Raw genomic sequence first — 72,089 nt, forward strand, 5'->3', positions numbered from 1 at the left:
GAAAAACAAACCAAGTTCAAGAGAAACCCTCACAGATTGTTCTGGAAATCATCTTTGGACTGTCCTTATTTACTCCTCCCACTTTACTGCTGAAGAAACGGAGGCTGAGAGAATGCCAATGCAGTTACCAGGTGAGTTAGTGGCAGATCTTGGATTTGTCTCTGAGTTTCCCAGGCCAGAGCTTGAGAATGCTGCCTGAATTTGCACTTGGGACATTTCTTCTTTCTTTAGCATCATGACTGGTGACAAGAACTGGTGGCAACAGGCCTGGGAGCTAGGAGTGGGTGCTTCTGCACTTCGTTAAGATGGAGGGCAAAAGAGAAGTGAGGACCGTTTCCAGGAACTAACTTTGAGGAGCAGCAGTGTTCATTACAATCATTTTGCTGTATTGTTATGGCATTATCAATTTGACTCCACTGAAAAACTTGAAGTGTAGAAGAAAGCAGCCATTTGATGCTGGTGCCTGATATTTAAACAGAGTCTGTAGTACAAACAGTGGTGCATCTCAGGCAAGTCCCAAGTGACTTGTCTCGGTCCCAGAACCTAAGCACATTTGGACACAGTAATCAACATTTCTCTTCTAATGAGTCTGATTAATCCATAGATTCAGTTGAGCATATTCCTTAACAATCCCCATGCAAACCCTTCAGAGAGCTACTTTGATTTTCCCTGTCAAATGTCATATAAGGTTTCCAGAGAAAGTTTAATACAGCTCTACAAACAGACCCTGGAAAGATCAGCTCGTGAAGGTCTTTCCTGGCCATGTTTGCTTTTCGCTGCACACGTGTTTCCCCCTCCCTGCTCTCGCAGCATCTTGTGAAAAACCTTCCCTACCTTGAAAAAATGTAACAGCAGGTTTGGGGAGATGGGGGAGCATTTTTTGAGGGTTTCTTCATTCTGACTTTTGCATTTACACTTCATTTCTTTTCAGGCTCTGGATGGCTGGGCTGGTGCTAATTGGTACAGCTGGTTTGATATTTAAATAGGTTGAGAAGCAGGTGGAGCAGCTGATGGGGGACAAGACCTCTGGGAATGCTAGGGAGATAGCTGCTAAGGAGGAGGAAGAATCTTGTGGAGATAGTCTTCTAGAAGCTACTAACAATGAGCAGTGAATCTCCCCTCCTCCAGCACCTGCCAGTCCTTCTTGTTCACAAAGCCACCCAGATTCCTTCAGCCACTCTTAAAACCTGGGGTCACCAAATACCATTGGCACAGCTTGTTTCAAGTAACAGGTAGTTCTTACTCAGGGCCCTGGGCTTTCCTGCTTTTTTCTCTATATCTATGCTCTTCTCTCCAGCCCTGCTCTGTTGTGTTAAATCCAGTGGTCAGTTTTCAGACCTCCTTATCTTAATGTCTCTAGAGCATCTGACCCCAATGACTGCTCCCTCTTTCTTGAAATTCTTCTTGGCTTCTGAGACACCTCACTCCCCAGAATTTTCTCCTACCTTTCTGCCCCCCCCTTTTTTTTCTTTATCAGACTCATTTCCTTCTTCTTCCCAGCTTATCAATGTTGGAGTGACCCAGGACTGAGTCCTGGACCCTATTCTCTTTTTGACATTTTCTCCTAGCAAATGATCTCATCTAACCAACAACAACAACTAAACAAAAACAATCTCTCCCAAACAAACAACCAACCAAAGGAAAAAAAAAAACAAAACAACCAACTAACAACAAAAAAAAAACCCAAACACCTACAATCACAGCAACTAAAAGTCCTTACAAAGACATAGAGTATGTGAAGGGAGTGCTGTGTATGGGTCAATACAGTTGAGGATGTTGATTGGGAGCAAGAAAGTAGAAGGAGATGGCTGTCAGGCTGAGGCTTTTTATTTTGTAGACAATGTGGCTCAGGATGAGGACACCTAGAGGCATGTGAGCAGCTGAGTGGCATGATCAGACCTGCAGTTTTGGAAGATGTTTCAGGAGGCAGACCATGAGAGCTTATCTTTTCCTTTGAAGAGGTAAAGGCAGTAACAATTGCTCTTCCATTTGGACATAAAGAGTTGCATTGAAAAACCTGCTCAAATACTTGACAAAACGTGTGGGGTCTTACCTTTCACTGTCCTACAGAGTTCCAATATAGCCATAGTCTTAGGTGAGTGCTTAGCAGCTTTCCTGGCTCTTAATCATTTTCAAGTAGTCATTGAAAGGGTCAGGCAGACAAATGTCTTCCCTTTCTAGGCCTAGATCTCATGGAGAGCACTCAGACACTAAGATCCTGGGTAGAATTACATATCTGAGCTCTGAAGTCCTTATATATTTTTTACTTTATTTTTAATTTTTTTATAATATAAGTTTATTTATTTTAATTGGAGGTTAATTACTTTACAATATGGTATTGGTTTTGCCATACATCAACATGAATCCACCACGGGTATACACGTGTTCCCCATCCTGAACCCCCCTCCCTCCTCCCTCCCCATACCATCCCTCTGGGTCGTCCCAGTGCACCAGCCCCAAGCATCCAGTATATTTTAACTTTCCTTAGGTTTTTCTGTATTACGGTCACATATTTCAGGTCCTTAAATCCGGGATAGTTATTGCAGCCAATTACAAGAGCAATTTTCCCCAACATACTTACTTTGTTCTGCAAATGGCACATTCATAATTACATTATTTTTATGCATCACCATAAAATACCAAGAGTCATCTAATATATCACTGACAAGAGGTAAGTTTTAGAGAGTTTAAAATAAACTGCTGAAAAAGTTAGATGGCTTATTATTATTATTATTCCCTTAGAGCCAAAACACTCATGATAAAAAATTGCATCTGATTGGCTGGTATTTGCATTAGGGTTTGAAGTGAGAAAACTGGAGAAAAAAAAAGAGTCCCAGCTCCTGTTTTGTAATAATTTTTTTCCAACTGCTTTTTTGCATTATCCTTTGATCATGGAATGTGGCTGCGGTCTTCTGTGCTGGAAATGTTCTGGTTTTCTGTTTTGCCCACAGAGGCCTCTCTCTTCTGTTTCTGATTCATGCACTTAATAGCATCCCCAGATAGTATCCCTGAACATTAATCTAATGCTATTTGGGGACCCTACTTAAAACCTAGACTTTGGTTGGAGGAAAGGAATAGGATGCAGAAATTTCCTATTAGTGTTCAGCAATGAGAATTTGCCTGTAATGAAGAAATGACTGAAAGGTCATGAGATAGATTTTGGCTTTTAAGCTTGGGAGGATGTCTAGGCTGCATGTAAGAATGCATGCATTCCTCAAAAGCTGGCTACAAGCAAGCTTTTCTTGGGATCTGTCTTCAGAGGCAGTTTATGAACAAAACAGAAGAACCAGGTCTTATAACATTGGAGTCACAGGTGGTGGTTGTTTTAACTAAAATAGCATCACTTACCTTTTCACCTTTGGCTCCCTCAACCACCCTCTACCCTGAAGGCTCAACATATCTGGTTCCAAATAGCTTATGGCTGTTTGCAAAACTTTAAGCCCCACCCAGAGGGTGAAGATATGTGGCCACTGAGCACAATTGAAATTGGGACTGCAGGTCCTGAAGGCAGTTTCCCAGGAGGTAGTCACATGCTTCAGATCTTCTCTGGAGAGTGGAGGGCCTCTGACGGGGACAGCATAACACAAAGGATAGTCGTGTCTATGGTTAAGGTCTTATATCACCTTTCTTTGGGATTTAAGAATGTAATAACTTTGTTGCTTCCCCCGGCCCCCCCCCCCTCACTGGTTATCCATATTCATTGTGGTAATTTAAAAAAACTACAATAACAAAGAAGGAAATAAAATATGTTAATAATACCTCCCACCCTGAATGGATACATGTGTATGCATGGCTGAGTTCCTTTGCTGTTTACCTGAAACAGTTACAACATTGTTTATTGGCCATACCCCAATACAAAATAAAAAGTTAAAGAAAATACCTCCCATCCTGAGATAGTCCCTACTAACACTAGGTGGTTATGTTCCCAGACATTTTCTAGGCACAACACACACTCACAAATATTCATCCACCTAAAGTCTAGGTTTTAAGTAGGGTCCGCAAATGGCATTAGATTAAAGTTCAGAGATAATATCTGGGGATGCTATTAAGTGCACGAATCAGAAATAGAAGAGAGAGGCCTCTGTAGGCAAAACAGGAAACCTAAACATTTCCAGCAAAGAAGACCACAGCTACATTCCATGATCAAAGGATAATGTAGAAAAGCAGTTGGAAAAAATTATTACAGAACAGGAGCTGGGACTCTCTTTTTCCAGTTTCCTCACTTAAAACCCTAAAGTTGTCAGCTTGACTTGTGAAATTCATCTTGATATCTTACTGCTACTTCTAGTGTCACTACCATGATCCAAAAATCTCCTTCTGTCACTTACACATCTGCAGTAGTGTCCTAACTGGGATCTCTGCCTTCACCCTGGCCCTTGTCCAAATCATCTTCCCCCCCATGGCCACTGTGACCTTTTTGAAACACAAATGCAATCATCCGCCTCCCCTCTTCCTTAAAGCCCCTCTTAAATATGCCTGTTTTTGTTAGGATAAAGGCAAAACTTCAGTGGCTTACAAGGATCTCATGATCTGTTCACTCTCTTTCAGCCTTATCTTCTGACAGTCTCCCTGCCAGGCCCTACAGTAGCCACTCTGCCTTCTCATCATTTCCTCAACAGGTTTTTTTTTTTGCCTCTGAGCCTTTGCTCTGGCTGTTTACTAGAACAGTCCTTCATGCTGCTTCTTCCTTGAACATTCCATCTAGATTAGGCCCTCTTTGTTATCTCATTTTCCTCTGATGCTGACTTTGATTAGTCCCTGCACTACCGTGTTTGTCTGGTAGGAGTTCTTCAAATTAGGAACAAAGAGAACACATTTGGAATGGAGCAACCCCCCAAAGTACTCTTGAAGTCCTGGCTTGTTCCCACACACACCTTGTTCTGTCTCCATGTTCTTCTCTGAGCCCTCACTGGTCTTCCTGCTGTATCTTACTGGTCTCTAGGTTGTGCTGCGCTGTGCTTAGTCACTCAGTTGTGTCTGACTCTTTGTGACCCCATGGACTGTCACCTGCCAGGCTCCTCTGTCCATAGGGATTCTCCAGGATACTGGAGTGGGCTGCCATGCCCTTCTTCAGAGGATCTTGCCAACCCAGGAATCAAACCCAGGTCTCCTGCATTGCAGGAGATTCTGAGCCACCAGGGAAACCTGGTCTCCAGCTTACTCCAGCCCATTTCCTGATATAACCCTAGAATTTTGTCCATTTTTTTTTTGCTTCTATCATCTAAATTTTGTTCTCTACTTTGTCTGTTGGCACTTGGCTCTTCTTTCCTGGGAATTCACAGAAATCTTGGAAAGGCAATGTGTTTTCCAAAATTTATGGAATGGGAGTTGAATAGTCATACAATGGTAAATTGCTCAGCAATAAAAATGAATGAAATGCTGATATATGCAGTAGCATGGTTGAATCTTCAAAGTATGTTGAGGAAAATGAGAAAGACACAAAAGATTATACACTGTGTGATTCCATTTATAAGAAGTTCTATAATAAACAAAACCTATCTATGATGAAAAAATTGTAGCAATCATTGCCAGTGGTGGATAAGTAGCAATTGACTAGGAGAGGCAGCATAAGGAAATTTACTAGGGTGATAAAAATACTCTACACCTTGTTAGAAGTTTGGTTTACACAGGTCCATGCATTTGTCAAAACTCATTCAGTGATTTAGATATGTACATTGTACCTTTTACAAATTTTAACCTAAAGAAAAGAACCATAAACAAATGTTAAACTTTAGTTAAAAATGCATACTATAGTGTTTAGGGGTGAAAATGTTTGCAATTTACTATGTAGTGCATCCAAAATAAGACAGATTGATCAGTGATGTGATAAAATAAATATAATGAGATGTTCACTGTATAATATAAGTGATGTGTATGTGTGTGTTCATTGTACAGTTCTTTCAAAGTTTTCTGTATTTTTGATATTTTTCTAATAAACATATTGGAGAAAATGCTCTAGACTGAAAACCTCTCTACATTATGAAATGTTTTGTGAAGTAAATACACTGAAAATGACAGGGTATTAGAAGTGATTTCCACATAATTTGTCTGTTTTGGAATACGGAGGGTATTTTGAAAGAGTAAAGCCCATCTGTAATGGGTATATAGACTAAGAAACAAGGTCTTAGGAGGATTCTTATACCAGCCCGGGGATTCTGGGAGCCAGGGAGATATTTTGCAAATAAGCAAGGAACAGAAACTAGGATGTGTATGTATGTATAGAAGGGGTTCGGTGATTCCTGACTCAGAGTCCAAAAAATCTAAAATCAAATTTTCCCCTTGACCTAAACACCAGACTCAAAAGGAGAGTAGGGTTCACAGCCTTAGAATGGGATTGTTTTACAAGCTAGGAGACCAGTTACCTTAAACTTTGGGGTAAGTGGCCTGTGTTTCTCTAGCCAGGAAAGATAGGGGGGAACAGAAATGCTCAAGGTCTCTGAAAACTCTCCTTGATCATGAACTTTCTGGAAATTCTGCTAGACAGTATGCTTTATGATGACTCATTTTGTCTTCTTCAACACACTTTCCTTGGCATTCAGGACAGAGCCTGGCACTCAACAAATACCCATTAAATATATGAGTGTGCAAATGAATACAATTTGTTGATTCTTGTGCAGCTAACTTCTTCCAGGTCTCAGGTTAGTTGCCACTTCCTCTAGGAGTCAGTCCTGAGAGTATCCCTGGCCATCCCAGATCATGTTAAGCCCTTCCTTTATATCCTGTTGTTATTCTAACCTTCAGGGCATTTTAAAATTGCAGTTTTAATGTCTATCTTGCCCACTTTCTTATAAGTCCCATGAGGGCAGGAGTGGTGCTTGTCTCAGTTACCACTGTTCCCCTCATGTTCAGTAGAGGAGATGCATAGATTCAACGAAGGAGTTCAGTCCTTCCCTGATTGGAGTCCTGCTCTGTGTTTGCACTCTGCTTTTCCCAGTGGGATTTAGACTTTCTCTTCCTCATTGTGCAGGGCACGGAACAGGCATCAATCAAACACAGTTCATGATGGCTGGATCGTCATGCATAACGATGTTTCTTCTCATTGGGAACAGCTGACACTGAAGTTTTGCCTACAATATACCATGGCCGAACAGCTTTAATAAGGACTAAACCAGCAGATATAAATATCTGTGGCATAGTCTGACTGACAGAATGCTTTTTAATGATTCATATCCAACTGACTCTGGCTCAGTCAACATAAGAGGAGGTTAAGTAGAGATATTGAAGTTGGCCAACGTTGGTTTGTGGCCCTTGGTTCTCACCCCTGCCCCTCAAGCAGTAGCTAGGAGTGGTTGCAGAGTTGTCTTTAAGTTTCCAGGTAGCTGAGGGCACAGGCTGTAGAATGAAGTGAAAAGTGAAAGTGAAAGTCACTCAGTCGTGTCCAACTCTTTGTGACCCCATGGACTGTATAGTCCATGGAATTCTCTAGGCCAGAGCACTGGAGTGGGTAGCCTTTCCCTTCTCCAGGGGATCTTCCCAAACCAGGGATCAAACCCAGGTTTCCCTCATTGCAGGTAGATTCTTTACCAGCTGAGCCACAAGGAAATGAAGTTGCCCCCTTAAAACTGCAGTCTGGGAGAGAGCTGGGGACTGGGGACCATCTGCGCAGGTTATGGCTATAGGCACTGCCCTGCCATGTGGCCAGTGGCCAAAAAGTGGGCAGGTGGTAGAGCTCCAAATAGAATGCCTTCTGAAGTCCAGGAAGGCATCCTGCTCGTGCTGCTACAGGAGCAGACAGATGCAAACACAGAATAGTTCCTCATGTAAATGAACCCAGGGGCTATGAGACAAGGCTGATTGTACCACTCTTAATTTCCCTCATGGTCTGCTTCCATGTGCTGTGTAGAGGCAAAAACAAGCCAAAAGAAAAATCACCGCCCCCCCCGCCCCCCCCCCCGCCCCCCCAAAAAACCTTGTGCCAAATATAAGAAAGATATTTCTCTGGAGAAGAGCTAATAAGACTTTAACTTGGGTTTTTTTCTTCTTACTGTTATGAAAACAAGTAACTTGAGTAGCAAATATTATATATTCTTGATGAGGCTAATCATAATATCATTTTTTGTGCAAATTATAACCCTCTACTTTAGCCACCTGATGTGAAGAGCCAACTCACTGGAAAGAACCCTGATGCTGGGAAAGATTGAGGGCAGGAGAAGGGGGCGACAGAGGATGAGGTGGTTGGATGGCATCATTGACTCAATTGACTTGAGTTTGAGCAAGCTCCGGGAGATAGTGAAGGACGAGGAAGCCTGGTGTTCTGCAGTCCATGGGGTCGCAAAGAGTTGGACACAAACAACAAATAACCCTCTTGAGAGTAAAAGAATACCATAAACATAGCCTGGGACTATCCCACACACTTTGGGATCTGTATGATTCCTCCACCCTTGACCATCAGCTTGGATAAACTTAATGCTGTCTTAAACCCTGGCATTCAGTAGCATGGAATATTTTCTTTTCTTTTTATAAATTGTTAAAGTTGACTTTATTTTATTTTTATTTTCTTTTAACTTTTATTTGTTTATATATTTTTAAAATTTATTTTTTCTTAAATTTTAATTGGAGGCTAATTACAATATTGTGGTTTTTGCCATACATTCACATGCATCAGACATGGGTGTACATGTGTTCCCCATCCTGACCCTCCCTCCCACCTCCTCCCCATTCCATCCCTCAGGGTCATCCCAGTGCATCAGCCCTGACCACCCTGCCTCATACATCGAACCTAGACTGGCAATCTATTTCACATATGATAATGTATGTGTTTCAATGCTATTCTCTCAAATCATCCCACCCTCGCCTTCTCCCACAGAGTCCAACAGTCTCTTCTTTACATCTGTTTCTCTTTTGCTATCTTGCATATAGGGTCATCATTACCATCTTTCTAAATTCCATATATATATGTGTTAGTATACTGTATTGGTGTTTTTCTTTCTGGCTTACTTCACTCTGTATAGTAGGATCCAGTTTCATCCACCTCATTAGAATTGATTCAAATGTATTCTTTTTAATGGCTGAGTAATATTCCATTATGTATATGTACCACAGCTTTCTTATCCATTCATCTCCTGATGGACATCTAGGTTGCTTCCATGTTCTGGCTATTATAAACAGTGCTGCGATGAACATTGGGGTGCATGTGTCTCTTTCAATTCTGGTTTCCTCAGTGTGTATGCCCAGCGGTGGGATTTCTGGGTCATAAGGCAGTTCTATTTCCAGTTTTTTAAGGAATCTCCACACTGTTATCCATAGTGGCTGTACTAGTTTGCATTTCCACCAGCAGTGTAAGAGGGTTCCCTTTTCTCCACACCCTCTCCAGCATTTATTGTTTGTAGACATTTGGATAGCAGCCATTCTGACTGGTGTGAAATGGTACCTCATTGTGGTTTTGATTTGCATTTCTCTGATAATGAGTGATGTTGAGCATCTTTTCATGTGTTTGTTAGCCATCTGTATGTCTTCTTTGGAGAAATGTCTATTTAGTTCTTTGGCCCATTTTTTGATTGGGTCATTTATTTTTCTGGAATTTTATTTTCCTGGTTGTTTATTTTTCTGAGCTGGAGGAGTTGCTTGTATATTTTTTAGATTAATTTTTTGTCAGTTGCTTCATTTGCTATTATTTTCTCCCATTCTGAAGGCTGTCTTTTCACCTTGCTTATAGTTTCCTTTGTTGTGCAAAAGCTTTTGAGTTTAATTAGGTCCCATTTGTTTATTTTTGCTTTTATTTCCAGTACTTTGGGAGGTGGGTCATAGAGGATCCTGCTGTGATTTATGTTGGAGAGTGTTTTGCCTATGTTTTCTTCTAGGAGTTTTATAGTTTCTGGTCTTATATTTAGATCTTTAATCCATTTTGTTTATTTTTGTGTATGGAGTTAGAAAGTGTTCTAATTTCATTCTTTTACAAGTGGTTGACCAGTTTCCCCAGCACCACTTGTTAAAGAGAGTGTCTTTTCTCCATTGTATATTCTTGCCTCCTTTGTTGAAGATAAGGTGTCCATAGGTGCGTGGATTTATCTCTGGGCTTTCTATTTTGTTCCAATGATCTATATTTCTGTCTTTGTGCCAGTACCATACTGTCTTGATGACTGTAGCTTTGTAGTATAGTCTGAAGTCAGGCAGGTTGATTCCTCCAGTTCCATTCTTCTTTCTCAAGATTGCTTTGGCTATTCGAGGCTTTTTGTATTTCCATACAATTTGCGAAATTATTTGTTCCAGTTTGTGAAAAATACCATTGGTAGCTTGATAGGGGTTGCATTGAATCTATAGATTGTTTTGGGTAGTATACTCATTGTCACTATATCGATTCTTCTGATCCATGAACATGCTATATTTCTCCATCTATTTGTGTCATTTTTTATTTCTTTCACCAGTGTTTTATAGTTTTCTATATATAGGTGTTTTGTTTCTTTAGATAGATATATTCCTAAGTATTTTATTCTTTTCATTGCAATGGTGAATGGGCTTGTTTCCTTAATTTCTCTTTCTGTTTTCTCATTGTTAGTGTATAGGAATGCAACGAATTTCTGTGTGCTAATTTTATATCCTGCAACTTTACTATATTCATTGATTAGCTCTAGTAATTTTCTGGTGGAATCTTTAGGTTTTTCTATGTAGAGGATAATGTCATCTGCAAACAGTGAAAGTGTTACTTTTTCTTTTCCAATCTGTATTCCATTTATTTGTTTTTCTGCTCTGATTGCTGTGGTCAAAACTTCCAAAACTATGTTGAATAGTAGTGGTGAAAGTGGACACCCTTGTCTTGTTCCTGACTTTCAGGGAAATGCTTTCAGTCATTCACCACTGAGGATAATGGTTGCTGTGGGTTTGTCATATATAGCTTTTATTATGTTGAGGTATGTTCCTTCTATTCCTGCTTTCTGGAAAGTTTTTATCATAAATGGATGTTGAATTTTGTCAAAGGCTTTCTCTGCATCTATTGAGATAATCATATGGTTTTTATCTTTCAATTTGTTAATGTGGTGTATTACATTGATTGATTTGCAGATATTGAAGAATCCTTGCATCCCTGGGATAAAGCCCACTTGGTCATGATGTATGATCTTTTTAATATGTTGTTGGATTCTGTTTGCTAGAATTTTGTTAAGGATTTTTGCATCTATGTTCATCACTGATATTGGCCTCTAGTTTTCTTTTTTTGTGGCATCTTTGTCTGGTTTTGGTGTTAGGGTGATGGTGGCCTCATAGAATGAGTTTGGAAGTTTACCTTCCTCTGCAATTTTCTGGAAGAGTTAGGGTAGGATAGGTGTTAGCTCTTCTCTACATTTTTGGTAGAATTCAGCTGTGAAGCCATCTGGTCCTGGGCTTTTGTTTGTTGGAAGATTTCTGAATACATTTTCAATTTCTGTGCTTGTGATGGGTCTCTTAAGATTTTCTATTTCTTCCTGGTTCAGTTTTGGAAAGTTGTACTTTTCTAAGAATTTGTCCATTTCTTCCCAGTTGTCCATTTATTGGTATATAGTTGCTGATAATAGTGTCTTATGATCCTTTGTATTTCTGTGTTGTCTGTTGTGATCTTTCCATTTTCATTTCTAATTTTGTTGATTTTTGATTCTTCTCCCTTTGTTTCTTGATGAGTCTGGCTAATGGTTTGTCAATTTTATTTATCTTCTCAAAGAACCAGCTTTTGGCTTTGTTGATTTTTGCTATTGTCTCTTTTGTTTCTTTTGCATTTATTTCTGCCCTAATTTTTGTAATTTCTTTCCTTCTACTAACCCTGGGGTTCTTCATTTCTTCCTTCTCTAATTGCTTTAGGTGTAGAGTTAGGTTATTTATTTGACTTTTTTGTTTTTTCTTGAGGTAAGCCTGTATTGTATGAACCTTCCCTTTAGCACTGCTTTTACAGTGTCCCGTAGGTTTGAGGTTGTTGTGTTTTCATTTTCATTAGTTTCTATGCATATTTTGATTTCTTTTTTGATTTCTTCTGTGATTTGTTGGTTATTCAGCAGTGTGTTGTTCAGCCTCCATATGTTGCAATTTTTAATAGTTTTTCTCCTGTAATGGACATCTAATCTTACTGCATTGTGGTCAGAAAAGATGCTTGGAATTATTTCAATTTTTTTAAATTTACCAAGATTAGATTTATGGCCCAGGATGTGATCTATCTTGGAGAAGGTTCCATGTGCACTTGAGAAAAAGGTGAAATTCATTGTTTTGGGGTAAAATGTCCTATAGGTATCAATGAGGTCTAACTGGTCTATTGTGTCATTTAAAGTTTGTGTTTCCTTGCTAATTTTCTGTTTAGTTGATCTATCCGTAGGTGTGAGTGGGGTATTAACATCTCCCACTATTATTGTGTTATTGTTAATTTTCCCTTTCATAATTGTTAGCATTTGTCTTACATATTGCAGTGCTCCTATGTTGGGTGCATATATATTTATAATTGTTATATCTTCTTCTTGGATTGATCTTTTGATCATTATGTGGTGTCCTTCTTTGTCTCTTTTCACAACCTTTATTTTAAAGTCTATTTTATCTGATCTGAGTATTGCTATTCCTGCTTTCTTTTGGTCTCTATTTGTATGGAATATTTTTTCTACCCCTTTACTTTTGGTCTGTATGTGTCCCTTGTTTAGAGGTGGGTCTCTTGTAGACAACATTTATAGGGGTCTTGTTTTTGTATCCATTCAGCCAGTCTTTGTCTTTTGGTTGGGGCATTCAACCCATTTACATTTAAGGTAATTATTGATAAATATGATCCCATTGCCATTTACTTTGTTGTTTTGGGTTCGAGTTTATACACCCTTTCTGTGTTTCCTGTCTAGAGAAGATCCTTTAGCATTTGTTGCAGAGCTGGTTGGTGGTGCTGACTTCTCTCAGCTTTTGCTTGTCTGTAAAGCTTTTGATTTCTCCTTCATATTCGAATGAGATCCTTGCTGGGTACAGTAATCTGGATTGTAGGTTTTTCTCTTTCATCACTTTAAGTATGTCCTGCCATTCCCTTCTGGCTTGAAGAGTTTCTGTTGATAGATCAGCTGTTATCCTTATGGGGATCCCCTTGTGGCTTGTTTTTCCCTTGCTGCTTTTGATATTTGTTCTTTGTGTTTGATCTTTGTTAATTTGCTTAATATGTGTCTTGGGGTGTTTTGCCTTGGCTTTATCCTGTTTTGGACTGTCTGGGTTTCTTGGACTTGGGTGGCTATTTCCTTCCCCATTTTAGGGAATTTTTAACTATTATCTTCTCAAGGATTTTCTCATGGTCTTTCTTTTTGTCTTCTGGGACTCCTATGATTCGGATGTTGGGGCGTTTGACATTATCCCAGAGGTCTCTGAGGTTGTCCTGATTTCTTTTAATTCTTTTTTCTTTTGTGCTCTCTGCATCATTTATTTCTACCATTCTATCTTCCACCTCACTTATCCTATCTTCTGCCTCAGTTATTCTACTATTGGTTCCCTCCAGAGTGCTTTTGATCTCAGCTATTGCATTATTCATTATTGATTGATTTTTTAAAAAATTTCTTCTATGTCCTTGTTAAACTTTTCTTGCATTGTCTCACTCCTTGTCTCCAGACTATTTATCTGTAACTCCATTTGTTTTCAAAATTTTGGATTAGTTTTACTATCATTATTCTGAATTCTTTTTCAGGTAGACTCCCTATCTCCTCTTCTTTTGTTTGGCTTGGTGGGCTTTTATCCTGTTCCTTTACCTGCTGACTATTTCTCTGCCTTTTCATATTGTTTAGGTTGCTGTGTTTGGGGTGGCCTTTCTGTATGCTGGATGTTTTTAGTTCCTTTTTATTGCAGAGGTTCCTCCCTGTGGGTGGGGTTGGATGAGTGTCTTGTCAAGGTTTCCTGGTTAGGGAATCTTGCGTGGGTGTTCTGGTGGGTGGAGCTGGATCTCTTTTCTCTGGAGTGCAATGAGGTGTCCAGAAGTGAGTTTTGAGGTGTCTATGGGTTTAGTGTGACTTTTGGCCGCTTGTATTTTTGTGCTCAGGGTTATGTTCCTGCTTTGTTGGAGAATTAGCTAGGTATGTTTTGCTCTGAAACTTGTTGGCTCTTGGGTGGAGCTTGGTTTCAGTGTAGGTATAGAGGCTTTTGGATGAGTTTTTGTTGATTAATGGTCCCTAGAGTCAGGAGATTTCTGGTATTCTCAACTTTTGGATTTAGGCCTCCCGCCTCTGTCTTTCAGTCTTATTCTTGTAGTAGCCTCAAGACTTGTCCATCCATACAGCACTGATGACAAAACATCTAAGTTAATGGTGAAAAGCTTCTCCACAGTGAGGGACACCCAGAGAGGTTCACAGAGTTACATGAAGAAGAGAAGAGGGAGGAGGGAATTAGAGGTGACCAGGAGGAAAGGAAGGGGAGTCAAAAGGAGAGAGACCAATCTAGCCTGTGATCAGTTCCCTAAGTTTTCTCCACAGCCTGGAACACCCAAAGAGATTCACAGAGTTAAGTAAAGAAGACAAGGCAGAGGGAGGAGAGAAAGGTGACCTGGGGGAGAAAAAGGAGAGTCAAAAGGGGAGAAAGCAACCAAGCCAGCAATCACACTCCTAAGTAAAAATGGGTACTGAATATTGGATTCTTGAAGGTACAGAATTGATAACCAATACCCAAAAGCAAAGATTATAAATCTAGAGTAGAGGTTAGACTCTTGAAAATCCAATATTAAAAGAACAAAATTGCAAAAGGTATATAAAAAATATGAAATTTGCTTTAAAATTAGGGTCTTTTTTTTCTCAAGGTAATAGTAGGTTTTAAAAATGAAAATTATGGGAGTAATAAAGGACTTAAAATTTTTTAAAAAATTGAAAAATGATAATAGTAAAATATATCTAGGAATTTCTCTGGAGCTGTTGAAGGCAGTGTGTTGTCAGTTCAGTTTCCGATAGTTCCTTTTTCCACCTTATACTTCTTCTCAAGGTCTATAGGTCCCTTCCCATGTAGTCAGTGCTAACTACAGGGTTTTAATCTGTTGCACCTGTCACTTCCAGAGCTGTTCCCTCTTCTTTGTTTATTTTGACTTCCTCTGTTAGCAAGTCTGTTCAGTATCTAACTTCCACCCTGACACAAGGGGGTGGAAGTGGTCAATTATTTAGGCTCACTTGTTCATTTGTGCTGCGGGGAGGGAGGAACACTGCAAACAAGTATCACTGGCATGTGTGGGGAGCGCTCGCAATGTCTGGGCTACACTGGGTTTGCCCTTGCTCATGGCATGTGTGCTTTCCCAGTCTGCACTGCTCAGGCTCCATGCTGCTCTGCTGGGGAAGAGGCTAAGGCAGGACCTGGGTTGTGTGCACTTCCCAGATCTACGCCGCTCAGGTTCAGGTTCTCGGGTACTCCACAAAGGCACAGACTCAGTTGGGCCTGCGTTTTGTGCCCTTCCTAGGTCCAAGCAGCTCAGGTGACCACGTGCTTGGCGACCGCTCTCTTCCCACATGGGCTGTACGTCTTATCACCTCCCCGGTCCCAGCTGCTCGGTTTCCTGGGTGCGCAGTGGGAGCGCCGTCTCATGTGTGCCGTGTGTCTCTTCTGGGGTGCTCATCTCAGGCTGCGACCCTCCTGATAGATGTCAACCATCCAGGAATCCAGGAAGACTTGATTAGCAACTGCGAGCCTGCTTATAGTTTGGTAGAGGATGCCCCTTTCCTTCCAGCTCTGGCTGTTGCCCGCCTGCCTCCCTGCCTCTGGCGGGGGATGGGATGGTCCGCAGCCAGCTAACTCTCCTCTGGTATTCGCTCAGTTTTTTGTTCTGTGAGTGGGCTGGCAGTGCCTTAGGTTAGAGCTTTTCGCAGGAAAGTTCTCTCTCTCTCTCCTCTTCTTTTTTTCCTCTCTGGCTATCCCATGGTTTGGGTTGCTATCTCATGTTAGCTCCCTCAGATTGCCCTCAGGACATTCAGGCCTGGTCCTTACCCTAAGCAATGCAGCCTGCACCTCCCTGTTCAGTCCCCGCTTGCTGGTGGTGGACGGGAGAGTCTGGGCTACTTCTCTGCTGGGAGTTGCAGTTAGGCGCCTAATCTGTGGGTTTTATTTATTTTTTCCTCCCAGTTGTAATGCCCTCTGAGATTCCAAAACTTCCCACAGACACGCTGGTGAGAGGGTTTCCTGGTGTTTGGAAACTTCTCCTCTTTTAAGACTCCCTCCCCGGGATGGGTCTGTGCCCCTAATTCTTTTGTGTTTCTTTATATCTTTTATATTTTGTCCTACCTCCTTTTGAAGACAATGGGCTGCCTTTCTGGGTACCTGGTGTCCTCTGCCAGCGTTCAGAAGTTGTTTTGTGGTATTTGCTCAGCGTTTAAACGATCTTTTGATGAATTTGTGGGGGAGAAAGTGGTCTCCTCATCCTATTCCTCCGCCATCTTAGGACCTTCTCCGTATGGAATATTTTCAATGGCTGATAAACTGCAGACATAAGAGAGTGCAAGCAGCAGTCACACAACCATGGAACCAACAAATGAAGAACAGTTGTTGCATGGGCTGAGCTGCTTGGTTATCCATCAATCACTTCTCCCACACACAAAGGTGAATGAATAAGTAGGGTGGCTGGCAGCAGCCTCATCGCCAAGCGTAATGATAATAGCTTGCAACCACTGAGAACTTTCTATATGCTAGGCATTGTGTGAAACACTATGCCTTAGGTCATGTTGCATATTTGTTGTTGTTTCTGTACACGTGGAAGGTTTTTGTATGTAGTGATTGCTTTTGAATTTACTACTGTGTTACTATTTACTTACCCCCCTCCCACACACACACAATACAGGGATGTAGGCATTACTATGGGCTTCCCTGGTGGCTCAGGTGGTAAAGCATCCACCTGCAATGCAGAAGACCCAGGTTCAATCCCTAGGTCAGGAAGATCCCCTAGAGAAGGGAATGGCAACCCACTCCAGCATTCTTGCCTGGGAAATTCCATGGACAGAAGAGCCTGATGGGCTACTATTGATGGGGTCAGAAAGAGTCAGACACAACTGGGTAACTAACATACACAGGCATTACTATGCCAATTGCCAAATGAGAAATCAAGGCTCAGAGTGGTAAGATAGCTTGTAAATAACTGCTGGAACCGGAACTTAAATCCAAGTCTGTTGAACTCCAAATTAATATTTTTTAAATTTCTAACTTAAAAAAATTGAAGTAGAGTTGATTTACAGTGTTAGGTTAGTTTCAGGTGTACAGCATAGTGATTCAGTTACATATACATATAACTAATATATATATATATATATATATATATATATATATATGTGTGTGTGTGTGTGTGTGTGTGTGTGTGTGTATGTGCATATTTGCTATTGTTCAGTTGCTAAGTCTGGAGAAGGCAATGGCACCCCACTCCAGTACTCTTGCCTGGAAAATCCCATGGATGGAGGAGCCTGGTGGGCTATAGTCCATGGAGTTGTGAAGAGTTGGACATGACTGAGCTACTTCACTTTCACTTTTCACTTTCATACATTGGAGAAGGAAATGGCAACCCACTCTAGTGTTCTTGCCTGGAGAATCCCAGGGACAGGGGAGCCTGGTGGGCTGCCATCTATGGGGTTGCACAGAGTCGAACACGACTGAAGTGACTTAGCAGCAGCAGCAGCAGCTGCTAAGTCACGTGTGACTCACTGCAACCCCATGCATGCCAGGGTTCCCTGTCCTTCATTACATAGATGCAAACGTATATTCTTTTTCAGATTCTCTTCCCTTATAAGTATTACAAAATATTGAGTATAGTTTCCTGTGCTGTATAGTAGGTCCCTGTTGTTTTTAGGATATATAGTAGAATGTATCTGTTAGTTCCAGATTCCTAATTTATTCCCCTCCTTTTCCCCTTTGGTAACCATAAGTTTGTTTTCTAAGTCTGTAGATCTATTTCTGTTTTGTAAATAAGTTCTTTCATATCTTTTTTTTTTTTTTTTTTTAGATTCCACATATAAGCAATATCATTTATCTTTTTTCTGGCTGGCTTACTTCACTTAGTGTGATAGTCTCTAGGTCCATCTATATTGCTGCAGATGGCATTATTTTCTTTTTTTAAATGGCTTAGCAATATTCCATTGGCCTTACTGGGTGGTGCTAGTGGTAAAGAACCCTCCTGCCAATGCAGGAGACATAAGAGACTTGGGTTTGATCCCTGGGTTGGGAGGACCCCCTGGAGGAGGGCATGGCAGCCCACTTCAACATTCTTGCCTGGAGAATCCCATGGAAAGAGGAACCTGGTGGGCTACAGTTCATGGGATCGCAAAGAGTCAAACATGACTGAAGTGACTTGGCATGCACACATGCCTACCCCATTGTGTATATATACCATATCTTCTTTATCCATTCTTCTGTTGATGGACATTTTGGTTTCTTCCAAGTCTTGGCTATTGTAAATTGTTAAACTCTAATTTCTATATGCTTTTTGTGATACTATACCTGATTAATATATTAATTTAACAAATATTTCAGAGAAGGCAATGGCACCCCACTCCAGTACTCTTGCCTAGAAAATCCCATGGATGGAGGAGCCTGGTGGGCTGCAGTCCATGGAGTCCCGAAGAGTTGGACACGACTAAGTGACTTCACTTTCACTTTTCACTGTCATGCATTGGAGAAGGAAATGGCAACCCACTCCAGTGTTCTTGCCTGGAGAATCCCAGGGACGGGGGAGGCTGGTGGGCTGCCATCTATGGGGTCGCACAGAGTCAGACACGACTGAAGTGACTTAGCAGCAACAAATATTTGCAAATCAATCCTGTGTACCAAACACTGCTAGGTGCTGAGTACAAACATGGTGGGCTCAAGCTGTGAGAAAAGAAAGAAACAGAAACAATCTCTGTCTCAAAGGGCTTCCCCTTTAGTAGGGGAGAAAGGCACAATAACACAGAATTTGAATACAATAGGTATTTGATAGGCCAGATATCATATTCTATTTTTATAATGTTTTTTGAAATAGGAAATATACAGTAGCATTATATGATCTATTAATATAATTTAATATGAGCTATACTTATGTATTAGAGAAGGAAATGGCAACCCACCCCAGTATTCTTGGCTGGGAAATCCCATAGACAGAAGAACCTGGAGGCCTTACAGTCCGTGGGGTTGCAAAGTGTTGGACATGACTTAGTGACTAAACCACCACCACCATACTTATTATTTTATATTTCTATTTCATCAGTAAATGTGTAGCATATTACAAAATACTGTGGGAGCACAGGGGAGAGGCAGGGAAGTTTTTACAGAGAGACTAACATTTGAGGTGGGCCTTGAATGGTACCTAGCAGTTTGTCAGGTGAAGTAAGGGAACCAAGCCCACAATAGGCAGAAAGAACACACTGTGCAAAGACACAGGGAAGAGTAGACATATTTGGAGAACACCAAGCAGGTTGGTGAGTTCTCCTCTGTGAGAACTGCCCACTTGAATATTGACAGGTGAGTGTATGTGAAATCTGGGGTTTGCTCCAAAATGCTCCAGAAAGATAAAAGTCTGTGGGGTAGGGAGGAGACCAAATAGACAAAACAAGAATGACAGAGAGTGGATAATTTTGAAGTACAATGATAGATATTAGGAGATTAATTGTCCTATTCTTTCTATTTTTGTGTACATCTGAAATTTTCCACAATAGAATTTAAAACAAAGGAAAAATAAGAGATTTGTTATAGTTAGGACAAAGTAAAGGTGAAAGTGAATGTCCAAAGGTGAGGCTGATGAAATAGATGGTATGATCGGGGGGAAAATGTTGGGCAAACTATGAAAAGCCCTTAAATACCAAGATAAGGAGTTGGGTACTTTCTCCTTGGAAGCTAAGGAGTTGGGTGCTTGCTCCTTGGAAGAAAAATTATGCCAGTGTATTGAAAAGCAGAGACATTACTTTGCCAACAAAGGTCCTTCTAGTCAAAGCTATGGTTTTTCCAGTAGTCATGTATGGATGTGAGAGTTGGACTATAAAGAAAACTGAGCACTGAAGAATTGATGCTTTTGAACTGTGGTGTTGGAGAAGACTCTTGAGAGTCCCTTGGACCACAAGGAGATCCAACCAGTCCATCCTAAAGGAGATCAGTCCTGAATGTTCATTGGAAGGACTGATGCTGAAGCTGAAACTCCAATACTTTGGCCACTTGATGTGAAGAACTGACTCATTTGAAAAGACCCTGATTCTGGGAAAGATTGAAGGCAGGAGGAGAAGGGGACGGCAAAGGATGAGATAGTTGAGTGGCATCACCTGACTCGATGGATATGAGTCTGAGTAAGCTCCGGGAGTTGGTGATGGACAGGGAAGCCTGGCGTGCTGCAGTCCATGGGGTCATAAAGAGTTGGATACGACTGAGGGAGTGTATTGAACTGAATTGAAGGAGTTGGGACTTAACCCAATAGATAATAGGGAACCATGATAGGGTCTTAATCATGAGATTGACAAATTCATGTTGTATTTTAAAAAGATCATTGACTCTGTATAGAAAATGGAATATGAGGCATGAGTTGGGGAGAAGCAGGTCCAGGTGAGAGATGATGGGGTCCTGGAGAGATGAGGAAACAGAGGTCTGAGTTATGTTTGGGTTTTATTCTAAGTGCAGTGGGAAGCCACTGGAGGCGGGGTTAAGAAAGGATGTAATGTGATATGATTTGCATGTTGTGTCCATACCTCCACTCCCTACAAAAGAAGAGGGACACAAGGAAACTTTTGGAGGTGATGAAAATGCTTTTTACCTTGATTTTGATAATGGTCTCATGTGTATATGTGTATATCCAACTCATCAAGTTGTATTAATTATGTACAGTTTTATATTTACATCTCAATAGTTATAAAAGAAAATTTACAAAACAGTTACAGAATACACAGTATAACCCATAACCTTACCTCACTGAATAAATTATCCTTAACATTTTAGTATATTTGTATAATATGAGCACACATTCATATATGCCAACTACATATTTACGAACACTGTAATATTATGTAATTTTGTTGATATTATTTATTAAAATTTGGTTCAATTTTCTTTACCTTAGTATTTTTAAGTACTAAATATCCTGAGTAGAAAAATGTGTAAGATCCAGCTCCTCATCTCTACAATTTTGCAACCTAGTGGAAGAGGTAGATATGTATACAATAAAGGGTGTGACAATATGTGAAGTGCTATTTTTGCAGAATAAAGTAAGTGCTTCCCCACTTCCATGGGGAAGTGCTATGAGAACTTAGAAAAAAAGATCCCTTGGGTTGTTACGTGGAAGATGGACTGGGAAGAGTGGGCATGGGTAGAAGTGTGTAGATCAATGAAGAAGACTATTGTCACAGCCCAGATGATGTAGCTTGGACTAGGTTAGTGACTTGAAGTAGGTAAGTGGCTTGGACTAAGTTAGTGGCAGTAGAGTTGGTAAAAGTAAATAGATCTGAGACATATTTAGGAAGTAGAGTGAATGAGAATTGGTAGTTGGCTGGTTGTGGGGATTGAGAGGGTGGGATGAAGGATATCGCCCAGATTTGGGGATGAAGGATAACTCCCAGAAGTATGAAGTGGAGGAAGGTGTCATTTACTAAGATAAGATGCATAGGAAGAAAATGGGGCATCTGTTATATGAAAGAAAATGGCAGTTGGCAAAGGTTCTCAAGAGAGTGGGGTTGTCTTCTGAAACTTTAACTCTATTTGGTAGTACATAGACATTATGGGAAGTTGTAATTACACTGTGAAGTCTGCAGTTCCCAGAACCACTGCTAATAGTTTAGAGTGTATTATTTATTGCTTTATTGTATAAAAGAGTTAATTATCAACCAAGACACAGAAATGTAGCAGTTATCCAACCCAATCCCCTTTTTTCAGTGAGGCCCAGAGAGAAGTGATTTAAACAAAGTTACAAAGCTAGTTAGTAGCAGGTCTAGGTCTAGAAGCAAGTTTCTTTACTGGTAGCTTTACATTTCTTCTGCCACACAGTTCCTTTTTCAACTGTACAATCAGAATTGACTCTGTTGGTGGCCATTTTCTTCCAGTCTCCATGGACCCGTTTTCCTTGCCTAAGCAAACGTGTATATAGAAAGGTATAAGAAATTCCATCTACTTTCTTTATGATCAGGCCACATGTCCTGTGCTTATGAATACACATTGTTGAAAGAGTAACCTGACAAATTTACCATAGCAGAGCCTATTGTTCCTTTGGCTATAAGGCAACGATTCAGATTGCACTTGAACTCCAGTCTTTCCATAGAACAGACCATGGGACTAAGGTCTTCTAGCCTTGTCATTCTGGGGTTTTTGACTAGTCTGTTAAAATGCTTGCTGTTTTTTTCTAGACTGAAGTCATCTTCAAAGTATCTTACACCATCCCAAGATTGCTTAATGATCCAACAATTGATTTTGCAGTCTGTTAGGTGAGGAATTTTTATCATTTCCTTCTACCTTAGATTCAGTTTCTACTTTCAAGGTACCTCACTGCCCAAGTTTGTCCCCCTCATTACTTTTTGCAATGCTTTAGCATTTCTCACCTTGACCATCTGTACTTGTTGAAGGAAGTATTCTTTAGCGATGGTGGTGGGGGGCGGTGATAGTTATTGATTTCATCTTTACTAAAAATTATCTAAGCCCATAAAATCAGTAAGTATGGACCCCTACAGTGCCTGATATTAACTAGTTTTTTTTTAGTGCTTATATTAGCCAGAACCTATGCTAAATTATGCTAGCTGCATATATTATCTCATCACATCCTCACAGCACCTGCTTGCGGAATGTTCTTGGTTAAACTGTCTTCCCCCAAAATCTACATGTTGCAGACCTAACCTACAGTACCTCAGAATGTGTCCTTAGTTGGAAATAGGGCCTTTGTAGAGGGAATCAAGTTAAAATGAGGTTGTGAAGGTGGGCTGCAATTTAATATGATCCCTGTCCTTATGAAAAGAGGACATTTGGAGACAAAGACAGACAGACATAAAGGGAAGTTGATGTGAAGAGACACAGGAATAAGATGGCCATCACCAAGCCAGGCAGAGAGGTCTGGACTAGATGCTTCCCTCAGAGGCCTCATAAGGAACAACCCTGCTAACAAGTCTTAAGACTTCTGGCTGGCTGAACTGTGAGACAAATACCTTTCTGTTGTTTAAGTCACTCAGTTTTTGGCACTGTGGTAACACAGTACCCTAGCACACTCAAACAGGGATTACTAGTTTTATCCCTACTTTACAGATGAATAAACTGAGGTACAGAAATGTAAGTGACATGTGCAAGGTCACAGAGTAAGGGCAGAGCTGGGATTTGAACCCAGTTCAGTCTGACCTCAGAGCCTGCTTGCTACTGGCCCGTTACCTTCCTGTCTTGGATCTCAGGCTACACTCCAAAAGGCTGGCTTCTTATTGTGTTGATTCTAAAGAGTTAAATCACCACCACGATCAGTTCAGTTCAGTCACTCAGTTGTGTCCAACTCTTTGTGACCCTGTGAACCGCAGCATGCCAGGCCTCCCTGTCCATCACCAACTCCTGGAGTTTACCCAAACTCATGTTCATTGAGTTGGTGATGCCATCTAACCATCTCATCCACTGTCATCCCCTTCTCTTCCTGCCTTCAATCTTTCCCAACATCAGGGTCTTTTCAAATGAGTCAGTTCTTGTATCAGGTGGCCAAAATAATGGAGCTTCAGCTTCAGCATCAGTCCTTACAATGAACATTCAGGACTGATTTCCTTTAGGATGGACTGGTTGGATCTCTTTGCAGTCCAAGGGACTCTCAAGAGTCTTCTCCAACACCACAGTTCAAAAGCATCAATTCTTCAGTGCTCAGCTTTCTTTATAGTCCAACTCTCACATCCATACATGACTACTGGAAAAACAATAGGCTTGACTAGATGGACCTTTGCTGACAAAGTAATGTCTCTGCTTCCTTAATATGCTGTCTAGGTTGGTCATAACTTTCCTTCCAAGGAGTAAGCATCTTTTAATTTCATGGCTGCAATCACCATCTGCAGTGATTTTGGAGCCCCAAAATATAAAGTCAGCCACTGTTTCCACTGTTTCCCCATCTATTTGCCATAAGTGATGGGACTGGATGCCATGATCTTAGTTTTCTGAATGTTGAGCTTTAAACAAACTTTTTCACTCTCCTCTTTCACGTTCATCAAAAGGCTCTTTAATTCTTCTCCTAAGGGTGGTGTTATCTGCATATCTGAGGTTATTCATATTTCTCCCAGCAATCTTGATTCCAGCTTGTGCTTCATCCATCCCAGCATTTCTCATGATGTACTCTGCATATAAGTTAAAATAGCAGGGTGACAATATACAGCCTTGATGTACTCCTTTTCCTATTTGGAACCAGTCTGTTGTTCCATGTCCAGTTCTAACTGTTGCTTTCTGACCTGTATATAGGTTTCTCAAGAGGCAGGTCAGGTGGTCTGGTATTCCCATCTCTTTCAGAATTTTCCACAGTTTATTGTGATCCACACAGTCAAATTTTAGGGCCAGAGAGTCATTACAGTGGTTACTGAAAGCCATATTAAAATTCTTTTTTTTGTTTTTAAGAACTTTTTTTTTGAGAGACAGGGAAAAGGAGTCACTGGAAGATAAATGTAATTATTACTGAAAATTGTTCCTGGCACACCCAAGAGTGGTATTTCTTCGCCTAAAGCTGTCAAGTCAATATTGCCCGACGAACCGACTTCTTCAGTCATTGTCACTGTGCAGCACGGAGCCCTGGGACTCAGTTTAGTCATTCACTCAGGCTGCTTCCTGAGAGACTGGTTAAGCTAGCCCAATCTGATTTCCTCCTTTTTATTCATGACAGAAGGTGGTGGAAAAGCAGAACAAGCACTAAATCACTTCCGTTCCTCATGCTTAAAGACCAGTTTTAAGTTACTTTCTGTGCAACAGTTGAGCCTAAATTTACCTTGATGTGGGTACAAAAGTTTCTCTGTCGAAATATACTGGGTTTATTAGAGACTCTCCCAGGGTAGGACAACAGTTTGGATTATGTAGCAAAGCATTTCAAAACAAGTACTACGTGCTAATGGTTTATATAAATGTGATGATTAGATAAAAGGGGCTTTTGGAGTTAATGCTTGAAGACACTAATTAAATTCACATCAACAAGTCAACATATTGGTCTCATATGGATTGGAGCACTTTGGAAATGCTTCTTTTGTTTGGATACCATTAATTAAATTCACACACTTTCCTGAGATTGGAACAGTTACCTTAAAACACAGAAGGCAAACGTTAAGGCTTTGAACAGCACTTCTGAGTACATTTCTGTGCAGCCGAGTAAATTAGAACAGTTTTTCTTTTCAAGGAGCTAATTGCCTAGAATTTTCAAAATTTCACGGCAGATAGTGAACAGTTGATTCATTCTCAACAAATTCAGTCCAAATGATGCATGCTTTTACTTAACCACTACAGGCTTAACTGCAGTTTTAAATTATTCTCAGTACAGAGGCAATAAAGCATTTCAGTAAATAAGTCTCAGAGGAGGAGTTAGGAGGGAAATGCACCAGTATTCCCAGTAGCCACTGTTCAGGTCACTGTTTGAAACCACAAAGCACATGTCAAAGAATTATGACCTACCATGGGCAGTATTTTTCAGTTAGGAGTTTATAAATATCTTGAGGGTCTGAAGAAATGATTCCAAACAGAAAATAAGTAAACCCTACAGGGATATTTCATTTGAAAACTAAGTATCTGTGGCCTTGTCTTGTCAACAGAATCGGTTTTCTCTCTGTTGTTGTGTTGTTTCCACTTACGACTGCTCCAGAATGGAAATCTAGGGAGAAAAGCTGTGTGTGTAGAGTCGTCAGCATGGCTGTGGCTTAATGACAGAAGCCACTTGCCAAAATGAAGGAATTCGTTTTTTGACAGTTTCTCTTGCCCTTGGCTCCCCAAATCCTGAGTTGCAAATGGCCATATGGATTTGCTCATTTCACTCAGCTTGAAAAAGTAATCCCAGCTTTAGAACACTATGATGGAGTATTAAATTCACTTTAGTAGATATCGATCAATCTAGTGATGATTGTGTACAAAGCCCTGCATTGGTGCTGGTGAGGTGGTGGGGATGGAGGCAGAGAGGTGGAGGTGACAAGGATAAAGGATAAATGAAAGATGGCCTCTGCCCTGTTGAATAATCACTAACATTTGTTGAATGCATCCAATGTACCAGGCACTGTTCTACGTTCTTAAAAACCCATTACTTGGGACTTCCCTGGATGTCCAGTGGCTAAGACTCTGTGTTCCCAATGCAGGGGGCTTGGGTTCCATCCCTTGTCAGGGAGCTAGATCCCACATGCCACAACTGAATGTTCACATGCTGCAAAGAAGATCAAAGATTCCTGTATGCTGCAACTAAGACCTGGTGGAGCCTAAATAGATAAGTAAATATTTTAAAAGACCCATTACTTAATTCAGTGACTCTAAGTGAAAGTCACTCAGTTGTGTCTGACTCTGTGACCCCTTGGAATATAGCCTGCCAGGCTACTCTGTCCGTGGAATTCTCCAGGCAAGAATACTGGAGTGGGTAGCTGTTTCATTCTCCAGGGGATATTCCCAACCCAGGGATTGAACCCAGGTGTCCTGCATTGCAGGTGAATTCTTTACCATCTGAGCCATCAGGGAAGCCCTCAGTGACTCTATAGAAGTACTATTTGTATCCCTATTGTACAGAGGAGGAAGCTGAGAGAAACTAACTGCTGCTCTTTCTCATACTCTTTTGTGGATTTATCTTCCTGACCTAACTCTGGAGTACCCCAGGGCTTGGTCTTTGGATCTCTTCTTGGTCTAGATTTGATCTCATTTAGTTTTATGGCACCACCATATTTAGATCCCACCATATTTGTTGAATAGGCATCTCAGATTTATGTCCTGAATGGAGTTCCCCTTCCCTTAAAATGCTTTTTCCTTATCTTCCCAATCTGAGTTGATGAGATTGTTGCAGGAAAATGAGGTGCGAGAGGGTGGTCATGTCCCAGATCTCCAATGAGATGGGATGGGCCATCAGGTGAGGGTCCTAGGCTTTGCACAGGAAATTTTACACTGACCCATAGTAAAATGAAAGAAGGTTTATTTAGAGAGATGCACATTCCATGGGCAGAGTGTGGTCAGTCTCAGACAGTGAGAATAGACCCAGGGTGTGGGTGTGGTTTTTATGGGCTGGGTAATTTCATAGACTAATAAATGGGAGGATTATTCCAATTGTTTTGAGGGAAGGGGAGGAGATTTCCAGGAATTGGGCCACCGACCACTTTTTGGCATTTTATGACCTGTCTGTGTGTTATTTAGCATGCTAATGTACAACTCAATGGACATGAATTTGAGCAACCTCCAGGAAATGGTGAACGACAGGGAGGCCTGGCGTGCTGCAGTCCATGGGATCATAAAGAGTCCAACACGACTTAGCAACTGAATAACAACAGCAAATGTATACTGTGAGCATATAGTGAGGCTCAAGGTTCAGTGGAAGATACATCTGCCATCTTGGACCAAGCTGGTTCTAAGAGTCTTAACTTTTCCTGTTCTTCTCAGTGGCTGTCATTCTATTAATGGCTGTGCCCTGCCTTCTTCCCTCCTGTCTTGGGAATCTCTATTCTTCCTGCTCTTGGATCAAAAACTTCTTTCTCACATGTTCAAAATACATCTGGAATTGCACTATTTCTGTCCATCTCCATGGCTCTGATTTTGGCCTGAACTACTGTCCTCTCTTATCTAAATTGCTACCATTGATAGTAATTGTTCTTCTTAACTGGTTTCCAAGCTTCTTCTCTTGCCCCCTATTGCTGCATAACAAATCAAACATAGCAGCTTAAAATGGGCTTCCCTGGTGGCTCAGATGGTAAAGAATCTGCCTGTAATGCAGGAGACCTGGGTTTGATCCCTGTGTTGGGAAATCCCCTGGAGAAGGGAATGGCTACCTGCTCCAATATTCTTTCTTGGAGAGTTCCATGGACAGAGGAGCCTGGCAGCAGGCTAGAGTCCAAGGGGTCAAAAAGAGTTAGACACGACTGAGCAACTAACACTTTGAGCAGCTTAAAATAACATTCATATATTATCTCACAGTCTTGTATATGTCAGGAGTCTGGAGGGTTTGGCTGAGTTTTCTGCTTAGGATCTCACAAGGCCAAAGTTGAGGTGTCAACCAGACTGGATTCTTACCTGGAAGCTCTGAGGAAGAATCTGTTTCCCAGGTCATTCAGGCTGTTGGAAGAATCCATATATTTGTGGCTGTAGGTCCAAGGTCCCCATTTCCTTGCTGGTCATTGTCAGGGGGAGAACTAAAGACCAACCACATTCCTTCCCATGTGGTCCCTACATCTTCAAATTCAGCAATGGCACATCGAATACATCAAAGACTTGTGTTTCTCAGATCTCTCTGAATTCCTCTTCTGCTACCACCCAGAGAAAGGGCTTACTTGATTGGGTCCAGCCCACCCTGATAATCTCCATGATTTATTTTTTTAAAGCTTAGATTTTATTTATTTATTTATTTAGGCTACATGGGGTCTTTGTTGCCGTGTGCAAGCTTCTTGAGTTGTGGCACATGGGCTTAGTTGCCCTGTGGCATATAAGATCTTAGTTTCCCAACCAGGGATGAAACCTGAATCCCCTGCATTGGAAAGTGGATTCTTAATCGGTGGACTGCCAGGGAAGTCCCAATCCCCATATTTTAATGTCAGTTGATTTAGGACTTCATTTATGTTAGAAAAATCTTTTTACAGTGCTACCCAGATTAGCATTTGATTGAATAACCAGGAGATAGAATTCTTGGCTGGGGATGTATATATATTCAATCTTCTGCTTACCACATCCCCTTGCAGTATCTCCTCTACCCAGCAGCTAGTAAGCCAGATCCTGTCATTCTTCTACTCAAAATTCTCCAGTGACTCCCAGGCTCATTCAGAGTAAAACTCAAAGTCCTCAAGGCCCTTTATGATCTGGACTCTGCTCCTTACCACCTTGACTTCATCTCTTACTTTCTCCCTCTCACTTACCTTCCTCCTCTCTTATTCTCCCTCTAGCTCATACTTCATATTTCAAGCATGATCTCACCTCAAGACATTTGTTCATGCTATTTCTTCAGCTTGAGATGACATTCTTCTTGATAACCACATGACTAGTGGCTTCATTACCTCAAAATTTCTCAACTGCCGCCTTCTCAGTAAGACCTTTCTTGACAGTTCTGTTCCAAATTCCTCACCACCCCGTGCTTTCTAAGCTCTCTTACTGCTTCATTTTCCTCCAGATCTCTTGTTACTATTTGATATAAAGTATGTAAATATATATACCTGGCTTTCCTGGTGGCTCAGATGGTAAAGAATCCACCTGCAATGTGGGAGGCCTTGGTTCGATCCCTGGGTTGAGAAGATACCCCAGAAGAGGGCATGACAACCCGCTCGAGTATTCCTGCCTGGAGAATCCCATGGACAGAGGAGCCTGGTGGGCTACAGTCCATGGGGTCACAAAGAGTTGGACACGACTGAGTAAGCACATATAAATATATAAAATACATTTCACTCTTATCTCATTTACTGTTTGTCTTTCTCTCTAGAAGGTATGTCTCACAGGGGGTTTGTTCACTGCTGCATACCTAGCACTTGATAAGATGCGTGGAAAATAGAAGACACTCAATAAATATGTATAAAGTAAATGACTAAAAGAGCTTGCCTAAGGTCACACACACTAGTAAGTGATTGAGTTGGAAGTTGAACATAAAGCACATGCTTCCTCCCTGGAGCTCAGAGACAAATGGTAAGGGTGAAGGTATACAAGGTTAGGACTATAACAGAAGATGTTCTAAGGAAAATGCCATAAAGGAAGTGCCACTCAGGGATTCTTGAGTTTCCAAGGATAGAGAACATGAGGGTAGAACTTTGGACTGGAACCAGCAGGTAAAGTCATATCTGGCCGAGGGATCACAAATATCATTATGAGACAGAAGAACACAAGACACACAGAGACTCAGAAGGCAATGTGAAGATGGAGACAGATTGTAGCAAAGAAGCCACAGTTCAGTTCAGTTCAGTCGCTCAGTTGTGTCCGACTCTTTGCGACCCCATGGACTGCAGCACGCCAGGCCTCCCGGTCCATCACCACTCCCGGAATTTACTCAAACTCATGTCCATTGAGTAGGTGATGCCATCCAGCCATCTCATCTTCTGTTGTCCTTTTCTGCTCCTGCCTTCAATCTTTCCCAGAATCAGGGTCTTTTCAAAAGAGTCAGCTCTTCGCATCAGGTGGCCAAAGTATTGGAGTTTCAGCTTCAACATCAGTCCTTCCAATGGATATTCAGGGCTGATTTCCTTTAGGATGGACTGGTTGGATCTCCTTGCTGTCCAAGGGACTCTCAAGAGTCTTCTCCAACACCACAGTTCAAAAGCATCAATCCTTCAGTGCTCAGTTTTCTTTATAGTCCAACTCTCACATCCATACATGACTACTGGAAAAACCATAGCTTTGACTAGATGGACCTGGGTTGGCAAATTTAATGTCTCTGCTTTTTAATATGCTGTCTAGGTTGGTCATAACTTTTCTTCCACAGAGCAAGCGTCTTTTAATTTCATGGCTGCAGTCACCATTTTCAGTGATTTTAGAGCCCCCCAAAATAAAGTCTGTCACTGTTTCCACTGTTTCCCCATCTATTTCCCATGAAGTGATAGGACCAGATGCCGTGATCTTTGTTTTCTAAATGTTGAGTTTTAAGCCAACTTTTTCACTCTTTCACTTTTCACTTTCATCAAGAGGCTCTTTAGTTCTTCTTTGCTTTCTGCCATAAGGGTGGTGTCATCAGAATATCTGAGGTTATTGATATTTCTCACAGCAATCTTGAAACCACAAGCCAGGGACAGACAACTGCCAGGCAGCCACCAGAAGGTGGAAGAGATTCTCCCCTAGAGCTTCCAGCAGGAGGTGTGGCCCTGCCAGGACCTTGATCTCAGGCTTCTTGCCTCCAGAACTGTGCTCTGTTAGGGCAACCACAGGAAACTACTGAATGAGATGTGAATGATAGGTATGATTGCTGTGGATTCTGTGCTGTACTCCCTCAGTCCCCTTTTAGGTCTGAAGGACTTTTTCACCCAGCTTCTGAGGTTCTGTTGCATACCAGTCTTCAGCTGCCAGCTTTTTATAGGAATTGCTTCTGTTGAAGAGAGGACTTTGTCCAAGGTCAAGCCTTCTTCTTGGGGACAACTTGCATCCAGTGACTAGTCAACATGAGGGTTGTATTATATATCAATTGAAATGTAACAAGTTACCACACACTCTGGGGCTTCAAACATCCAAGTTTGAAGGGTCACATTTTATTATTTCACAGTTTTGGTGGGTCAGGAGTCTGGGCATGGCCTAACTGGGTTCTTTATTTAGGGGCTTATAGGTCTACATCAAGGGATCAGTCAGGCTGCATTCTCATTTGGAGGCTAGACTGGGGAAGAATGTACTTCCAAATGCTTAAGTGTCAGAACTCTACGTTAACTATTCAAGATCATGTTGCTCCAGGTGTAGGGCTTGAGGTGTTCTGGACCACCCAGATAATCCTAAGCAGGGCGGTAATCCATGTGAGGTATGGTTTATTTCCAGTTCATGCTTATGCCACCTAGTGTTTGGTCTTTTGAGGTCCCCGCCCCAGATTAGGGGTGGTTTACACAGTTCCCACCCTTTGTGGATCCTGGGCTCCAACTTTTGTTGCTCTAGAACTGTCAGCAAGGCTGCTCACCTTGCAGCTACTTTGATATTGGCAAAATCCCCATGGGCAGTAGTGGGCCAAATACCTATCTGAGTTTTCTAATCCAAGCCTGAATCTAGGCTTGGTAATTCTACACTCTTTTATTAGTTCCTTGATAATTTAAAATATATGTTCTTATAAAAATACTTTGTTGGTTTTCTTTAGCAGAAAGGTAGTTCTGAATGAGCTCATCTGCAATGATCAGAAACAGAACTCTATGTTTTAAGTTTTCATCTCTAAAACAAGAATTACAGAAGGCACCTGTGTAACTCCTCTCTTTTCCAGGAGGAAAGCATTATTCTGATTTTGGTTTTTATCATTTCATACATTAAATACATAGCTGCATATCCTCAAATAATGTATAGGCTTGTTTTGTATGTTTTTAAAATTTTAAAACATGATATTGTGCTAAATACATTCTTCTGTAACTTTCGCATTCTGTTCAACATGATGTTTTTGAGATTTATCCATTTTGTTACATGCAGTGCTAGTGCATTCATTTAATTTTAATTGCTGCATGGTATTCCATTGCATAATGGCATCACAATTTTCTCATTCATTCATTCTCCTGTTGATGAATATTAGGGTTATTTGTGCTTTAAAATGTGCAATCTGGTCCAAAAAGATTGATGTAGGCTATGGTAGTTCTCTCCAGGCTATTTACTTAACTGAAGTATTTCTGACTCAACAAAGATGAGAAAGCAGTGACTCTTAGGTGTAAGAAAGGCTGGAATGAAAGTTTCATGCCTACAAATATCCCAAGGGAAGTTTAAAATTCTCAGTTGACAAATGAAGCCCAGAACCTGATTTCACTAAAATTCTTCGAATAAAACTTTGATCAGAGCTGGTGAAGACATGCCCTCCCTCCTTATCTAATGGTTCTAAGTGTTCACTGTGCATGGTTTTGTGCTAGACAGAGGACAGCTATATATGGTTGTGGCACTGTGTCTCTGGAGGCTTGCTGTTGAGAAGACTTTGCATGCTATGGGAGTGGACATATGTGGGTTCCAGACCTTTCTCTGCCACTTTCAAGCTGGGCCATCATGTGTAAGTCATTTTAACTTTGATTTCCTTACCCATAGCATTGTTTTGGGTATCTTTTAAAAGACTTGTTCCTTTCTGATAAACTTTAAAATCCTATGACTCCTTTCATAGTACTTTCTCATGCTTTGCTTTTCTTCCAATATTTTCTTATGAGAAATTTCAAACACACAGAAAAGTTGAGAGACATTCGTAGTGAACATCTACACATTCATCCTTCCTTGGATTTAACAATGAACATGTTATTTTTGCTTTATTATATATCTATCCACCTATCTATGTCTCTTTCCATCCATCAGTCCATTTTATGAGCCTTGTGTTGATTACTGGAAAATAAGTTGCAGACATCAGCATACATCACTTCTAAACTCTTCAGTGTGAATATCATTAAGTTCAATATTTATTTGTTTTTAATTGAAATACATTTACATATAGAAAAACATAGCAATCTTTTAAAAGATTTGGAATTAGTTTATTTCACTTTAATGAGTATTAAGTAACTATTCTTCTAGTGTACTTTTCTTACTGCTATAGTGAATACAAAGGCTATGTGAGACATTTGTTGTTAGTCACTCAGTCATGTCCGACTCTTTGTGACCCCATGGACTACAGCATGCCAGGCTTCCCTGTCCTTCACTGTCAATCGGAGTTTGCTCAAACTCATGTCCATTGTGTTGGTGATGCCATTGAACCATCTCATCTTCTGTTGCCCCCTTCTCCTATGTGAGACATAGTCCCTGTACTAAAAAGTTTATATTCTAGCCAGGGTCTTGTGACTAACATTTAGGAGTGATTAAAATACAAGGCAACACATTTTTAATTCAATAAAGACAGAGAGATACATTAAATATTTAAGGATTAGAGACATTTTGAATAATTAGAATTATTGGATGTAAGAACTGCAGAGGCTATAGGAATAATCTAGTCAAGGTCCATCATTTTTGCAGAAGCAGAAAAGTTGTACATTGGTTAAGTGACTTGCTCAGTAATTCAATTGACTACTACATTTGATATAAATATAATATATTAACTCCTATATGAGGGCTCTTTCTAATACAGCCTGCATCCTTGTTAATGTCATTTCCCTAATGACTTTGAGTGGGGTTTCATGTGCTTATAGCCATTTGTAAATAATATTTGGTATGAAATGTCTGTTCAAATATTTGCCCATTTAAACAATTTAATTCATATTAATTTTCTTATTGTTAAATTTTAAGAGCTCTTTCTATAGTCTAGAAACTTTGTTAGATATCTGGTTTGCAGATATTTCCTCCAAGTCTATGACTTGTCTTTTAAGTCTCTTCACGGTATCTTTGGCAGAGGAAAAGTTTATCATTTGACAAAAATCCTATTCATTAATTTTTTCTTGTAAGACTCATGATCTAAAAACTAATTGCTAAACCCAAGGTCACAAAGATTTCTATTTTTTTTCTAAAAAATTTTATAGCTTTATGTTTCATTTGTAAGCTTACGATCTATCTTGAATTAATTTTTATTTATGGTGTGAGGTTTAGGTCTAGGTTAATTTCTTTTTTGCATATGGTTGCATATGATTGTCCAATCATTCTAGTAGCATTTGTTGAAAAGATAATCCCTTCCCCCTATTAAATTTCCTTTGCCCCAAACAGAGTGTCCATATTTGTGTGACTCTGTTTCTGAATTCTATATTCTGTTCTTTTGATCTATGTGTGTCCCTTTCTTTCTTTTTTTTTTTTTTGAGGTAACCACTATCATCTCTGTGTATCCTTCCAGACATATTCTATGTATATATAGCCAAATCTATAAGTGTACTTTGTTTTCCCTTTTCTAGTTACTAATATAATTTACATATAGTTCTGCACCTTACTTTTTTTTTTATCATTTAACCTTGTATCATGGAGATGAGTCGATATGAGTTCAGTCCAGTACTCTTGCCTGGAGAATCCCATGGAGGGAGGAGCCTGGTAGGCTCCATGGGGTCGCAAAGAGTCAGACACGACTGAGCAACTTCACTTCACTTCACTTCATTTATTTTAGTGGCTGCATAATATTCTACTGTATAGATTTTAACCAATTTATTTAACCAATTTCCTATGCTGAATATGTAGGTTGCTTCCAGACTTTTGCTATTACAAAAAATTCTTCAATGCATAACCTTAAACATATTTCAGTCTGCACCCATATGACTATGTCTGTAGGATCAGTTCCTAGAGGTAGAATTCCTGGGTCAAAGAATATGTGAATTTTATATTTTTATAGATTTTGCTAAATTTACCCCTTAAATATTGTTCTTAGAGATTTATTCTTCCATCAGTAATGTACGAGTGTCCATTTTCACCATGCATCATGCATTTTTTAAAAATCTGATAGGTAAAAAGTTATATCTCATTGTAGTTTAAAGGTATATTTCTTTTATTATGAGTGAGACTGAGTATTCTTTTCATGTGTTTAAGAACACATTTATTTCTTCATATTAATTTTCTTTTTATCTATAGAGTTATTCTTCTTTATTTGGTTTTACACACACATATAGATATAAATATATAGTCCTTTGCCTATGATGCATTGTAGCAGTTAGGAATATTTTTGGTGACAAACTGTAGAAACTTGATTGTAGTGGCTGTATTGGGCTTCTCGGGTGGTGCTAGTGGTAAAGGACCTGCCTGCCAATGCAGGAGATGTAGGAGAAGTGGGTTTGATCCCTGGATTGGGAAGATCCCCTGGAGGAGGGCATAGCAACCCACTCCAGTATTCTTGCCTGGAGAATCCCAGAAACAGAGGAGCCTGGCGGGCTACAGTCCGTAGGGTCACAAAGAGTTAGACAGGACTGAAGCGACTTAGCAGCAGCAGCAGCAGCAGTGGTTATATTCATTTTCTGGGGCTGCCATAACAAAATACCATAGACTAGTGGTTTAAACAATAGTCATTTATTTTCTCACAGTTCTGGAAGCTGGAAGTTCAAGGTCAAGGTGCCCATAGGGTTGATTTCTCCTGAAGCCTCTTTCCTTGGCTTGCAGATGGCCATCTTCTCACTGTGTCCTCACATGGCCTTTCCTCTGGGAATGTGTGTCTCTGGTCTCTCTTTCTCTTGTTATAAGGACACCAGGAATATTGGATTAGGACTCAACCTTATGACTTGATTTAACTTTACCTCTTTAAAAGCCCTGTGTCCAAATGCAGTCACAAGTACAGGCAAATTCTATTAGATCTTAAAGCTCAAGTATAATCCTCTTTGGCTCAATGCTCTGCCCTCTGGGCCCACTGCAATAGCAGCATCACATGTGTAGTTGTGAATGGTGGCCCTGTCCCTGTGGCACTGTGCAGCAGCAGCATGGACTGCTGAAACTGAGGAGGAGATAGCCTTGTCCCCTTGGTCTGTGATGGGAGTGGCAGCCCTACTGACTTCTGAACACTTTCAGGGTTATTCTTCCCTCTTCTTGAAAGACAGCACATGTTTGCTGCTGGACAGCTCTGTTGTTTCATCTTATAGAATCCCAGGAGTCTAAGAGCCTTCCTTCATTGTGACCTCTGTCCTCTTTAGACCAAGCCGGCAATATTTCTGTTAATATAATCTCATTGCTATTCCTAGCTTCTGCTGAGATGGCTGATTAAATCTGTGAATAGCACCCATAATCTTTTTATCAAATGATTTTCCAGCCATTCTCTTGGTATTCTCTCCAGAACATGCTTTCTCATTTTTCATAATAAGAATAGGCTGAGACATTTCCAAATCTTCAAGTTCTAGTTCCTTTTTGCTTAACGATTACTTCAATTTGTCTCTCCCCTCTTATTTTACTAAAAACAGTGAGGAGAAATGAGGCTGCACCTTCAACACTTTGCTTAGAAATCTCCTTGGTTAAATATCCATGTTTATCACTTTTAACGTTCCACAGAACACTAGAACACAACTTCTTTACTACTTTATAATGAGGATCACCTTTCCTACAGTTTCCAATAACATTTTCCTTATTTTAAGCTGAAATCTCCTCCCAATCACTTAAAAAATTCCTTTCTTAAAAAAATTTTTTTAATTGGAGTCTAGTTGATTTACAGTGTTTTATTATTTTCAGGTGTAGAGCAAACAATCAATTATACATATATCCACTGTTTTTTTTTAAGACTCTTTTTGCATATAGGCCATTACAGAGTATGGAGTAGAGTTCCCTATGCTATACAGTAGGTTCTTATTAGTTATCTATTTTATATATAGTAGTGTGTTTTAATGATCATATTCCTACCAACAATCTCTTCAAGATAATGTGGGTATTTCATTTGTTAAATTTATTCCTATAAACTTTATTCTTTCTGATGCTATTGTTGTTGGAATTATTTTCCTAATTTCATTTGAATTGTTTATCAGTAGTGTATCGACTGAGCGACTTCACTTCCACGTTTCACTTTCATGCATTGGAGAAGGAAATGGCAACCCACTCCAGTGTTCTTGTCTGGAGAATCCCAGGGACGGGGGAGCCTGGTGGGCTGCCGTCTACGGGGTCGCACAGAGTCGGACACGACTGAAGCGACTTAGCAGCAGCAGCAGCAGTGTATAGAAATACAATCAATTATTGTATTTGTTCTTTTATATTGCAATCTTGGTGAACATATTTATTAGTGCTAACAGTTTCTTTGGTGTATATTCCTTTGAATTTCATGTACTCAAAATTATGTCATTTGTAGTTAGAGATAGATTTACTTCTTTTCTAATCCAGAAGCCTTTTATTTCTTTTTGTTTCTTAATTGCCCTGACTAGAACTTCCAGTACAATATTGAATAGGCATGGCAAGAGTGAACATTCCTGTTTTGTCTTTGATCTCTGGGGAGGAAAGTTTTCTGTCTTTCACCATTATGTATGATGTTAGCTGTGGATTTTTCATAGTAAATGGCAGAAGAAATTCATTTCTTTTTCTAGTTTGTTTATTTTATTTTTATCATGGAAGGGTTTTGGTTGTATCAAATGACTGTTACACACCTACTGAAATGATCATGTGGTTTTTTATCTTTTATTCTATTAATATGGTATATTACATCAATTAATTTTCTGATGTTGAACCAACCTTGCATTGTTGGGTTAAATCTCAGTCAGTCATGGTTTACAATCTTTTGTATATGTTGCTGGATTTATTTATGGTTATTTTGTGTAAATATGCTAGTATTTTGTGATGAAATTTTACATCTCAGTTCATAAGAGCTTGGTTTATAGTTTTCTTTGTAAGTCCGTCTTGTTTTAGTATCAGGGTAATACTGGCCTCATAGAATGAGTTGGGTAGTATCTCCTCTTCTGTTTTTAGATGAATGTGCAAGTTTTTGGTGTTAATTCTTCTTTAAGATTTGCTGGTGAAGCCATAGGGACCTGGGCCGTTCTTTGTGGGAAATTTTTTTGATTGCTGACTTAATAGCTTTACTTCTTAGACGTTTATTTAGACTTCCTATTTCTTCTTGAGTCATCTTTGCTAGTTAATGTCTTTCTAGGAGTTTATACATTTTTCCTGGGTCATCTAAATAATCTACATATTCAAGAAGTTCAACAAATTCTAAGTAGGAAAACTCAAAGACAGCGACACCTAGACATATCATAATTAAACTGTTGAAAGACAAAAAGAGAATCTTGAAAAGAGTGTGGGGCATACAAGGGATTCTCAATAAGAGCTGATTTCTCATTACACATGCACATGGCTTTCTAGATTCCGTGGACTATGTCAGAGCTTGTCAAAGCCCCTGGATATCTCATTCTCCAGGTTTTCCTTTTAAACTTGCTTGTTAGCCTATTTTTGAACTTTTAACTACTCCTAAAAGGCAGTCTTGAAGTTTTTCAACCACTTCTTATTATTTTCTATAATTTTCCCTGGAGAAAAGATTTTAGGTATTTGACAAGCTCCTAATTGGAGAAGGCAATGGCACCCCACTCCAGTACTCTTGTCTGGAAAATCCCACTGACGGAGGAGCCTGGTGGGCTGCAATCCATGGGGTCGCTAAGAGTCGGACACAACTGAGAGACTTCACTTTTACTTTTCACTTTCATGCATTGGAGAAGAAAATGGCAACCCACTCTAGTGTTCTTGCCTGGAGAATCCCAGGGATGGGGGAGCCTGGTGGGCTGCCATCTATGGGGTTGCACAGAGTCGGACATGACTGAAGCGACTTAGCAGCAGCAGCAGCAGCAGCAGCAGTCTGGTTAAATAACAGCAAAACTTGTGAGTGGAATCTTCCAGGAAATCACCAGATAGGCCAAATAATGACAATTTTCTTCTCTGGGTTTTATAGTTTATTGAACCCCATTTTTACTCCAGTGGCTGCCAGGCTGCTGCTATTCACTGTAATTGCAGGATGTTAGGTTTCAAGGCTACTCTTGAGCTGGGGAGAGCCATGTGGGAATAGAGTCAGTTAAAAATGCCTCAAAACTCACTCTTAGACAGAAAACCAGCCATTTTCTTAAAAAATACAGTTGCTGCAATCTTTTCGTTAATATGCAGAGTTCTTAAAATGTTGATTCTAACAATCCCCCCTCCCATGTTCTTGTTGATTTTATGGAGGAGAGAATTTTTAGATGTCCATACTCTGTCATTCCTACTGATGTCAATATGGAGATTTCTAAAACACAAATTTTTTTTCCTGTCCCCCCCCGCCCATTTTCTCTGTTATAGTTCTGGATTCCATTATTTATGCTTTATTTGTTGCTCATTTAATGTTGGAGACTTTCCTAAAATTTATTCATTCATTCAACTATATTGAGTAAATTGTTTTAAATGAACAAAAAAGGAAACAAAACCCTTGCTTTCATGGAGTTTATATTCTAAGTGGGATGATGATTATATGTCAGATGATGATTGGTACATGTTCAATATATTTAAGAGTTAGGTACAAAAACACTTATAGGAAGTCTGTGTGCAGATAAAGCTTGTTGAATGGTAGCCTACAACTGGTAGTTGGATGAGAAGCCAGACTTTTCTACTGGGATCCTCACATCTCAGCTGTAAGTATGTGGAGATAGTTTGCTCAAATAGGCCAGTGTCTCCAAAAATAATACTTCCATGTCTTGGGGGCAGGATTTGACAGAAGCCTGGCTGTTGTCATTTTTTGAACCTAGCAGGGAGGAATCTGGAGGTGGGAGTGAGAATGGTCTCACAGTTTTAGAAGCAAAATTTTAAGATATCTAACCACTGCTCTCCAGCATAGTTTGGTGTCTTTTAAGTCATGACCTTATTCATTTAAGTTTCCAGAGATAGAACCTATAGTTTCTTGCCTTACTGCTTGGAATAAGGGTAGGGACATCAGAGGATGTTCAGTTCACACACAGATACTCAGCCATTCTCCAGTATTCATTTCTGAATTACACTCCTACCTTATTGGTGTCTCTCGGGGATTTCACAGAGCAGATCAGCTGGCTTATCCAGTATCCTCCTCTGAAGTCTCTACTTCCAAGAATTGTTGAAATATCACCCATGGCTTCTGAGTGATGGCTTCTGATGATTTCTCTCTTAATCTTTTTGGTCTTTATAGATTTATACCTTAAAACAATTCCTTTGGTGTCATTTTAGAAGTTCGTAGGAAGGAAAGGAGATAAATATGTGCTGTCAATCTAGCATCTTTAACCAAGTGAATATATATTTTTTCACATTCTATATGACCCTCTGCAGATTTTGATTTCCTTTTCTCACACTGAGAACACTTGGTCAATTATATTAGGCATCTATCAAGGCATTTTAGTGCTCTATTTTAGAGACACACAGACCTGAGTTATATTTCCACTTACACTATTTACTGTGACCATGGAAAAATCATTTAAATTCCTTGATCCTCAGTTTCTTCATGTTTAAAAAACAATGGTGATAATTATTGTTTTCTAAATTTAATTTCTATTTTAGATTAGAGTATAGTTGATGTACAATGTTGTATTAGTTTCAGGAGTACAGCCAAATAATTCAGTTATATATATATATATATGTATAGATACATATATCCATTCATGTTCAGATTATTTTCCCATATAGGTTATTATAGAGTATTAAGTAGTTTTCTCTGTGCTATTCAGTAGGTACTTGTTGATTATCTATTTCGTGTACAGTAGTATGTACATGTTAATTCAAAACTACTAATTTATCCCTCCTCCCACCTTTCCCCTTTGTTAACCGTAAGTTTGTTTTTGAAGTCTGTGAGTCTGTTTCTGTTTTGTAAATAAGTTCATTTGTATCTTTTTCTTTGATTCTACATATAAGTGATATTGTGTGATATTTGTCTGTATCTGTATGACTTACTTCACTTAGTATGAGAATCTCTAGGCCCACCCATGTCACTGCAAATGGCAGTATTATATTCTTATTTATGGCTGAGCAATATTCCATTGTATGTATGTACCACACCTTTATCCATTACTCTGTCAATGAGCATTTAGGTTGCTTCCTAAATGTCTTAGCTATTGCAAATAGTGCTGCAATGAACATTGGGGTACATATATCTTTTTGAATTGTGGTTTTCTCTGGACATATGCTCAAGAGTGGGATTGCTTCTATGGTAGTTCTGTTTTTAGTATTTTTTAAGGAACCTCCATATTGTTTTCTATAATGGTTGTACCAATTTACATTCCAACCAACACTGTAGAAGGGTTCTCTTTTCTCTATCAATGGTGATAATTATACCATGTCAAAGAGATGCTATAAGCACTTAATGAGATAATCTATGTAAACCTTTTAGTACAGACTTTGGTTCATTATCAATAACTGCTCTATATTATTATTAAATCTCTCCTTGTCCTCTTTAACTTCTCATCAATGATTCTCCTTCCTCTGGGAAGAATAATAATTTGATAGAAATAGGGAGTACTTAAATTCCATAGGCCATAACCACACTGGCTATGATTCTGTAAATTGTATCTGTTGTTTGTAAATCCAAGAGGACTTGCTCAGTAGGAGGTATGAAGCCTGCCTAGTTAATTTTACCACATAGTAATACTGATCATATTTATTCATTTGTCCATTCACTCTTTAATTTTTTGATTTATTTGTCCAATGTTTTTTGGTCTCGTCCCATATGTCAGGCCAGAGAAGGCAATAGCACCCCACTCCAGTACTCTTGGCTGGAAAATCCCATGGATGGAGGAGCCTGGTGGGCTGCTGTCTATGGGGTCGCACAGAGTCGGACACGACTGAAGCGACTTAGCAGCAGCAGCAGCAGCATATGTCAGGCACTGTGGTAGGTGCTGGAAGGGTGAGAGTCAGTAAAGCACGTAGACAGAGTTCTCGTCCTTAAGGGCATGAGTCCAAAGGGGTAGACAGATGAGGAAAGGCAGTTTAGAAACGGTATGATTGTGCTCTGTTGAGACACATGCTACTGTGATTAAATAACTGTTTAATATCTGTCTCTTTCAGTATAAGAGTGAAGACCTCATCAGTCATATTACTGTTGCCTCAGTGCCTAGCATCATTCCAGGCACATATGTGAAAGTGAAAGTTGCTCAGTTGCGTCTGACTCTTTGTGACCCCATGGACTGTAGCCTGCCAGGTTCCTCTGTCCATGCAATTCTTCAGGCCAGAATACTGGAGTGGGTAGCCATTCCCTTCTCCAGGGTATCTTCCCAACCCAGGGGTCGAATCCAGGTCTCCTACATTGTAGATGGATTCTTTACCATTTGAGCCACCAGAGAAGCCCAAGAATACTGGAGTGAGTAGCCTATCCCTTCCCCAGGGGATCTTCCCAACCCAGGAATCAAACTGGGGTCTCTTGCATTGCAGGTGAATTCTTTACTAGCTGAGCTATCAGGAAAGCCCAGGCACAAATGAAGTACTCAATAAAATTTTTTGTTATTGAATGAATGATGTGCAGTAAAAACCTGTCTTTGAAAGGGTTATACAGAAAAGGTTGTACTTGAAAAGTCCTCTTCCATGTTTATGGAAGGGAGCATTTTTACAATGAATATGTGCTCACTTAGTGAGTGAGTGAATGAATATATGGCAAAAAGTGAACCAAGGGTAAGAGGAGGTACATCCCAGTTCAACAAGTATTTCCTGAGTGCCAGCTATGTGCCAAGGCATGGTGCTTGACATGGGAAATACAGAAATGATTATCATATGGCCTTTGCCCTTGAGGATCTGCAAATCCAGTCTGGAGACAGACAAGTAAACAATTATAGTACAGTATGATAAGGGCCATAAATAAGGTTCAAATTAGATACGGATCCTAAGCTTGAGGGCTTTGGGTAAGGCTTGAGCTATTAAACATCATTCTGAAGACATGTTTCATTTTCTACAATAATATTTGGCAGGGAAACAATTGCTCAATGAATCTATTATATTTTAAGAGAAACTGTGAAAATCTCATTATTGTTAATGGCAATAGAATAGAGAAGAAAATGGAATGAAGAGCAATATCTAACTAAGCTATCATTATATATAAGAAATGGCCATTATAAAAGAAATGGTCATTTAGTGGTTAAGTGGTGTTTCTTAGGAAGTTCTCTTAGCAATAGGTTTTGGAAAAAGATGATCAAAAGCACATCAAGAATGCTAGTTAATGCCATCATTATTTACTTAATATAAATTTACCATAACAGGAAAATATGTTTATGAAAAGAAATCATCTAAAGAATTGAGCATGATTTTCATCTTTATTGTTATGTCACTTTCCTTTAAAAAACAAACAAATCTGTTTTTAACTTTACTGTAGGAAACAGGGACTGAGTTGCTAAAAAAGGTATGTATACTTAGGTAGGAAAAACAAATAACTGACTTAGAAGTTGCCATGCTGTCTTAACAAATAGAAAGCTGAACAAATGGAAAAGCCCACAACTCTTCCTAGATCTGTCAGAGAAGTGAGGTCACAGGGCAAATTGCTCCCCCTGAAATTTGATAGACAGACAGATATATACAGAGAATCACTACTTGATGAATTAGAAATCTATGAGGAGAAACCTCCTTGGGACCCAGTGTTGCAGTAGGAGAGTCTGAACTGGAATCAATGAATTTCAGTTACAGTAAACTGAGCTGGAGGGTCAGTGTGGACAGCTCTAGGAGTTAGAGACCCCAGAGGGACCCAGTTATATGGGGGCCACCAAACTTCTGTGAGTTTTGCTTCTAGGAGCTTGACCAGGCCCTCACAGTAAATATCAGAGAGGATTCTTTTGTGTTTTTAGCAGGCAGAGGAGAAAAGAAATTATGTTGGAACCATTATGTTCTTCTTAACAAGGTATGCTCTCAGGAGAAGCTATTTTACCAGAAACTATTTTACTAGAACCTCACATGCTAGAGTTTTTAAAAGCCTACTTGAGGGAAGGGAAGCACCCAACTCTAACCCCCACTACCCATCCTGTGAAATTTACCATCCAAGGGTACAGGATCACCAAAAGATTATGACCTAATCATAGGGCTATTGAATGCTTCCTCTTCCCCTACACCTTATCATGACATTACTAAATGCCTATTTACCACAGTTCCTTTTACCTAGTTGTCTTAGTTCAGGCTGCTATAACAAAATATGTTGTAATGAGTGACTTAAACAATAGACATTTATTTATCACAGCGGGCAGGAGGAGAAGGGGACGACCCAGGATGAGATGGGTGGATGGCATCACGGACTCAATGGACGTGAGTCTGAGTGAACTCCGGGAGATGGTGATGGACAGGGAGGCCTGGCGTGCTGCGATTCATGGGGTCGCAAAGAGTCAGGCACGACTGAGCAACTGAACTGAACTGAACTGAACTAGTTAATCTAGTTTATTAGTTAATCTATCCATAGGTGTGAGTGGGGTATTAAAGTCTCCCACTATTATTGTGTTATTGTTAATTTACCCTTTCTTGCTTGTTAGCATTTGCCTTACATATTGTGGTGCTCCTATGTTGGGTGCATATATATTCATAATTGTTATATCTTCTTCTTGAGTTGATCCTTTGATCATTATGTAGTGTCCTTCTTTGTCTCTTTTCACAACCTTTATTTTAAAGTCTATTTTATCTGATCTGAGTATTGCTATTCCTGCTTTCTTTTGGTCTCTATTTGCATGGAATATTTTTTCCAGCCCTTCACTTTTGGTCTGTATGTGTCCCTTGTTTTGAGGTGGGTCTCTTGTAGACAACATATATAGTGGTCTTGTTTTTGTATCCATTCAGCCAGTCTTTGTCTTTTGGTTGGGGCATTCAACCCATTTACATTTAAGGTAATTATTGATAAATATGATCCCATTGCCATTTACTTTGTTGTTTTGGGTTCGAGTTTATACACCCTTTCTGTGTTTCCTGTCTAGAGAAGATCCTTTAGCATTTGTTGGAGAGCTGGTTTGGTGGTGCTGACTTCTCTCAGCTTTTGTTTGTCTGTAAAGCTTTTGATTTCTCCTTCATATTCGAATGAGATCCTTGCTGGGTACAGTAATCTGGGCTATTGGTTTTTCTCTTTCATCACTTTAAGTATGTCCTGCCATTCCTTCTGGCCTGAAGAGTTTCTACTGAATGATCAGCTGTTATCCTTATGGAATCCCCTTGGGTGTTATTTGTTGTTTTTCCCTTGCTGCTTTTAATATTTGTTCTTTGTGTTTGATCTTCGTTAATTTGCTTAATATGTGTCTTGGGGTGTTTTGCCTTGGGTTTATCCTGTTTTGGACTCTCTGGGCTTCTTGGACTTGGGTGGCTATTTCCTTCCCCATTTTAGGGAAGTTTTCAACTATTATCTTCTCAAGGATTTTCTCATGGTCTTTCTTTTTGTCTTCTTTTTCTGGGACTCCTGTGATTCGAATGTTGGGATGTTTAACATTGTCCCAGAGGTCTCTGAGGTTGTCCTGATTTCTTTTAATTCTTTTTTCTTTTTTGCTCTCTGCTTCATTTATTTCTACCATTCTATCTTCCACCTTACTTATTCTATCTTCTGCCACAATTATTCTTACTCTTGGTTCCCTCCATAGTATTTTTGATCACACTTATTGCATTATTCATTATATATTGACTCTTATTTATTTCTTCTAGGTCCTTGTTAAACCTTTCTTGCATCTTCTCAATCCTTGTCTCCAGGCTATTTATCTATAACTCCCTTTTGTTTTCAAGATTTTGGATCATTTTCACAAGCATTATTCTGAATTCTTTATCAGGTAGATTCCCTGTCTCTTCCTCTTTTGTTTGGTTTGGTGGGCATTTATCCTGTTCCTTTACCTGTTGAGTATTTCTCTGCCTTTTCATCTTGTTTATATTGCCGTGTTTAGGGTGGCCTTCCCGTATTCTGGCAGTTTGTGGTTCCTCTTTATTGTGGAGTTTCCTCACTGTGGGTGGGGTTGGACAGGTGGCTTGTCAAGGTTTCCTGGTTAGGGAAGCTTGTGTCCGTGTTCTGGTGGGTGGAGCTGGATGTCTTCTCTCTGGAGTACAATGAAGTGTCCAGTAGTAAGTTTTGAGATGTCATGTCAGTGGATTTGGTGTGACTTTGGGCAGCCTGTATATTGAAGCTCAGGGCTATGTTCCTGTGTTGCTGGAGAATTTGCGTGGTATGTCTTGCTCTGGAAGTTGTTGGCCCTTGGGTGGTGCTTGGTTTCAGTGTAGGTATGGAGGCTTTTGATGAATTCTTTTTGATTAATGTTCCCTGGAGTCAGGAGTTCTCTGGTGTTCTCAGGTTTTGAACTTAAGCCTCCTGCCTCTGGTTTTCAGTCTTATTCTTACAGTAGCCTCAAGACTTCTCCATCTATACAGCACTGATGATAAAACATCTAGGTTAATGATGAAAAGTTTCTCCACAGTGAGGGACACCTGGAAAGGTTCACAGAGTTACATGGAGAAGAGAAGAGGGAGGAGGGAGATAGAGGTGACCAGGAATCAAAGGGGGAATCAAAGGGGGAGAGAGCAAGCTAGCCAGTAATCACTTCCCTATGTGCTCTCCATAGTCTGGATCCCTCAGAGATGTTCACAGATTTACACAGAGAAGAAAAGAGGGAGGAAGGAAACAGAGGTGGCCAGGAGCATAAAAGGGGGAATCAAGAGGAAAAAGACAGATCCAGCCAGTAGTCAGTTCTCTAAGTGTTCTCCACAGCCCGGAACACACAAAAAGATTCACAGAGTTGGGTAGAGAAGAGAAAGGGGATGGAGGAGATAGAGGTGACCTGATGGAGAAAAATGAGAGTCAAAAGGGGGAGAGAGAAATCAAGCCAATAATCTCACTCCCAATTAAAATGGATACTGAAGATTGGGTTCTTAAAGGTACAAAATTGATAACAAATAACAAAAATCAAAGATTAAAAATCTAGTGTAGAGGTTAGATTCTCAAAAATACAATATCAAAAAACAAAGTCACAAAATTTATAAAATATACATATGAAGTTTGCTTTAAAAATTGGATCTTTTTTTTGGCAAGGTAATAGTGGGTTATAAAAATGAAAATTAAAGGAGAAATAGAGAACTTAAAAATAAAAAAAATTTAATTAAAAAAATGATAATAGTAAAAATATATCTAGGACTTTCTCTGGAGCTGTTGTGGACAGTGTGGGCTCAGTTCATTTTCTTTTTTTAAATAAATTTATTTATTTTATTGGAGGTTAATTACTTTACAATATTGTATTGGTTTTCCCATTCATTTTCAAATAGTTCCTTGATCCGGCTTATACTTCTCAAGATCTATAGGCCCCTTCCTATGTAGTTGATGCTAACTACAGGGTTTTAATCTATTGTACCTGTCACTTCCAAAGTGGTTCCCTCTGTTTATTTTAGCTTCTTCTGTTTGCTGGTCTCTTCAGGGTCTAATTTCCACCCTGACACAAGAGGGTGGTGATGGTCACTTTTTTAGGCTCACTTGTTCAGTTGTGCTCTGGGGAGGGAGGAATACTGCAAACAAATATCACTGGTGTGTGTGTGGAGTGTTTACAGTGTTTCAGCCGCACTGGGTTTGCCCCCGCTCACAGCATGTGTGCTTTCATGGTCTACACTTCTCAGGCTCTAGGTTGCTCTGCTGGGAACTGTCTGAGGCAGACCCTGGGTTGCGTGCACTTCCCAGGTCTAAGCCACTCAGGTTCAGGTTGTCAGGTACTCCACAAAGGCGCAGACTCGGTTGGGCCTGCGTTTTGTGCCCTTCCCAGGTCCGAGCAGCTCAGGTGACCAGGTGCTTGGTGAGCACAGTCACCCCCAGTTGGAGGGTGCATCTTATTGCCTCCCCCGTCCCAGCTGCTCAGTTTTCTGGGTGTAGAACAGGCACGCCTTCTCAGGTGGGCCATGTGTCTCTTCTGGGGAGCTGATCTCTGGCTGCAACCCTCCTGGTGGATGTCAACCATCCAGAATCCCAAGAAGTCTTGGTTAGCAATGAAGCCTGCTTGCAGTTTGGTAGAGGATGCCTCTCTGGGGCCGTGATTGCCCCTTTCCAGCTCTGGCTGCCCTTGCCTGCCTGTCTCTGGCAGGGGATGGGCCAGTCTGCAGCCGGTTAGCTCTGCTCAGTCCTTTGTTCTGTGAGCGGGCCTGGCAGTGTCTTAGGTTAGGGCTTTTTGTGGGATAGCTATCCCATAGTCTGGGTTGCTATCTCAAGTTTGTTCTCTCAGATTGCCCTCAGGGCATTCAGGCCCAGTTCTTACCCTAAGCATTGCAGCCTGTGCCTCCCTGTCCAGCTCCCACTTGCTAGTGGTGGATGAGAGTGTCTGGGCTGCTTCTCTGCTGGGAGTTGCCATTAGGCATGTAATCTGTGTGTTTTGTTTATTTATTTTTCCTCCCAGTTATGTTGCCCTCTGAGATTCTAAGCCTCACCACAGACCCGCCAGTGAGAATGTTTCCTGGTGTTTGGAAACTTCTCTCTTTTTTAAGACTCCCTTCCTGGGACGGATCTCCATCCCTACCTCTTTTGTCTCTCTTTTTATCTTTTATATTTTGTCCTACCTTCTTTCAAAGACATTGGGCTGCCTTTCTGGGTGCCTGATTTCCTCTGTCAGCATTCAGAAGTTGTTTGTGGAATTTACTCAGTGTTCAAATGTTCTTTCGATGAATTTGTGGGGGAGAAAGTAGTCTTCCAATCCTATTCCTTTGCCATCTTAGGACTGTCCCCGTCTCTGCTTTTAAATATGCTGTCTAGGTTGGTCATAACTTTCCTTCCAAACAGCAAGTGTCTTTAATTTCATGGCTGCAATCACTGTCCACAGTGATTTTGGAGCCCCCCAAAATAAAGTCATCCACTGTGTCCACTGTTTCTCCATCTATTTGCCAAGAATGATGGGACCGGATGCCATGATCTTAGTTTTCTGAATGTTGAGCTTTAAGCCAACTCACCTAGAGCTGGACATCCTGGACTGTGAAGTCAGGTGGGCCTTAGGAAGCATCACTACGAACAAAGCTAGTAGAGGTGATGGAATTCCAGTTGAGCTATTTCAAATCCTAAAAGATGATGCTGTGAAAGTGCTACACTCAATATGTCAGCAAAGTTGGAAAACTCAGCAGTGGCCACAGGACTGGAAAAGGTCAGTTTTCATTCCAATCCCAAAGAAAGGCAATGCCAAAGAATGCTCAAACTACCGCACAATTGCACTCATCTCACACGCTAGCAAAGTAATGCTCAAAATTATCCAAGCCAGGCTTCAGCAGTCCATGAACTGTGAACTTCCTGATGTTCAAGCTGGTTTTAGAAAAGGCAGAGGAACCAGAGATCAAAGTGCCAACATCTGCTGGATCATCATAAAAGCAAGAGAGTTCCAGAAAAACATCTATTTCTGCTTTTTTACTATGTCAAAGCCTTTGACTGTGTGGATCACAATAAACTGTGGAAAATTCTGAAAGAGATGGGAATACTGGACCACCTGACCTGCCTCTTGAGAAACCTGTATGCAGGTCAGGAAGCAACAGTAGAACTGGACATGGAACAATAAACTGGTTCCAAATAGGAAAAGGAGTACGTCAAGGCTGTATATTGTCACCCTGCTTATTTAACTTCTATGCAGAGTACATCATGAGAAACACTGGGCTGGAAGAAGCACAAGCTGAAATCAAGATTGCCAGGAGAAATATCAATAACCTCAGGTATGCAGATGACACCACCCTTATTGCAGAAAGTGAAGAAGAACTAAAGAGCCTCTTGATGAAAGTGAAAGAGGAGAGTGAAAAAGTTGGCTTAAAGCTCAACATAAATTTTAGGGGGACACAAACCTTCAATCCATAACAGCAGTACATTATGTTTACCTTACAACAAAAAAAATCACAAGGCATACTTTAAGGCTGAAAACATAGCTCAAAGAGATTGAACAAGCATCAGAACCAAAGTCAGATATGGCAGAAATGTTAGAAGACTGTGGTTAATATGTAAGGACTTCAGTGGAAAAAGTAGATAATAGGGAAGAACAGGTAGATAATGTAAGCAGAGAGGTGGGAATTCTGAAAAAAAGAAAAGATAGTGATAAAAACAGTGTAACAGAAAGAACAATTTTGATGGGCTCATTAATAGATTAGATATAGCTGAGAAAATAATTTCTGAACTTGATGATGAGAGAACAGGAACTTCCAAAACTGAAAAATAGAAAAAAGACTGAAAAAACCTAGAATGGAATAGCCAAGAACTGTAGGACAACTACAAGTGGCATAACATATATGTACTGGAATATCAAAAAGAAAAGAAAGGGAAAATAACAAGCAATATTTGAAACAATAATGACTGAGATTTTCCCCAAAATTAATGTCAGATGCTAAATCACAGATATAGGAAGCTCAAAGAACACCAAATGAGATAAATGCCAAATAACAATCACACATATGCATATCATATTCAAACTGCAGAGAATATAAAGGAAAAATCATGAAAGAAGCCATAGTTTAAAAATACTTTACCTATAGAGAAGTGAACATAAGACTTATAATGATTTCTTCTCAGAAACCATGCAAGCAAGAAGAGATTGGTTTGAAATACTTAAAATGTTGAGGAAGGAAAAACACTTGTCTAGAGTTCTGTACTCTACAAAATTATTCTTCAAAAGTGAAGGAGAAATACTTTCTCATACAAACAAAAATTGAAATTTGTCATCAGTAGATGTGCCTCGTAATAAATGTTAAGAGAACATTTTCAGAGAGAAGGAAAATTGTATAGATCAGAAACTCTATATAAAGAAAGAGCATTGCAGAAAGAATATGAGAAGGTAAAATAAAACCTTTTATTTTTCTTATCAATTAATCTAACAGAAAATAGCTTGCTCAAAATAAAAAAAAAACAATGTATTTGATTCTGTATGCTTATGTATAAGCAAAATGAATGACAGCAATGATAAATTTGGAAAGAAGGAATTAGGAATATTTTGTATATGATACTTATACTGTGGATTAGTTATAAATGTATATTGCATACTCTAGGGCAACCTCTAAAAAAGTTTTTAAAAAAAGGAATATAACTGATATACTAAGAAAAGATGGAAAACAAAATAATAAAATGCTCAATTATACTAAGTCTCCTACATGTGAACCTTCAAATTGCAAACTTTCAAAGATGCAAATGTGCATTCTATTAACCTCAGGTATGAGTGAAATTGCAGCTTACACTCCATCTCCTATTGCTGATGCTCTTTCAGCTCTACCCTTTCCAATCTCCCCTCCCTCCTCCATCCAATAATTCTTCTTGCCTGTTCACTGGATGCCAACCCCTCTATGCCCTCTATGCAGTGATCATGGCAGTGTAGATATCTCTTCACAATTATGATTTCAGTTCCTTTGGATATATACCCAAAAGTGGAATTGCTGAACCTTTTGTAGTTTTATACCAAGTCCCCTATATACAAATGAGTTCCATTCCGAGAGTGAGTTTGTTAAGTCCAATTTGTTCCTAAGCTGAACAAAGTTAGCTTAGGTACCCAACTAACACAAACAGCAACATAGTACTGTACTATAATAGGTTTATAGTACTTTTCACACAACTAATACATAAAAAAAAACAAACACAAACATAAAAAGTAAAGAAAAGATGTTTAATCTTACAGTACAGCACCTTGAAAAGTACAGTAATACAGTACAACTGATCAATGGATAGAGAAAATGTGCTATATACATACAATGGAATATTATTCAGCCTTAAAAAGGAAATTCTGCCATTTATGATAACATATATAAATCTGGAGGACATTATGCATAGAGGAATAAACCAGACACAGGACAAATATTACATGACCCCATTTATGTGAGGAATCTAAAACAAACTTATCAACAGAGGAATGGATAAAGAGGATGTGGTACATATATACAATGCAGTATTACTCAGTCATAAAAAAGAACAAACAATGCTATTTGCAGCTACATGAATGGTCCTAGAAATTGTCATACTCAGTGAAGTAAGTCAGAAACAGAAAGACAAATATCATATGATATCACTTATATGTTGTTAAGTTGCTAAGTCATGTCTGACTGCGACCCCATGAACTGCAGCACACCAGGCTTCCCTGTCTTTCACTATCTCCTGGAGTTTGCTCAAATTCATGTCCATTGAGTTGGTGATGCTATCTAACCATCTCATCCTCTGCCACCACCTTCTCATTTTGCTTATGTAAGGAATCTTTAAAAAAAGTATAAATGAACTTATTTACAAAACAGAGGTAGAGTAATAAATGTAGAAAACAAACTAATGGTTACTTCTTAATATGCTGTCAAGGTTTGTCATAGCTTTCCTTCCAAGGAGCAAGTGTCTTTTAATTTCATGGCTGCAGTTACTGTTTGCAGTAATTTTGGAGCCCAAGAAAATAAAATCTGTCATTGCTTCCACTTTTTCCCCATCTATTTGCCATGAAGTGATGGGACCAGATGCCATGATCTTAGGTTTTTGAATGTTGAGTTTTAAGCTAGCTTTTTCACTCTCCTCTTTCACTCTCATCAAGAGGCTCTTTAGTTCCTTTTCACTTTCTACCATAAGGGTGTTATCATCTGCATATCTGAGGTTGTTGCTATTTCTCCCATCAATCTTGATTCTAGTTTGTGATTCATTCAGCTCTTTATTGTATATATGCCTAACAACAGACTGCCAAAATACATGGGATGAAAACTGATAGAATTGCAAGGAGAAATAGATGAATTTCACTGTTTTATTTTATTATTTTTAAAACATTTATTTCTTTATTTGCCTGCATCAGGTCTTAGTTGTGGTGCATGAGATCTTGGTTGCTGCATGTGAGATCTTTCATTGCAGTGCATGGGCTCTTTTTTGTGCTAAGCAGGCTAGATAGTTGCAGTGTGCCAGCTTAGTTACCCTGTGGTATGTGGGATCTTAGTTCCTCGACCAGGGATCAAACTCAGTGTGTCCTGCATTGGAACATGGATCCTTAACCAGTGGACCACCAGGGAAGTCCTGAGAATCCACTCTTGGAAACTTCAGCCTAACTCTACTAGGAATGGACAAATTCAGCAGGCAGAAAATTAGTGAGGACATAATTGAACTCAACAGCACCATCAGTCAATTGGATATAACTGACGTCTATTGAGTACTTTACCCAGCAAAACAGATAACATATTCTTCTCAAGCTCACGTAGAACATCACCAAAATTAACTGTTGATACAGTTTGGGCCATAAAACATAATTTAACCAATTTAAAAGAATAGATATTATATAATGTTTATTCTCAGATAACCACAATGGAATTAAAATAGAAATCAATAACAGCTGGAAAATCTCAAAAATATTTGGAGATTAAATAATACACTTCTAAGTAACACAGACAGACCTCAAGAGAAATTAAAAAACATTTTGAATTAAACAAAAAGGAAAATACAACCTATCAAAATTTGAGGGGTTCTGTGAAAACATTGGTTAGAGGGAAATTTATAGCATTGAATGCATGTATTAGAAAATAAGAAAGATTTAAAATCAAGAATCTAAGTTTCCATTTTAGGAAACTACAAAAAAAAAAAAGCAAATGAAATTCCATGTAAGCAAAAGAAGAGAAATAATAAAAATTAGAGCAGCTACCTGTGGCTGATTCATGTTGATATATGGTAGAAATCAGCACAATATTGTAAAGGAGTTATCTTCCAATAAAAAATAAATAAAAACAAAAAAATTAGAGCAGAAATCAATGAAATTGAAAACAGGAAATCAATAAAGAACATCAATGGAAACAACAGTTAGTTCTTCAGAAAAAGCAATAAATTGATAAACATTAGGCAGGCTAAGTAAAATAGAAGACACACATTACTAATATAAAGAATGAAAGAAGGAACATCACCACAGATCTTATGGACATTAAATGCATAATAAAAGAATATTGTTAACAACTAGATGCCCATAAGGGCTTCCTTGGTGACTCTGTGGTAAAGAATCTGCCTGCCAGTGCAGGAGATGCAAGTTGGATACCTGGGTCGGGAAGATCCTCTGGATAAGGAAATGGCCCATTCCAGTATTCTTGCCTGGGAAATCCCATGGACAGTGCAGCCTGGAGGGCTATAATCCATGGGGTCACAAAAGAGTCAGACATGACTAAACAACAATGACAGATACCCACAAATTTGGTAACCTAGATGAAATCAATCAATTCCTTGAAAGAAATTCAACTGCCAGTACTCACACAAGAAGAAGTAGGTAATATGAATAGACTGATTTCTATTAAAGAAATAGAATCAATACTTAATAAACTTTAAACAAAAAGCACTAAACCCAGATGGGTTTACTGGTGAATTCTATTTAACACTGAAGGAAGAAATTATACCAATTCTCTACAATCTCTTTCAGAAGAGAGAAGCAGAGGAAATGCTTGCTAACTCATTTCATGAGACCAGTATTACCATTAATACTAACATCAGAGAAGACATTATAAGAAAAAAAAACTACAGATCAATAATTCTTAAGAACATACATTTAAAAATCCACAGCAAAATATTAGCAAATTGAATAGAAAGTATAAAAAAGAATTATATACCATAGCCAGTTGGAATTTATCCCTGATATCTAAGGCTGGTTCAACATTCAGAAATCAATTAATGTAATTCACAAAGCAACAGACTAAAGAAGAAAAATCAAATGATTATATCAATAGATGTGTAAAAAGTACTTGGCAAAATCCAATGCTCATTCATGACTCTTAGTAAGCCAGAAATAAAAGGGAATTTCCTCAACTTAATAAAGAACTTCTGCAAAAACCCTGCAGCTAACATCATGCAGCTGTGAGAAACCCAAAGCTTTTCTGCAATGATAAAGAACAAGGCAAGGATGTTGCCTCTTATCACTGCTTTTCAACATCATACTGGAAGTCCTAGCTAATTCAATAAGACAAGAAAAGGAAATAAGAGGTATATAAATTGAGAAGCATGAAATCAAAACTGTCTTTATTTGCAGATGACATGATTGTCTATATATAAATTCTGAAAGAATTGCACGGGGATGACCCAGAGAGATGTTATGGGGAGGGAGGTGGGAGGGGGGTTCATATTTGGGAAGGCATGTACACCTGTGGTGGATTCACGTCAATGTATGGCAAAACCAATACAGTATTGTAAAATAAAGTAAAAATAAAAATTAAAAAAAAAAAGAATTGACCAAAAAACCCCTTCTGGAACTAATAAACCAAGATTGAAGGATAAAGTTAATATACAAAGTCAATTTCTTTCCTATATGCTAGAAAAGGACAGGTGGAATTTGAAATAAAAGGCACACTACTATTTACATCAGTTCAGTTCAGTTGCTCAGTTGTGTCCGACTCTTTGCGACCCCATGAATCGCAGCACGCCAGGCCTCCCTGTCCATCACCATCTCCCGGAGTTCACTCAAATTCATGTCCAACGAGTCGGTGATGCCATCCAGCCATCTCATCCTCTGTCGTCCCCTTCTCCTCCTGCCCTCAATCCCTCCCAGCATCAGAGTCTTTCCAGTGAGTCAACTCTTTGCATGCGGTGGCCAAAGTACTGGAGTTTCAGCTTGAGCATCATTCCTTCCAAAGAACACCCAGGGCTGATCTCCTTTAGGATGGACTGGTTGGATCTCCTTGCAGTCCAAGGGATTCTCAAGAGTCTTTTCCAACACCACAGTTCAAAAGCATCAATTCTTCAGCACTCAGCTTTCTTGACAGTCCAACTCTCACATCCATACATGACCACTGGAAAAACCATAGCCTTGACTAGACGGGCCTTTGTTGGCAAAGTAATGTCTCTGCTTTTGAATATACTATCTAGGTTGGCCATAACTTTCCTTCCAAGGAGTAAGCGTCTTTTAATTTCATGGCTATAGTCACCACCTGCAGTGATTTTGGAGCCCCCAAAAATAAAGTTTGACACTATTTACACTGTTCCCCCATCTATTTCCCATGAAGTGATGGGACCAGATGCCATGATCTTCGTTTTCTGAATGTTGAGCTTTAAGCCAACTTTTTCACTCTCCTCTTTCACTTTCATCAAGAGTCTTTTTAGTCCCTCTTCACTTTCTGCCATAAGGGTGGTGTCATCTGCATGTCTGAGGTTGTTGATATTTCTCCCGGCAATCTTGATTCCAGCTTGTGCTTCTTCCAGCCCAGCATTTCTCATGATGTACTCTGCATATAAGTTAAATAAGCAAGGTGACAATATACAGCCTTGACATACTCCTTTTCCTATTTGGAACCAGTCTGTTGTTCCATGTCCAGTTCTAACTGTTGCTAACTCAATGAAACTATTCACATAAGCACCCTCAAAAATTGAAAACTTTAGGTATAAATTTAAAAATGGTGCCAGAGGTCCCTGTTGAGCTGGCTAAGACTTTCTACAAGTCACACCAATGTACAAAATCCCTATGATGTACATGTGCATGATCTATATATAAAGAAAACTACAAAACTCTGATATAGGATATTAAGGAAGAACTATATAAATGGAGAGATATTCCATGTCCATGGATAGGAAGACTCAATATTGTCATGATGTCAGTTCTTCACAACTTCATCTGTAGGTTCAATGTATCAATAGTAATCCCAGTCAAAATCCCTGAAAGTTATTTTGTGGATAATGACAAACTGACTTTAAAATTTATATGGAGAGGCAAAAGATCCAGAACAGCCAACTCAATATTGAAGGGGAAGAACAAAATCAGAGGACTGACACTACACAACTTCATGACCTATAAATTACGTATACCAACAGGGCGCTGGTGAGCCTGACTGTGTGGACAAAGATGGCCCCGGCGGCTCGGCAGTCCCCATCTATGTGCACTTCCTCATTGTCGGGTTGGTGTTTCTTGCCTTCATCATCTTGGGATCCCTTGTGGCTGCCTGCTGCTGCAGATGCCTCTGGCCCAAGCAGGAGCCTCAGCAGAGCCGAGCCCCGGGAGGACCCCGCCTGATGGAGACTATCCTCATGATCCTAAGTTCCAGCACCTCCCAGGGCTCCTCCTCCCACCAGTCCTGCACAGCTACCAGCTCCAGTGCCAACTCAGGGGATCGGGTGCCAGACCAGGTCCCAGACCAACTGTTGCTTGCCTGAGGGCACCATGAACAATGTGTATGTGGACATGCCCACTAAATTCTCTATGCGAACTGCCAGCAGGCCACCCAGATCATGCCCCATTGAGGGCAGTACCTCCATCCCCCCTTCGTGGGGTATGCTGCAGCCAGACTCGGTGCCCATGACCCCAGTGCCCCCATTCCTGGACTGGCTGCAGACGGGCTATAGGCAGATCCAGGCTCCCTTCCCTCACACTAACAGCAAACAGAAGATGAACCCAACAGTGACCTTGTAATGCAGAGTGTGGCTGGGGGCCTGGACCAGACAGAGGCGAGTGGGAACTGTGGGCTTGGGAAGGATTCTAGCTTGGAAGTCCGTGCCTGTCAGTGGTGTTTATGGCATGGTTCTGTTGGATGGCTTAATTTGCTCCCAAACTGTATGAAAACATCTTTCTCCAAATGAGTGTTTCTAAATATGTTTTGGACTTCCCTTGTAGCTTAGCTGTAAATAATCTGCCTGCAATGCAGGAGACCCCAGTTTATTTCTGGGTCAGGAAGATCCCCTGGAGAAGGGATAGTCTACCTACTCCAGTATTCCTGGGCTTCCCTGGTGGCTCAACTGGTAAAGAATCTGCTTGCAATGAGGGAGACCCGGGTTTGATCTCTGGGTTGGGAAGATCTCCTGGAGGAAGGCATGGCAATCCACTACAGTATTCCTGCCTGGGGAAATCCCATGGACAGGGGAGCCTGGTGAGCTACAGTCCACAGGGTCACAAAGAGTCAGACAAGACTGGGTGAGTAAGCACAGCAACACTTTTTATAAACCAGCACAAATATCCTCAGCAAGATGTTCTCTTCTCTTTCACCAACATTTCATTCCACCTCTGCTCTAGCAAACCCATTCCTTTCCTGTCCATATATAGGGAAAGTTCTGTCTTTTGTCTCTTGACCTAGGCATTCTCTGTAATCAGAACATCCTATTTTTTTAACCTCTCTATGCCATTTCTTCTCTTTAACCATCTTTGTAACATTCAGTTCAGTCACTCAATTGTGTCCGACTCTTTGAGACCCCATGGACTGCAGCACACCAGGTCTCTCTGTTCATCACCAACTCCCAGAGTTTACCCAAACTCATGTCCATTGAGTCAGTGATGCCATCCACCCATCTCATCCTCTGTGGTCCCCTTCTCCTCCTGCCTTCAATCTTTCCCAGTATCAGGGTCTTTTCAAATGAGTCAGCTCTTTGCATCAGGTGGCCAAAGTATTGGAGTATCAGCTTCAACATCAGTCCTTCCAATGAACACGCAGGACTGATCTCCTTTAGGATGGACTGGTTGGATCTCCTTGCAGTCCAAGGTGCTCTCAAAAGTCTTCTCCAACACCACAGTTCAAAAGCATCATTTTTCAGCACTCAGCTTTCTTCATAGTCCAACTCTCACATCCATACATGACTACTGGAAAAAAACAGCCTTGACTAGACGGACCTTAGTCGGCAAAGTAATGTTTCTGCTTTTTAATATGCTGTCTACGTTGGTCATAACTTTTCTCCCAAGGAGTAAGTGTCTTTTAATTTCATGGCTTCAGTCACCATCTGCAGTGATTTTGGAGACCCCCAAAAATAAAGTCAGCCACTGTGTCCACTGTTTTGCCATCTATTTGCCATGAAGTGATGGGACTGGATGCCATGATCTTAGTTTTCTGAATGTTGAGCTTTAAGCCAACTTTTTCCCTCTCCTCTTTCACTTTCATCAAGAGGCTCTTTAGTTCTTTTTCACTTTCTGCCATAAGGGTGGTGTCATCTGCCTATTTGAGGTTACTGATATTTCTCCCAGCAATCTTGATTCCAGCTTGTGCCTCATCCAGCCCAGCGTTTCTCATGATGTACTCTGCATATAAATTAAATAAGCAGGGTGACACTATACAGCTTTGATGTACTCCTTTTCCTATTTGGAAATAGTCTGTTGTTCCATGTCCGGTTCCAACTGCTGCTTTCTGATCTGCATAGAGATTTCTCAAGAATCAGTTCAGGTGGTCTGGTATTACCATCTCTTTCAGAATTTTCTGCAGTTTATTGTGATCCACACAGTCAAAGGCTTTGGCATAATAAAGAAGAAATAGCTGTTTTTCTGAAACTCTCTTGCTTTCTCAATGATCCAGCGGATGTTCACAATTTGATCTCTGATTCCTCTGCTTTTTCTAAAACCAGTTTGAACATCTGGAAGTTCACGGTTCACGTATTGCTGAAACCTGGCTTGGAGAATTTTGAGCATTACTTTGCTAGCATGTGAGAAGAGTGCAATTGTGCGGTAGTTTGAACATTCTTTGGCATTGCCTTTCTTAGGGATTGGAATGAAACTGACCTTTTCCTTTCCTGTGGCCACTGCTGAGTTTTCCAAATTTGCTGGCATATTGAGTGTAGCACTTTCACAGCATCATCTTTTAGGATTTGAAATAGCTCAACTGGAATTCCATCACCTCCACTAGCTTTGTTTGTAGTGATGCTTCCTAAAGCCCACTTGACTTCACATTCCAGGATGTCTGGCTCTAGGTGAGTGATCACACCATCGTGATTATCTGGGTCATGAAGATCTTCTTTGTACAGTTCTGTGTATTCTTGCCGCCTCTTCTTAATATCTTCTGCTTCTGTTAGGTCCATACCACTTCTGTCCTTTATTGTGCCCATCTTTGCATGAAATGTTCCCTTGGTATCTCTAATTTTCTTGAAGAGATCGCTAGTCTTTCCCATTCTGTTGTTTTCCTCTATTTCTTTGCATTGATCACTGAGGAAGGCTTTCTTATCTCTCCTTGCTATTCTTTGAAACTCTGCATTCAAATGGATATATCTTTCCTTTTCTCCTTTGCTTTTGGCTTCTCTTCTTTTCACAGCTATTTGTAAGGCCTTCTCAGACAGCCATTTTGCTTTTTTGTATTTCTTTTTCTTGGAGATGGTCTTGCTCCCTGTTTCCTGTACAATATCATGAACCTCCGTCCATAGTTCATCAGGCACTCTATCTATCAGATCTAGTCCCTTAAATCTATTTGTCACTTCCACTGTATAATCATAAGGGATTTGATTTAGGTCATATCTGAATGGTCTAGTGGTTTTCCCTACTTCCTTCAATTTAAGTCTGAATCTGGCAATAAGGAGTTCATGATCTGAGCCACAGTCAGCTCCCAGTCTTGTTTTTGCTGACTGTATAGAGCTTCTCCATCTTTGGCTGCAAAGAATATAATCAGTCTGATTTCGGTGTTGGCCATCTGGTGATGTCCATGTGTAGAGTCTTCTCTTGTGTTGTTGGAAGAGGGTGTTTGCTATGACCAGTGTGTTCTCTTGGCAAAACTCTATTAGCCTTTGCCCTGCTTCATTCTGTACTCCAAGGCCAAATTTACCTCTTAGTCCAAGTGTTTCTTGACTTCCTACTTTTGCAACCCAGTCCCCTATAATGAAAAGGACATCTTTTTTTGGGTGTTAGTTCTAAAAAGTCTTGTAGGTCTTCATAAAACCATTCAATTTCAGCTTCTTCAGCGTTACTGGTTGGGGCATAGACTTGGATTACCATGATATTGAATGGTTTGTCTTGGATACGAACAGAGATCATTCGGTTGTTTTTGAGATTGCATCAAAGTACTGCATTTCAGACTCTTGTAGACTATGATGGCTACTCCATTTCTTCTAAGGGATTCTTGCCCATAGCAGTAGATATAATGGTCATCTGAATTAAATTCACCCATTCCAGTCCCTTTTAGTTTGCTGATTCCTAAAATGTCGATGTTCACTCTTACCATCTCCTGTTTGACCACTTCCAATTTGCCTTGATTCATGGACCTAACATTCCAGGTTCCTATGCAATATTGCTCTTAACAGCATCAGACCTTGCTTCTATCACCAGTGACATCCACAACTAGAAGTTGTTTTTGCTTTGGCTCTGTCTCTTCATTCTTTCTGGAGTTATTTCTCCACTCTTCTCCAGTAGCATATTGGGCACCTACCAACCTGGGAAGTTCATTTTTCAGTATCCTATCATTTTGCCTTTTCATACTGTTCATGGGGTTCTCAAGGCAAGAATACTGAAGTGGTTTGCCGTTCCCTTCTCCAGTGCACCACGTTTTGTTAGAGCTCAAGCTTACTTCATTTAGGAAATCTTCCCTGATTAACTCCTATCAACTCTCACTACCCCTTACCCAGTTTCATTTTAGCACTTTTTGACATGGGTGCAGTGGATGAACTTGAGTCCCCATTCTAGTTATCACCTTTTCAGGTTTATGGCCCTTAAGAAACTTTCAGTATTCTAATTACTAACTTAGTTAAGATATACCTCTCAGAGAGTTGTGGTGAGGATCTAAAGGGTTCCAAGATGTGCGGTACTTAGCACAGTGCCTAGCACAGAGTAAATCCCAAATAAATAGCATTTACAATTGTTGTCACTATTGATTGTTGTTCTCAAATTGTTTCAAAGTATGTATGTTTTAGCTTTCCAGGTTATCACTCATCCTCTTGAAGACAAGGACTCAGTCTTTGTTTAGCATGACTTTACACTGTTTTACACATATATGTACTCAGTAAATGTAAGTTTCTTGCTTGCCTAACTGACTTGATTAGTTAAATTCAACACTCTATTTCTGATGACTTATATATTTCAAAGATTTAACCCAATTGTTAATTTTACTGATGGACAAGAATTTTTCATTTGGATTGGGGGTAAATCCAATATGGATTTATTGCATACATGCCTATCATTAAGTTTGGTGCTGTTGGGGGATTCAAGTATTAATAACATAGTAATGACCATGTAGGACCAAATTGTGATTCCCTACTGAAAAATGAAGAAATAAAGGCTCAAAGAGGTTAAAATATTGCCCATGGTCTCATCTCCCATAGCTAGTGAAAAGTGAAAGTAAGACCAGAAGCCTGGCCTTCTACCCTGTTGTTTTGTGCTCCTCCCAAATGCCACATGATCTTTCCAGAGCCCTTTCATGGCCCTTTGGGGGCTTCCAGTCCAGTAAGGAAATAAGACTCTGGCAGGGGAGAGCATGAAACAATAGGAGCCAGGAGTGCCTTACTCTTTCACATCAATTACTGATTGTCAGAGCATCTGTAATGCTCAGTAGGTTCATTGTGCTTCTCAATTGCCCACACTACTTCCTCAGTGCTGTCATTCACTTGGGGGTCTCAAAGGAGACAGTGCACATTTTGGCAGTCAGATCTTGGCACCTCCACCTAGAGTTTTAACAGAGATTGCAATGCGAGGTTCATTCCCTCAGATTCAGAGTGTTTTATATAAATCTGGCCTTTCGGTTCATGAGAGATTGAAAATGGGGCTCTAGTTTCTCCAAACCGTGATGTTCCCAGAATTGAAGGAATGGAAACAGAAAGAAGATACAAAGAAACACAGCCTTTGTCTCCTCTGACAATTACTAATTCTGGGTTCATATTAAATAAACGACCTATTGAGCACCTAAGAGCTCTCTTCATCTACCACTTGTTATGTCTCCTTTGTTTAAAATCAATGGTGGGAGTGAGGGAGCAGAATTTAGGTGAGAAGGTTGCAGGAGGTACAGTAATTAAGAATAAGACTAAAATTTGAATACCCATTCTACTTTCCCCTGGCATTTGGGCTGATACTTAGCCTATCTGAATTTTAGTTCCCTTATCTGTAAAAATGCCAGTTTTTTTTATTATTGGGGAATGGAAAGGGAGTAGCCACAGAGTGAGACAAATGTTAAGTTTTTGGAACCAGTGAAGGCAAAAACAAATGACCCAAAGGGTAGGAAGATGACAGCAGAAGTGGCAGGTGATGAAAGACAAGGAGATGGGGAACTTAGAAAGTGGCAAATAGTTTCACAGTCAACAGGAAAATGCAGAAGAGACATTTAGATTTAGCCAGAAGCAGATCACTGAGAACCTCAGAGCAGTTTTCATGGAATACTGAGAAAAACCAGATTGCATGGACTTGAGGGTGGGAGGGTGGTGGCTTCTTGGTGTTGTGATGACCAGGCTTTAGGGAGGATGTATCACTTCTTGTTTCCCAGTGCCACTTCTAGATCCTATCTATCTCCTCATTTCTTCTTCAGAGTCACTGTTTTCATCTGAAAAATAAACAAATTCATTGTTTATTTCATAGGTTTTATAATATTGAAGGAGATGCTTGGTCTATAGAACAAAATGGCTCAAAGTTAATTGCTATTATTGTATTATTATTATGTTTTAGAGCATTATTAGTATCATTATATATTATTACATTTTAATTAGTATTATTATGTAAAAGGGCAGGTCAGTTAGAAATGGCTCGAGTTGTGAGTGGCTCAAGGGTGGGGTTGGAGAAGTTTGGCAGTCAGAATCATGCCAAATTCTGTGCTGTTGGGTATACAATAAAAGGAGAAGACAAACAGTGTCCCTGCCCTCACAGATCTTATGAACTCATTGGGGGAATAGCCAAGGAGGCTGTGTTGAGGCTTAGGACAGGGGTAGCAGAGGGTGCTATGGACCTAACTTGATCCAGGATCTCAGTGTAAGGACTAAGATTCTCATTTGCCCTCCCCACTGCCCCCAGCCAACCCCACCACCATCTTTGGGAGAGAAGCTCTGGATCCAGGAAGTACTGTTGGATCAACATGTGTCCATTAGAGTGGGACTCTGTCACATCTGTGAATTTAAGAATTCCTTCAATGGCCTATGCTGTTAACTGGTCTATGAAGAAGGATCCAAAGAGGCTCATCCTGCTTAATTTTTTAAATGAGTATGTATTAATGTGGAATGCTCTTAGCACAATTTCTGAAACTTACTATGAATAAAATCACTAAAATAACAATATGGAGATTTTCATAGCAAATCATTAGAGAAATTCTATTTTCTGTGAGCAAACACAATTTAAGCACTTAACAGCTAAGCTTCTTAAGATTCATAGCTGACTAGGGAGCAATTAGGACTGGATTTTAATGAATACACATGAACTCAGGGGTTTCTGCCAGGAAGAAAGGCTAAGTTAGTAAGGAGTGGAAACAGCTTTTGGATTTAATTCAGAATATCACTTAGACATCTTAGAATAAAACACAATTATACAAATATTTAACTTATGCACTAATTACAGCATGCTGTATTTATCCCCTCCTCATTTGCAATCCCCTTGTCATTCAGTTTGACAAGTAAAATGTGAGTGTGTGTCAGAGGAGGGGTGGCTACTGCTAATTTTGAAATGACTATTAAACAGTTAAACTGATCAGCTATTAAACAGAAATGGGACCCCCTCCAACTGGATTGCTTAATTAATTTTCATATTCTGATGAACTCTGGCAATTTGAAATTTAGTTCCTTTAGCTTCTGTAGGGGAAGGGATTAGAAGGGAAAGACCTAGGCAGTGAATGATTCTTGTATATGACCGCTTTTCAGAGTTACAGATTCCCTCTTCCCAATGGCCTTGAGTTTCTGGTTGTTATCTCAACCCCACTGCCTATTTTAGGATCCCTACAGTTTGCAAAGTTCCATACCTAATTATTTCTAGGAGTCTCTGGGGGCTTTTTTTTCTCCAGAAACCATGTGAATACCCAAGTGTTTGTTCTGTTCAGAAACACAGTTTAAGTTTGCAAGTCAGTTTGGATCCTCTGGGAAGACAATATGGAGTTGAAGGGCATGATAGTTATAAAGAATACTCCCCATGAAAGATAAGCAGGAGAAGGGGCCAAAGAGTAGGCAAAGAGAGCCCTCAGGTCATAATGCTGATCTGATTGATACCTAAAAACGGAGTGGGGAGAGGAAGGAGAACTGGGCATGAAGAGCCTCAGACATAGGTGTGACTTCTTAAAAGTCTTGGCCAGCCCAACAGGGAACTCTGGCACCACAAGGTCCCATAGAGGAGGTCCACATTGGCAGAACTGGCCAGGCCCTAACATCCCCCATCATTCTGTCACTGACTGGGGGCAGCCTGGAAAAAGCACAGCCTGGGTTCCAGTGCTGTCCCGGATCCCGAAGGTACTGCGGCTGGAGGTGCTCAGATCAATGGATCAGCCATTGCTTCCTGGACAGACATCCCATCAGCTCCTCTCCATGGCTGCCAGGGGAGGGCATCTGGATTATGAATAGTGGGCCTGCAAGGCTGCCACAGGCACAGTTCTCAGGATCTGATGTTTTAAATTATATACTTGAAAAAGGATATCCCCAGTGGCTTTAAAGCTAAGTGGGTTTATTAGAATTCAGAAGAGTGCCAGCAAGTAAAAATTTTCTACTAGGAAAATTCTACAGTAGTCAACTGTATTGAATGCAGAGTCCTTCACTAAGATTTTAACAGGATTACTCATTAAGTATATAAATTAAAAACCTCAAGAGAAACAAACTTTTTGCTTCATTTAAAACAAGATTTGAAACCTCAGACAAAGAAATGCTTTGTTCATAGTGATGCTTCCTAAGGCCCACTTGACTTCACATTCCAGGATGTCTGGCTCTAGGTGAGTGATCACACCATCGTGATTATCTGGGTCATGAAGATCTTCTTTGTATAGTTCTGTGTATTCTTGCCACCTCTTCTTAATATCTTCTGCTTCTAAAGCTCGAACCGCCAGGACCGAGCACAGAACAAAGGACGGAACGGAAAAAGCCGGCTGCAGACCATCCCCCGCCGGGGACAGGCAGCCAGAGCCGTAAGGACTGGAAAGGGGCAATTGCAGACCCGGAGAGACTTTACTTACCTAACTGCAAGCAGGCCTCTTTGCTAAGACTTCTGGGGGTGCTGGACACTCACAATCTGCCTCACGGGGGACGCCAGCGGTCCACCCAGAAAGCTGAGCAGCAGCGGCAGAAAAGGTGACACGCCGCGGCGATCGCGCTCGCCAAACTCCTGAGCTACTCGGACCTGGGAAGGGCACAAAACGCAGTCCCAGCCGAATCTGTGCCTCTGAGGGCGGCCTGAGCGGCTTGGACCGGGGAAGTGCACGCAGCCTAGGGCCGGCCCCAGACGGTTCCCGGCGGAGCATCGTAGAGCCGGAGCGGTTTGTACGCCGCAAGAAGGGACAAGTCAGGCGGGGCTGAGACACTGTGCACACGACAGTGCTATTTGTTTGCAGCATCCCCCCTCCCCACAGCGCGACTGAACTAGTGAGCCTAAAAAACCAGCAAACAGAATAAGTTAAACAGAGGGAACCACCTTGGAAGTGATCCCACACGGCCCAAAACATCAGAGAACGGCCAGATATATTTTTAATAATTTTAAAATCATTCCTTTTTTTTTTTTTTTCCTTTTTTTTCTTCTTTTTTTTTCTAACTATTTTTTTAATTGTTAAGTCTTCTATTTATCCTCTAATTTTTATTTCTATAACCTACTATTAATATTTTTTAAAAAAAAGACTTTTTTTTTTTTTTTTTTAAGGCAAACACCATATATAGCCTTTGGATGGTTGTTGGTGGTTTTTTGTTTTTTTTTGGTTTGTTTTGTTTTTTTGTTTGTTTGTTTTTTAAATAATTCTTGTGTGTTTTTTTCTTTCTTCCTTTTTCCTTCTGCTTCTTTTCTTTAATATTGTATTTTTTAAAATCCAACCTCTACTCTAGATTTTTAATCTTTGCTCTTAGGTTTCTGTTGTCAATTTTGTACATCTAAAAACCCAAACTTCACTACCCAAATTTACCTGAGAGCGAGATTACTGGCTTGACCACTCTCCCCTCCTTTGGACTCTCCTTTTTCTCCACCAGGTGGCCTCTACCTCTTTTCTCCCCCATCTCTTCTCTATCCAACTCTGTGAATCTCTGTGTGTTCCAGCCAGTGGAGAACACCTAAGGAACTGGTTACAGGCAGGATTTGTCTCTCTCCTTCTCATTCCTCTCTCTTATCCCCCTGGTCACCTCTGTCTACTTCCTCCCTCTCCTCTTCCCCGTATAACTCCGTAAATACCTCTGAGCGGTCCAGACTATAGAACACACATAAGGAAGTGACTACTGGCTAGCTTGCTCTCTCCTCTTTTGATCTCACCACATCTAATTCCAGTTACCTCTAACTACCCCCTCCATCTTCTCTTCTCCTTGTAACTCAGTGAACCTCTCTGAGTGTCCCTCAATGTGGAGAAACTTTTCATCTTTAACCTAGATGTTTTATCATCGGTGCTGTATAGTTGGAGAAGTCTAGAGGCTACTGTAAAAATAAAACTGAAAGCCAGAAGCAGGAGGCTTATGTCCAAAGCCTGAAAACATTAGAGAACTCTTGAATTCAGGGAACATTAAGCAATAGGAGCTCATCAAATGCCTTCATACCTACACTGAAACCAAGCTCCACCCAAGGGCCAACAAGTTCCAAAACAAGACATACCACTCAAATTCTCCAGCAACACAGGAACACTCCCCTGAGCTTCAATATACAGGCAGCTCAAAATTATTCCAAAACCCTTGATGTCTCATAACCCATTACTGGTCACTCCACTGCACTCCAGAGAGAAGAAACCCAGCTCCACCCACCAGAACTCCAACACAAGCCTCCCTAACCAGGAAACCTTGACAAGCCACTGATAGAACCCCATCCACAGTGAGGAAGCTCCATAATAAAGAAAACTCCACAAACTACCAGAATACAAAAAGGCCACCCCAAACCCAGCAATATAACCAAGATGAAGAGACAGAGGAATACTCAGCAGGTAAAGGAACAGGAGAGTTGCCCACCAAACCAAACAAAAGAGGAAGAAGTAGGGAATCTACCTGAGAAGGAATTCCGAATATTGATAGTGAAAATGATCCAAAATCTTGAAATCAAAATAGAATCACAGATAAATAGTCTAGAGACAAGGATTGAGAAGATGCAAGAAAGGTTTAACAAGGACCTAGATGAAATAAAAAAGAGTCAAAATATAATGAATAACGCAATAAATGAGATCAGAAACACTCTGGAGGCAACAAATAGTAGAATAACGGAGGCAGAAGATAGGATTAGTGAAATAGAAGATAGAATGGTAGAAATAAATGAATCAGAGAGGAAACAAGAAAAACGAATTAAAAGAAACGAGGACAATCTCAGAGACCTCCAGGACAATATGAAACGCTCCAACATTCGAATTATAGGAGTCCCAGAAGAAGAAGACAGAAAGAAAGACCATGAGAAAATCCTTGAGGAGATAATAGTTGAAAACTTCCCTAAAATGGGGAAGGAAATAATCACCCAAGTCCAAGAAACACAGAGAGTTCCAAATAGGATAAACCCAAGGCGAAACACCCCAAGACACATATTAATCAAATTAACAAAGATCAAACACAAAGAACAAATATTAAAAGCAGCAAGGGAAAAACAACAAATAACACACAAGGGGATTCCCATAAGGATAACAGCTGATCTTTCAATAGAAACTCTTCAGGCCAGGAGGGAATGGCAAGACATACTTAAAGTGATGAAAGACAATAACCTACATCCCAGATTACTGTACCCAGCAAGGATCTCATTCAAATACGAAGGAGAAATCAAAAGCTTTACAGAGAAGCAAAAGCTGAGAGAATTCAGCACCACCAAACCAGCTCTCCAACAAATTCTAAAGGATATTCTCTAGACAGGAAACACGAAAAGGGTGTATAAACCCGAACCCAAAACAATAAAGTAAATGATAACGGGATCATACTTATCAATAATTACCTTAAACGTAAATGGGTTGAACGCCCCAACCAAAAGGCAAAGACTGGCCGAATGGATACAAAAACAAGACCCCTCTATATGCTGCTTACAAGAGACCCACTTCAAAACAAGGGACACATACAGACTGAAAGTGAAGGGCTGGAAAAAGATATACCACGCAAATAGAGACCAAAAGAAAGCAGGAGTGGCAATACTCATATCCGATAAAATAGACTTTAAAACAAAGGCTGTGAAAAGAGACAAAGAAGGCCACTACATAATGATCAAAGGATCAATCCAAGAAGAAGATATAACAATTATAAATATATATGCACCCAACATAGGAGCACCGCAATATGTAAGACAAATGCTAACAAGTATGAAAGGGGAAATCAACAATAACACAATAATAGTGGGAGACTTTAATACCCCACTCACACCTATGGACAGATCAACTAAACAGAAAATTAACAAAGAAACGCAAACTTTAAATGATACATTAGATCAATTAGACCTAATTGATATCTATAGGACATTTCACCCCAAAACAATGAATTTCACCTTTTTCTCAAGTGCTCATGGAACCTTCTCCAGGATAGATCACATCCTGGGCCATAAATCTAAACTTGATAAATTCAAAAAAATCGAAATCATTCCAAGCATCTTTTCTGACCATAATGCATTAAGATTAGATCTCAATTACAGGAGAAAAACTACTAAAAATTCCAACATATGGAGGTTGAACAACACACTTCTGAATAACCAACAAATCATAGAAGAAATCAAAAAAGAAATCAAAATATGCATAGAAACTAATGAAAATGAAAACACAACAACCCAAAACCTGTGGGACACTATAAAAGCAGTGCTAAGAGGAAAGTTCATAGCAATACAGGCATACCTCAAGAAACAAGAAAAAAGTCAAATAAATAACCTAACTCTACAACTAAAGCAACTAGAAAAGGAAGAATTGGAGAACCCCAGAGTTAGTAGAAGGAAAGAAATCTTAAAAATTAGGGCAGAAATAAATGCAAAAGAAACAAAAGAGACCATAGCAAAAATCAACAAAGCCAAAAGCTGGTTCTTTGAAAGGATAAATAAAATTGACAAACCATTAGCCAGACTCATCAAGAAGCAAAGAGAGAAAAATCAAATCAATAAAATTAGAAATGAAAATGGAGAGATCACAACAGACAACACAGAAATACAAAGGATCATAAGAGACTACTATCAGCAGTTGTATGCCAATAAAATGGACAACATGGAAGAAATGGACAAATTCTTAGAAAAGTACAATTTTCCAAAACTGAACCAGGAAGAAATAGAAAATCTTAACAGACCCATCACAAGCACGGAAATTGAAACTGTAATCAGAAATCTTCCAGGAAACAAAAGCCCAGGTCCAGACGGCTTCACAGCTGAATTCTACCAAAAATTTCGAGAAGAGCTAACACCTATCCTACTCAAACTCTTCCAGAAAATTGCAGAGGAAGGTAAACTTCCAAACTCATTCTATGAGGCCACCATCACTCTAATACCAAAACCTGACAAAGATGTCACAAAAAAAGAAAACTACAGGCCAATATCACTGATGAACATAGATGCAAAAATCCTCAACAAAATTCTAGCAATCAGAATCCAACAACACATTTAAAAGATCATACACCATGACCAAGTGGGCTTTATCCCAGGGATGCAAGGATTCTTCAATATCCGCAAATCAATCAGTGTAATTCACCACATTAACAAACTGAAAAATAAAAACCATATGATTATCTCAATAGATGCAGAGAAGGCCTTTGACAAAATTCAACATCCATTTATGATTAAAACTCTCCAGAAAGCAGGAATAGAAGGAACATACCTCAACATAATAAAAGCTATATATGACAAACCCACAGCAAACATTATCCTCAATGGTGAAAAATTGAAAGCATTTCCCCTAAAGTCAGGAACAAGGCAAGGGTGTCCACTTTCACCGCTACTATTCAACATAGTTCTGGAAGTTTTGGCCACAGCAATCAGAGCAGAGAAAGAAATAAAAGGAATCCAAATTGGAAAAGAAGAAGTCAAACTCTCACTGTTTGCAGATGACATGATCCTCTACATAGAAAACCCTAAAGACTCCACCAGAAAATTACTAGAGCTCATCAATGAATATAGTAAAGTTGCAGGATATAAAATCAACACACAGAAATCCCTTGCATTCCTATACACCAATAATGAGAAAGTAGAAAAAGCAATTAAGGAAACAATTCCATTCACCATTGCAACGAAAAGAATAAAATACTTAGGAATATATCTACCCAAAGAAACTAAAGACCTATATACAGAAAACTATAAAACACTGATGAAAGCAATCAAAGAGGACACTAATAGATGGAGAAATATACCATGTTCATGGATCGGAAGAATCAATATAGTGAAAATGAGTATACTACCCAAAGCAATTTACAAATTCAATGCAATCCCTATCAAGCTACCAGCCATATTTTTCACAGAACTAGAACAAATAATTTCAAGATTTGTATGGAAATACAAAAAACCCCGAATTGCCAAAGCAATCTTGAGAAAGAAGAATGGAACTGGAGGAATCAACTTGCCTGACTTCAGGCTCTACTACAAAGCCACAGTCATCAAAACAGTATGGTACTGGCACAAAGACAGACATATAGATCAATGGAACAAAATAGAAAGCCCAGAGATAAATCCACACACATATGGACACCTTATCTTTGACAAAGGAGGCAAGAATATACAATGGAGTAAAGACAATCTCTTTAACAAGTGGTGCTGGGAAAACTGGTCAACCACTTGTAAAAGAATGAAACTAGATCACTTTCTAACACCACACACAAAAATAAACTCAAAATGGATTAAAGATCTAAATGTAAGACCAGAAACTATAAAACTCCTAGAGGAGAACATAGGCAAAACACTCTCAGACATAAATCACAGCAGGATCCTCTATGATCCACCCCCCAGAATTCTGGAAATAAAAGCAAAAATAAACAAATGGGATCTAATTAAAATTAAAAGCTTCTGCACAACAAAGGAAAATATCAGCAAGGTGAAAAGACAGCCTTCTGAATGGGAGAAAATAATAGCAAATGAAGCAACTGACAAACAACTAATCTCAAAAATATACAAGCAACTTATGCAGCTCAATTCCAGAAAAATAAATGACCCAATCAAAAAATGGGCCAAAGAACTAAATAGACACATCTCCAAAGAAGACATACGGATGGCTAACAAACACATGAAAAGATGCTCAACATCACTCATTATCAGAGAAATGCAAATCAAAACCACAATGAGGTACCACTTCACACCAGTCAGAATGGCTGCGATCCAAAAATCTGCAAGCAATAAATGCTGGAGAGGGTGTGGAGAAAAGGGAACCCTCCTACACTGTTGGTGGGAATGCAAACTAGTACAGCCACTATGGAGAACAGTGTGGAGATTCCTTAAAAAATTGCAAATAGAACTCCCTTATGACCCAGCAATCCCACTGCTGGGCATACACACCGAGGAAACCAGAATTGAAAGAGACACATGTACCCCAATGTTCATCGCAGCACTGTTTATAATAGCCAGGACATGGAAACAACCTAGATG

At 39.9% G+C, this 72,089-nt stretch overlaps 1 pseudogene; it reads left to right on the forward strand.

Annotated features, from left to right (window-relative positions):
- The first annotated feature begins 14,514 nt into the window (after positions 1-14,514).
- Positions 14,515-57,197, forward strand: LOC128069416 (protein shisa-2 homolog; annotated as a pseudogene).
- Positions 57,198-72,089: the final 14,892 nt, after the last annotated feature.

This window comes from Budorcas taxicolor, chromosome X (genome assembly GCF_023091745.1).
Source record: "Budorcas taxicolor isolate Tak-1 chromosome X, Takin1.1, whole genome shotgun sequence".
Classification (NCBI taxonomy): Eukaryota; Metazoa; Chordata; class Mammalia; order Artiodactyla; family Bovidae; genus Budorcas; species Budorcas taxicolor.